Genomic DNA, 69,771 nt, shown 5'->3' on the forward strand with positions numbered 1-69,771 from the left:
TTCCATTTTCAATCTACACTTCAGACTTGGGGTCAATTACATTGGAATGTAATTAATTAAATTACACATTACATTGCAAAAATGATCAATTACACTAATTACACATTACAGTTTTTGAAATGTAATTAATTAAATTACAATTACTTTACTAAAGTAATTAATTAAATTACACATTACATTTCATCATGATATTTTTTAATAATCTTTTACATGTATATATAATGCATGTGTAAAATATTCACGTAAGCATTCATTCATTCATATCTTTAATTCCTCATAAATGAGATTCAATGAACATACAATTAATAAATATAAGCAAACGTTACAACATAATTACACACAAATAATAAGTATAAGAGCAAAGTATAAGGTAAATACACAAAAGATGATATATAAATAATCTATAAAAGCAATGTTTAAAGTATAACTGCAGTGACACATCATGTATTGACACATCGTGTATTGACACATCTAATAACACTGTCTAAGAGATCGACTATATTCTGCTACACACTGAATAACATGTGCATGACACAGCTTGAGAAATTGAACCGATTCATCTATGCTTGAAAAAATTGTCAGTGGTTTTCGACCGAGTAACATTTGAAACAGGATTTCGTCGTCATACATGTTTAATTCACAGTAAAGCTGCACTGGAAAATTGTCACTTAAAATGTCCCACCAGACTTCTCGCTGTGCATTAGTACTTGGACAATTGCAACAAGCGTGTACATAAACATCTTTAAAATTCCTTGAACATATATCACATATATCACTTGTTGTATTTGGTATTTCAGTTAGTAATTTAGTGATTAAAAAAGAATTTTTAATCTCATTAAAAGAATTTGAGTGTTTCCAAAATTCTGTAATTGTCACTGACGTATGAATATTCCTGAAACGTGTGAAGCTGTCATCTGAAATAACACGGTTTAACCAATTGTTTAACTGTATACTATCGACTGCGCTATAAACAATAGACTTCCAGCAATTGTAAATAATCTTTCGACAGAAGCTAATGTGCTAAATATTGCTTGATCAGAACATGGAAGTTTTATGATTAGAAGATCATCATATTGATAGGAGAGGGAATTTGTTCCTATTTACAAAAGGCATTTTAACTTCGCAGAAATGAACTCATTTGAATTAAACATAATATGAATAAAGAAATTATAAATGAATTAGAATTTTATTTTTATTTTTTAAATATTAAAAAGTGTGCTTGTCACAATATTGAAATAAATTTTTAGTACAAACAATGTATATATATATAATGTCTAAATATAAGCAATATTTTGCTAATTAGATAAAATATATGTAATAGTGGCATTGCCTCTGGACATTTTAATCTGATTAATTGCTGTTTGTTTTTACAGCTGTTAATTTTTATTTCTATAATCCTTTTGTGTATACTAATTTGACAAAATGATTGTATGCAGTGATTCAATTCTAAAATTGTCTAAGAAAGATGTTTTACAGTGACACATTTTTGTGTTTTGTTTAACAAGCTGATTAATTAATTATCAATCTATTTAGTTAAAAGATCTTTCTTAAAAACTGAACAACACTAATATATGATTCTCACATTTTGTAAATTATAAGACTATTAAAAAAATCTAAAGTTCAAATAAATGATATAAAAACTTCAGAATAAATTACAGACTTCATATATTAAAAAAGCATGTGATATCAATATTTGAAAAATACATGTACATATAATTTTACAATTTGTATAATTAAACACAAATCCTTATCTTTAACACCATAAAAGTACATGTAATTGAAATGTAATTCAAAAGTAATTCAGCATTACATGCTTTTTTCAATGTAATTAATTAAATTACCATTACATGTAATTAAAAAAATGCTCAATTACACATTACATGCAATTAATTACATGGAAAAGTGTAATGCATTACACTTAATTACCATTACATTTTTAATTACCCCATCCCTGCTACACTTATACAAAATGATCATACACATGTATTCACTAATCAATCATTTTAAAATACAAATAACTTACTGAATTGAATTTTCATTTTAGGATTGCTATGCTTGTAATACAACTGTCACTCAGTATTGTATGCAATCTAAAGGTCCACTCCAACATAATATTTTTTTTGTTTTAATATATTAGTTGGACATCAGGCTTATAAAAGCTTAATTTTAACATGAATTCATACCTGACAGGAAACTATACTGATAAAATTTAGAAGAGTTATTCATTTATTTATAACTTTTGGGCAAACAACATCAACAATTTCGACACTTACAAATCAAAACTTATTATTCAAAGATGAAAAGCAAACATATCATACTGATTTCACTGGAAGTAAGCTTCATCATGTATCATCAAGACAAAAAGTTTGTAAAGCCAACAATAGGACAAAAATCTTTCAGAGCATACCAAACTTAGAAAGGCCATCAAAAGAACAGCCAAAACTGACATATTATGTCAAGTTCACCTGAGGTAGTCAAAAGAACAGCCAAAACTGACATATGTCAAGTTCACCTGAGGTAGTCAAAAGAACAGCCAAAACTGACATATGTCAAGTTCACCTGAGGTAGTCAAAAGAACAGCCAAAACTGACATATGTCAAGTTGACCTGAGGTAGTTTCTGCAAATTATGATCCATGCACAAGTATCATTTAAAGAATATATATTTGCATTTTATACAGCTTTTCTGATTTTTGTTTTTATTAGTTTGTTTCAATTTTGATCTGTAAATTTTGTTGTCTTGCCTCTACCATTTCGATTTTAATTTCTATGTATCCCTATATTTCTTTCGTTCTTTCTTACCTCATCATTTTGAACAAACTGCATGAGGATTTCTTCTACTTGTACTATAGTATTGGCAGGGTTAGGGCCTGGTGGATCCTTCTCTGCTGATCCAAACTTCCTCCAATTCTGTAAACAAGTTGTAAATTATGTTAATTTCAAAAGAGTAAAACAAGATGTACTATGAATGCTACCCTAGGCCTAAATTAAAATATTGTTTGTTTCCCCAATCCCGACCCTGCCAAGCCAGGTGTGGGTAGGTAGGGAAATAATTTTATTTTTCCAAAAAGCTTGACATTATCGGACGATCCGGCAAGCCTGAAAATCCAAAATGAATAAAATAATTTTTCACTTAGTTTTGACAATAAAATTTTATGAGTAGCACCAATTTTGCAGGGTCGGTCGGGATTGGGGAAACAAACAATATTTTATTTTAGGCCCTACTATAAGTATTTGGTTAACAGTTAATGAGCAATAGATGTGGAAAAGCTTCTTACACTGTTTCATTGTACAGCATGCTCACATAATGCATTAGGGGTGTGATACCAAATTTTAGAATGCTCTCATTGTTAATCTGCTTCATGAACAAAATATTATAATTCCATCTGATAGATGGAAAGAAGTAAGCAACACACCCTCTTTCCATTCATCCCAGGGATATTAATTACAATCTAGGAAATATTCTTATCTGTTTATTTACAATCAACTTTGTTACTCAGGCAAAATTAAAAGCTATGAATGTGATACATAATATAAGTATCTAATTTTGTCAGCAATGGGCGATGAATGGATCTCAAAATTAACACAATCAATTAAACCGTAACAAACATATACCTTTCTTCTAGCAATTGATTTTGGGACTTTTCTTCTTTCAATCCTGTATGTCTTAATAATCTACAAGTAAAAAAAAAGCAAAAATATTACCAATTATTACAGTCTCAGAATTAATTAAAACTTTAACTTGTCTATTTCTGCAAGTCAAAATGTGCTTTTATTTGGTGAAATCAATTTTTGAATTGTACAAGTTGGTTTTTTTCTTCTTCTGCTGGTTATTTATTATCAGTCTTTATATGCATTGCCTTTAAAATAAAGTCCTTGATACTTAATCTTTGATCAATTATATTGTTTGCATGACCTTTGAAATAATCTACTGTGACTATTTTTCACTTGTAAACTATAGTTCAATTTTTATACTAATCTGTTAATTTGTCCTTTTTGGTTTTCTATGGTTGATTGTTTCTATTTAGATTTCAATTATGTTCTATCTTAACACAACTTAAATATACTGTCTCTGGTTTAACCACAAAGTTGAACAAAATCAATTTACCATAACCATGTTCAGATTTGCACAAGAAACAAATGGTCTAAATATTTACTATTTTCTCCACATTTTTACATTTAATAACTGATAACATTTTGCTAATGTTTCATGTGGGATTTATCAAAACATTTCAGCACTTGTCAAAACTGTTTTTCAAATGCTGTTTAAAACTTGGAAGAATTTACAATGTTATGATTAATGTCCATGGCCAGTGGCCTCATTTATTATAATCAAGCATAACCTAAATACTGGTGAAATGCGTGTCAGCATGGTTATTGGTTCTACATGTTAAACAGGATTACTGACCTTGACAGTTTTACCATCTTCATTGTACTTGTATTCTGTGATTACTTTGATGCCTTTGTTTTCATCAATGGTCTCTGTAGAAGGTGGCAGAACTCCTGAAAATAAATCATCTGAATTATCATTTGGGTCATTTATTTTTGAACAAAGTTTTGTCTTTTAATGTAAATAAACATGTTTAACAAGTTTGAAGTCAGGAGCCTATAGTTCAGTGGTTAAATTGCTTATATCCTCTCCATTTGAACTCTGGTGGATAGTTGTCTCATCAGCAATCATATCACATCACCTTATTTTATATGTATATATTTTTCTAGCCTCATTTTCAGAAAAACATAAGAGACGTTTGGAATGGTGCGTCAATTTTCTTTTTTGCAGACAAAATCTGAGAAATTTTCATATGGTCTCCATGGAAAGTGATGTCCCAACATGTTTTATTCATGGTGCCCCATGTCCATCAAATTATCCTTAACGATTTTCTACGATGTAATCCAACATGGTTAAATTTTCACTGTAAGTGTTGCTGTTGAGTTTCACGCTCAGTTTATTTATTTATTTTCCTGACCACATGGAACTTTTCCTTAATCACAAGGTAAGTCTAGAGCAATAATTTATAGCAGAAGATAGGTTACCATAAAGTACAGAAAACTGAATTACATCAATGACACAATTATCAACTATTGGAGAATAACTGAATGTTATGTACTTAAAGATTCTCATTGAAACCATGATGGTGGATTAAATATGGACAATGGATTAGAAATTTTAAAGTCTGCAGAGTTATACTGTGCAACCACACTAAAAATAAATGTGGAATCTGTACATGACACACAGAAAGTGCCCCATTTGCATATCATATAAAGTTATAAAGGGACATAACTGAAGAACAGTAAAAGTGACCCTACTAGAATGTGTACTTGAATGTGTTTTGTGGTTATAAGTATTGTGTATAAGTTTCATAACATGTGGTAAAGGCAATCTTATATTAAGTTTTTAGAAAACAGAAATAAAAATTCAACATTTATTCCATTTGTAAAGGGATGAGTTTAGAACACTATAAGTGAACCCACCAAATTTCAAACTTGATCTGTATTATGCGGTAATAAGCAATGTGTAAAAGTTTCATAACATTTGTTTAAGGCTGACTTCAGTACATTGTTCATAGCATTTGGTTGAGGCAAACTAACATGACTAAAGTTTTAGAAATGCAGCATAAAATTCAGCGTATATTTACATTTGTAATTAAAGGGGCACAACTGTAGATCGTTTATAGTGACTCCACCAAAAATTCAAAATTGATCTGTGTTTTGTGTAGTCAGAGATTACTCTGACGTCCAACGGCTGGTTTGCCAGACAAGCTGGGGCCATTGGACGTCAGAGCTCGTCCCATATCAAAAAGTGGATATTTGCCCACCCAAAATAGATGCCCTGCTTCGTCGCTTCTGGTGCCGACTGACGGCCTTGGAATTACATAAATCGGGCATCAATCTGTTCATTTTTCATTTATCTTTTCATTTATGTAAGTTTTACCTACCTGCCAACCTTTATTTTTCCATATTTTAACAGTTTTCACCGAGACCCATCGTCTTTCAAGGCTATTTTTTCCAGGACACCTTTCTATCATGAAGGTGTCCCAGATTACAGCAGACGCCATAAACTTTTATTTGGACTAGTTTGGAAAGAACATAATGAAAGCAATTGGTATTTTAGAAATTTTTCAACTAAAAACCTGATGCTATTCAAACATGACAGCATCTATAATATTGACAGTGCTCTAGCTAGAAATCAAAAGAGGCAGGGTGCCAGTGGAGGGCAGGGCACTTTTTATGATAAGAAAAGGCTCTGCAAATTTTTTTGTCTACGTTTCTGTGTGTATCACGAGTTAACGAATCTCTTTTTTTTTACTGTATATGTTGGTTTTTTTTAAATAAAGATGCATTTTAACTATAGTCTTTATTTCATTGTTTGTGTAGTTATGAATTATATAGTACATCTCTAAGTTTCTGTGTATTACTAATTTATCAATGTTTAGAACATGGATTGCTAAAAGTATAATTATCAAACAGAAATTGCAATATATTTTTTTTAATATGTTCAAAGACAGTTAATATCCTTAAGGTAACATTATTATGTTATTATATATTCAATTGGTTCTTTATTCCTTTTTTTGATACTAGATAATATTTTTAGAGCACAAATTTGTAATAAGCTAAAACAGGGGAAGTAACTCCAAAATTAAATTCCAACACGTTTGCGTTAATTAAAAACTGTGCTTGTCGCTAACAAGTTGAGATGGAAGGCATTTCTGTGAAGGCATAGTTTTATTTTGATGACTTAAATTCAATTCTAAAGTCATGAAAGTCTTCATTTATACACTCTTCCATTGTGACTTGGAAATCGAAAATGACGACCCAAGCTAAACACACTAAGCTAAACACACTCGCTGACACATTCATCAAATGTATGACAAAAAGATACATTGTCCTAATTAAATTACCTAGATATTAACACCTTTGAAGTCTTTATCATTGTAATTGATTGTAATGACATGATTAACCTGGGGGCAATCACACTAGTGTCATATATGTAATTAACTTGGAGATCAGAAATCAATGAAACAAAAGGCAATTTTACCAAAACGGCACAAGAGAATTTTGGAAAAAAGACATCAGGACAGAAGGGCGCGGATGAAGGCACCCAGGGCGCGGCTGAGTGCACCCAGGGCGCGGCGCCCTTCTATTTCAGGCTAGCGAGACCACTGATTGATGTATGCACTATCCATGCTATCTGTGGCTAATTTATGTAGACCATTGATTGACACCGACAGTGATCATGTGACTATAACTTATAATGAAAAAAGTATACTCCATAGGCAACCACCCTTTTAAATTTATAAACGATACAAGACAATGAGACCAAACAGAACCTTCTGGTTTATTTACTCCCTTTAGTATATGATCAGAATGAAAGCAGCTGGAACATATGATAAGATGACAATATGTCAAAGGCGCCTTACCATCTTCTCCTTGCTCTACCTGTTCGGCCCAACTGAATCCTTTCGGCCTAAAATAGAAAAGAAGTTATAGAGTTTATCAAGGTTAGGGAGTCTTTCAGATTTGAAAATAGTAGACTATCATATAGTAATTTTAAGCCAAACATACTCTGCGTCTATTGACGGCATGCTTCTTGACTTATTTGACACTTCCGGTTAAATGGGCAAAACTAAATGATAACATTATCTCGTCCCAAGTTGCTTTTGAGACGTTTCGGCCACAATACCAGTTCGTCCATAGGTCATTTCGGCACATTACCAGTTTGACACCTGTTGATTCGGCCATATTTTTTCATATTTTTCATAATCATTATTTTGGTTATAGAAATTTGTTTTGGAAATTTTACTTGACAAAAAGAAAATTGTTCAAATGAAAAAGATAATTGATATTTGAGTAAAAATGCATCATATAAAAACAAGAGAAAACTGTTGAAATTGATCATAACACTTGTATATGTGTCTGATAATAAGAATTAATAAGAATTTGTAGACTGTTTGATATTTTCTAAACAATGACTTGACAAAAGCATAATATTATGACTTCTAAAGATAAATCAACGGAATGATAATTAAAAACAAATGATCAGAGGGCACACCCGCAGCCAGGGGTGTTCGATGGGTTCTGTTTTAATTGCAACTGTTAAAGTTAAGTATGATTGTATCGAAAGAGACCGTGGTTGATCCTCTAGTGTGGCCAATACGTCCTGCATCACTCACGTTTAATGGCTTTCATTTATTATGTACACGCAAGCTTAAAAATCGAGCATTTTGAACTGATGATTGTTTCTATACTATGTCTAGCGGCAAAACATTTCCCAACTCTTCAAATAAACAAATAAAGATCTATTTCGTGTCAGAACAGACATAAAAATATATGTGAAAAAATGAAAACTAGTTAAATTACGATAAAAAAAAAGAAGACAAAAAACACATAAAGCACCGATCTTATCTGACATGAATATAAAAACAAGAAGGGGTACAATTTCTCAATGAGGCAACTATCCATCAAATTAAACGGCATGATTTATGAAATATTTTTTCTCGTATCGTATCGTATGTGAAACAATTTAATGGTGCAAATCAACGGCAGGGTCTGAATGTGGTTAGAAGAGTCGAGAATAATTAGCAAAATACAGAATTAATGGCCAAAAAGATAAATGCGGGATTGTCTCGCTGTGCCCATTGGTAGCCTCGTTTTCTGCGTTTTCAGTTGGGTTGTTGTCTCTTTGACACATTCCTCGTTTCCATTCTTAATTTTATTGTAAATATACTAGAGAAAATAGAAGGAAAAAATCACACAATCTATAGTTTCCGGCATAACGCACAACACATAACGCCCAAAAATGGATAATAATCACCATTCAACATCTACATCTCCGTTTTATCCATGCAATATGGCTTCGTGTATTTTATACATTTGTCCAAGCTAAAGAAGGTTCCAAGTGATTGTGTAATAGCCGTGGGAGCGATTGAACAGGGCGTCAATGAAATATCAGGCTTTGAGATAATGAATTTATTTCAACTTTTACTGTGGCAATGGCATTTTAACTTGAAGAGAAATGTATCAGAAAAGGAACACTATAGTAAAAATGTATGTATAGCAACGATGTTTTTTTTTTAATGTTTTTGATATGATTTTGTCACTGTTGTTTGACAATTTTGAACAATTTACTCGAAGCTCTTTCATTTTAAGGAACCCGTATGGATATATATTGATTTTTTACTATTTCATTGGTCCATATTTACACGTAACGTGACGGTACCCAAATTGCACCTATTTTGACTGTTTTTTCACCTACGTTTTTTTATGATCATGAAAAAAATGCCCATACTGTGTGTATTTTGTAGCCCTATCCTTCTTTATTGTATAGGTACACCAATTTAATTTTGAATCCATATTGAGTCATAAAAAAATGGGTTTGAATCAACCTCCAAACTGTCCATGATTCTGTAATGAGGAGTACCCAAATTGCATCCATGCTTTATAAATTCACATCGTCAAAAGTCTGATAACCGAGCTTTTGTTTAATTTCTTCAAATATTTTGAACAATTGGATATTAGTCCATGCTTACTCTTCATATTTTACGAAATGGATACTTATGATATTGTATTTGGTAATTTTAGGAAGATGACGCTTTGATGACGTCGCATGATGACGTTTTCGTACATTTTGCTTTTTCAGTAAACAGTCCATCTGTTGATTATCACTGTGAACGTTTTGTGTATATCTAAATATGTTTACCTATGTTAAAAGACGTATATAGTATCAAATCATAAAAATACAAAGTGATTAGTCTCTAGGAAATCTTGTAGGATTTCTGTTGCTATTTTTTCTAAATAGGTGCAATTTGGGTACTCGGTGCAATTTGGGTACCCTTACGTTAGAATGTTTTCTTTATAACAGTTGAGTTCATCATACAATGTCCCATCCAACAACTTGTTAGTTTTTCGAATTGATATTCTCCCGAGCGACTATACTTTAAATATATTGATAGAATAAACATGATTACGGTCCATGCAGTTTTGTTTAAACACTTATGTTTGAGTGATAAAAATCAACGACCAGGGTCTAACAGGGTTGTTTACAGAATAGAGAATAATGAGCAAAAAATACAGAATCAAGGGGGAAATATTTAGGCAGGATTTTCTTGCTGTGTTGAAGACCATGCAAGTCTCTTAGACACATTCCTCGTTTCCATTCTCAATTTTATTGTAAATATACAAGAGAAAATAGAAGGAAACAAATATCCTTCAATCTATTGTTTTCGGCCAAAGCTCTATTTTTCAGCATAACACTCAAGAATTGATAAAAATCATCATTCGTTATTACGTTTTATCCATGTAATGACATATATGTTCGTGTATCACTAAACACAAAATGCATCGAAACAAGGTCATAATATGGTAGCTCAGTTTTCGATGAAACAAAAAAAAAAAACTCATTTAGTTATGTTTGCATACACAAACAAGCTGTAGAATATTATTAATTCATTTTTTCTATAAAAATTGATTGATTTCAAATTGGTCTGAAATTTAAAATTTACATTTTATGAATTGAATCCGTGAACCCGGTTTATTTTGGCTACTTTACACCACTGATTACTATATTATGAGTTGTTTGATTGACTGTCTACTTGTGACAATCACTTTATATTTTCTCTTTGCAGAATTTGTTAATATTGTTTTTATTTTATTTATTATTTATATTTATCATATACTTAGCATTAATATGATAGCTTTTGCATATGTGTAACGAACGGAAGTACACAAGCCATAATTTCCCACCCAGGCTGATAACCCATATCAGCCCGGTCTGATAACCCATATCAGGGGCGTCTCGTGCAAAAACCCATAACAGTGCTTCTCGTGCAAGTTACTTCCGGTGTTTCCGGTATCGGTTGTTTATTTTTTCCATTGTGACGTCAGATATTGATGACGACGTCAAAATTTACGGGAACAGTTTTGTGGGGATAGTTTAGTACTTACTAACAAATACCATTGGCAATTATGAATCATTTTATAGTACAACAAACATGGAGTAATAATGATAATGAAACTCTTCCAACTACTCAATGTTTCAAAATGCCTCTATAGGAAATGTTACCATAAAATGTACATATACTTTTAGAGTTAAATTAGGGGTTCGACAAGGTGATAACCTAAGCCCTAATCTTTTCAAAATTTTTATAAATGACTTTCCATCATATATTGATAATGTTGATGATGATCTGATTTTGGGTGATACTAATATTAATTGTTTAATGTATGCTGATGATATTGTTTTGCTCTCTACCACATCATATGGTCTTCAATCTAAGTTAAAAAATGTTGATAAGTTTTGCTCTGACTGGTGCTTAAACATAAACACCAATAAAACAAAAATTTTAGTATTTAATAAGCAAGGTAGACTTATCAATGAAAAATTTACTCTTCAGCAAGTTGAACTGGAATGTGTACAGCACTACAAGTATTTAGGCCTTATATTTTCGGCTTCAGGTGTCTTCTCTCATGCAAGACAGGAATTGTACAAAAAGAGTCTAAAAGGCTATTATAAATTATGCAAAGATGTTATTCGTTCACATCCAAAAATTACTACCAGTCTACATCTATTTGATCACATGATCAAACCTATTTCTTTATATTCCTCTGAAATTTGGGGTACATTTAACCCAAAGAGTAGTAAATTTAGAAATGATATAGTCTTAGATAAAATTTATTCAGATCTTGAACCAGATAAATTACACATGAAAATAACAAAATTTATTTTGGGTGTAAACAGAAAGAGCAGCAATTTTGCTGTACTCTCTGAACTAGGTAGATTTCCTATTTATATTAGTATTGTGAAAAATCTACTGAATTATTATTTTAGAATTGAAAATATGCCTGAGGACTCTTTATTATATAAAGCCTTACAAACCTCTAAAGATTTAGATGATAAAAATCACAATAGTTGGTATAGCAGTGTCAGACACTTATGTAAAATTATTGACCTGCCTAGTAACTTCATTAATTTTAGTAAATACAAATTCAGAAAATGTTTACTTAATTGTTTAAAAGTATCCTATGTCAAATCTTGGGAAAATGCTTATAGCCAAAATAGCCAAGGAAAACTAAGAACATATTGTCAGTTTAAAACATCATTTTGTAAAGAAAATTATTTAAATATCTTGAAAAATTTTGATTTGAGAAAAGCTATCACAAAATTCAGGATTTCATCTCATAGACTTAAAATTGAAACTGGGAGATATTCCAAATTAGAAGTTCATCAAAGAATTTGTGATAAATGCGATTTAAATAAAGTGGAAGATGAACTTCATTTTCTTATAGAATGTCCTGTATACTCTAAGGATAGAGACATGTTATTTGATCTGATATTTAAAGAATGTAAAAATTTTTACTCCTTGGATATGGTCAATAAATTTATTTGGCTATTAAACTGTGAGTCTATTAATATTTTAAAACAACTTGGCTATTTCTTATCAAAACACCTGCCTTGAGTAAACATTTATAATATAACACTGGGATACTGTAAGTAATATTTAAAATGTCTAACTTTTTAAAGCATACTGTTTTGTTGTTTTGCTTTATTGTATTTGTAATTGTTTGTAACTATATATTGTCATGAATGTATATGCACTATGCCCCTTGAGGGTACCTCTTTATGGAAATAAAAGATATTCTATTCTATATGTATATGGAGGTAGTGATGCTGTTGGTTGCATTGACAGTTGTAGTATATTGGATTTATAACTTAACTTCTTTATAAAGTTTTTGACTGTTTTAGTTGTTGCATTTGTGTTTTTTTTTTTTTGCCTTACATAAAACTATTGTCGGAAGTATATGATAAAGCGATTAATACATGGCCTTTTCCATATCAGCCTGGGTATCATCCCTCGACCCATATCAGCGCCTCGACTCCGTCTCGGGCTGATATGGGGGTCTCTGGATGATACCCAGGCTGATATGGAAAAGGCCATGTATTAATCTCTATAGAAATACAGAGGGAAAACTTAAGACTATATATACTGTATAGGACTTGGTGTTCACTAAATACGAGAGTTAAAACGATATATAGATCCTTTTTAGAATCATTGTATTTGAATTCCCCGGAATCTATTTGAGTAGCTGTTGATTGAATAAAGGGGTGCACGCTAATGAAACAAATTAAAGCGTCAACCGAACGATATAAATATACACATGACCTAAGGGTTAACCCATAAGAAAGATTAATATTATTCTGAAAAGTGCGGGGAAATCAGGAAATTTAAGTTAAACTTCAAATATATAACAAAGGGAAGAAGACACATCTTGACTATGACAATACAAACTGTACAACAAAAGAGATTCTTTTTGAAATATTTGGGTGGCCCTTAAAAGGGCCTTTGGTTTGTGTTGTTTCTGGAAATAAAATCTATTTCTTTGCAGCTTTCTTGGTGGCCTTCTTTTTTGGTGACTTCCTGGCCTTCTTCTTTGGAGACTTTCTTGCTGGTTTCTTGGCAGCCTTTTTCTTTGGAGACTTTGGCTTTTTGGCCTTAGACTTCGTTGACTTTTTAACTGCAGCCTTCTTACGTGGTGACTTCTTAGCCTTAGCATTGTTAGACTTATTCTTTGAACTCTTCTTTTTTGGTGACTTTGCTTTCCTTGCCTTTTTCTTGGGAGAAGCAGGTGCTTTTCCAACTCGGAAGCTACCAGTTGCACCAGAAGCACCAGCGGAAGTTTTGGGTCTGACTAAAACACCGGATTTCAATCCCTTTGCAAAAGCCAACTTCATTGCAGATCCAAGGTGTGATGTGTTGATTCCTTTGTTGTTAGCCAGGATGTACTTCCTAATGGCTTGGACTGAGGACCCTTTTCTGTTCTTCATTGCTGTGATGGCAGCAACAATCATGGATAAAGTAGATGGCTTCTTTACTCCTCCTGCTGCTCTTGGTTTCTTTGGTGTCTTTCTTGCCTTCTTTGCTGGACTTCTCTTTGGAGATTTGCTCCTGCTCCTGGACCTAGATCGGGATCTTCTTCTACTTGGGCTTGGCATCTTGGTTACTTGCTACTACTACGTCAAAATTTAAGAATGACAACTTCAGCTACAGGTGCTTCCTTTATGTTAATAACGCGGACGTGATAGAGAGCACCCATAGAATTTGTTAATAAAAACAAGGGAAAATGGCGGACATGAAAATTTGTGCTTCCAAGTTCATTTCAATTACAGAAAATTTACAGGTTACAGTATGAAACAGGATATTTTTGACGTAGAAATAACTGGTAAGATCAAATCTTCAAATTCCATAACAAATAACGCACATTTTAAAATTGCGTCGTCATGAAATCGTACGTCGAACTTCTAATTGTTTGTTTCTAAACTCTTTGCTCAGTCAAAGTGAAGCTAAAATGGGAAGAAACCTATGGTAAAAGGGTAAGGAATTGGTTTTACAATGCCAATAAATTATGCGGGTATAATACTTTATTATTTTGGTATAACTTATGAATCCAGTAGGGTTAAAATATTCGAAGAAGCAACATAGGTTTCCAGATACACCAACGCATGTCCGCCATTTTTACTTTGGCAAGTTTCTTTACTGGAGTTGGCACAGTTGCTGTGAAAAAAAAAATCAACCCATATCTTTACTGGATTGTAAATAAAAGACCTTCTCTTTTTTTATTGATTGGCTTCTATGTTTGAAATATTTCCAAAGACTTCGAATTCATGAAAGCCATTTAACTTCAAGTTTTTTTTGTCGGTTTTTTTTTTTTTTTTTTTTTTTCATTTTTAGTTTGTTTTTCGTCGTTATGATCCATTATCAATGACACCAATAAAATTATTTTTTCTTCAAAATTTAACACTATAATTATATATAAGGCATTGGGAAACTCTGGATTCAGAATTTTAAAAAAATATGGCATCTACTTGTCCACAATATTATGTTCATTCTTCAAATTCAGTGGGAGCAGAATATTTTTAAAAATTGAAAGAAAAAAAAAAACCTCCCGCCCTTTCTTGACGTTAAACGGTCGTTTCCTTACAAATCTCCACAATTGACCGAATCGATAAATTACAGAAATTTACAGCTATATATATGCTACTATACAGCCTTCAACGATAGGGACAATGGCTTTTATTAGCCTTTATAAAATTTAAAAACATTTGTTTGTTTTCAAATTAAAATATAAAGTTTTCGACTTGTCATGATAATATAAGTTGTTTTTTGTCAAGACAATTGACTCGGGGTGAAACTATAACTCGTAATCAAAGTGTTTTATTTAATATGGTCCATTTATCTTAATTCTACAGTGGCGGATCCAGAAATTTTCATAAGTGGGGGCCCACTGACTGCCTAAGAGGGGGCCACTCGCTCTGGTCATGATTCAGTGATTCCCTATATAATCTTAAATCAACCAAATTTTTCCCAGAAAAGGGGGAGGGGCCTGGGCCCCCTCTAAATCCGCCTCTGTTCTATGTTTAACAAATAGTTTTTATCGGTAATTCGTATACTTTCACTTTGATCTTACTGCCTAATATTTTCGAGTATCAAGACAAGACAAGACAAGTTTATTAATACACTCAGGCACATATTGTGTGCAATAAGAGCAGCATTATGTAGTATACAAAATAATAAATTGCTCAATAAATATTACAAATAAAAAATAACGCAAACCTTTTATCACTACGGGTGAAAAAGAAGTTTTCAGTATCTGTGAAATAAGTTTAGGATAGTACTAGCGTAGAAATAATTTTTCAAGATAGATTATTGATAGAGTTCATGCACTTCGCACTAATTTGTATAGGCCAGGCTTTAAATTACGTATCAGGTTCGTCAGAATTAATTCTATTCCGCTTCAGCATTTCCCGCAGATTTGGTATCGGACGATTCCATGAGTTAAAATCACTGGGTCGGGTCGAATTAATTAATGGACATTTATCCGATAATTCATCGGCTTCAAAAATTTGGCTGTTTCTGTTCGGTATTTCCTTGCGATCCATGTATTTTGATACTCTGTCATCGTTTGTTTTGTACAATTCTCCTTCTATGAAAAGTTTATCTCTTATCAAAACAGCTTTCTTTCGGTCTTTCTTTGCCTGCTTTAAAACAGGATATAGGCTTTTCCTCTTCTTTTCAATTTTTACAGGAAATTGTGCGCGGACAGAAATGTTTGTCCCCTTTAATTTGTGACAGTTCCTCATGACTAACTGTTTATCTTTCAAAGATACAAACTTAATCATTATATCATAGCAAATGAACCTCATGGTCTTGAGACATCTGAAGATGTCTTGAGACAAATTTCCAAGACGCGTCTCAAGACGGACTTAAAGACGCGTCTTATAGACACCGTGTCTTGAAGACATGTCTTTAAGACATCTTGAGACATATGAAACTGTGTCTTGAGATATGCCTCAAGACACATTTTTGTCACATCCATGTCTTGAGACACTGGTTTAGAATAGTGTTTGGTGTATTTGAAAACACACCACATCCTTTATACTGTGTATGAATTAAGGAAGATGTTTGCCGTAATGAAATCTTAAAGGCAATGAAATTCAAAATAAACCCCCATATAAACCAAATAAATAACTAAACACCCCCCCTCCCTTTCTCCATTTTTTTTAAATCAATAATTAAAAGCAAAATCTTTATGGTTAGTTAAGGTTAGTTGTGGGTTTTCAATAAGTTAGAATTTGACATCTTCAGCTTAGATGTAAATTTAATTTTCAAGTAATATGAAGAAATTTTAAAAAAAAGATGGGAATGGTGGAAATGACAAAACTCATAACTTATTAAGGAACAACAACACTGTGACTCAAAAATCAATGAAAACACAGTCCAAAATGCACTACACAGTAAAGAAGATTGTGTCACTTTAGGGGAGTATGCATCATACAAAAATATTTGAATCAGTACAAGTTTATTCTGTATAAACTTGGTAGAATGATGAATTATGAATACTGGTGAATAAACATGTTTATGCAATTAATTGTGGAAGGAATATTTATAAAAATTTTGTTAAATGCTGAATTTTAATAATGAATGATGAACAAGAGCAACAATTAACTGCAATAAACAATTTGTTGTGTTCAGACTACTGATATCTGCCGGAAAATATCATCATGAATATTTCTGAAATTTCAATTCTATCTTCAAAATAACACAGACACAGCCAATGAATATTTTAACAATAAAAGTTTAAACCCATCTAGAAATAAAAAAACACAGAGCAATTCAAATGTACCATTCTTACAAAATGATACAAGTCCAATATTAATAACACATTGTTGATTTTCCACCAAACCTGCCCAGTCAATGATCAGTTTTAACATTCAATTTAAATCAAAACCTGATCACTTCCCGGAGAGGAGTGGATTATTATAAGTCTAGAAAAGAAACAAAATGAGCAAGCAAGCCACAAGAAACATATATAAAAGAATATATGAAAAATACCAATTTAGAGACTTAACTGACCATTTAAACAATTCAAATTGAGCTCTCATAAATGCCATATAAAGATCCATGTCTGTTCCATAAATTGATGTCCAAAATGACTTCTTTATAGGGCAGGATTCCAAATCTATGGCAGATTTTATGCACTTTTAATAGAAGTCGTCTTATGTTCCCAAATCAATGTCTAGATCTTGGCACTAGTCATGCTAGTACTCTGAAAAAAAAAATAATGAAAAATTATTTGATTTATAATTTTGGTTATCATTCTTTTATCCTCGAGATAAACAGAAAATGATATTAACTAAAGGGAGCTGGCGGGTATAAATCACTTTTTTTCTGAAATATAGGATATTGCTATCTTTTGGTATAAATTAACTTCATCCAATACTTTGTAGAAAATTAAATAAAAATATGGAGTTACCGTTCATTAAGCTCACAATCTGCATTCGAAAAAAGCATGCATTTTTGTTAAGGTTCTTTTTTTCTGTTGAACTAAACAGTAGGAGAAAAAAAGGTATAATCAAAATAAAAAAAGAACCTAATTACAGAAATCACTTAACTATTACAATAGTTTATTTTAAGTACAGATTGTATGAAAAAAAAATTAAAATAGGTCACCGATGAGTTAAAAAAGATATTTAAATTTTAATGAAAAAAAAAGGAATTTTTTCACCAAAGGGAGATAATATTTATATTTTTGCTGAATTGTTTGTACCCTCGAGCCTCCTTAATTCTTAATTGAAATACTAATTTTTCATCAGATCATTGGCAAGGCAATAACTACGAATTGTTGTAATTATTTTTGGTAAACTATTTCCATGACCCAAGTTCAGAACCCCTTCTGTAGTTGTTTGCAATATCTGAATATTTCCGTTAGTCGATTATTCGGATTAAGAACTTGACACATTGTATAAGCAGCTATCTATTGAAGCTTGTATTTTACCCATGTACATACTTATATAAATGTTTTAATTGATTCTGTTGGATGAATTATTGAAATGTTTTCCTCCGACCATTATTTCTTTCTATTAGTTAAATGAATAATTATGATTTGAAGCCTATTTTGTAAGTACTAGCATAGTTTTTCAGCTAGAATTGAATACTTATAAGGTCTACTAATATAAGAAAAGTTTTTAGTAAAATCCAACAGTAATCAAAGTCACTTATAAAAAGTAGATCCTTCCCAGATGCAGGATTCCTAGAAATCATGTTAAAATAAAATTGTATAGTAGGAAGTTACATATATTTATGGTGAAAAAATATCCAAAATATCTTTGGGGTCAGATCATACATTAGGATCTGTCAAAAAAATAAACATAATATATCTGAAAAAATCACAGGTTTTTTTCAGGGTTTTATTCATATTGTATGTAAATATAAATACTTACTTGTCAGAATAGCTCTCTTCTTTCCAAAAACTCAGTTGAACATACATACCAAATTATGGAAATTTCTTTGCTTTAAAAAATCTACAAGTAATCAAAGTGAACACATGTTACAATTTGTCATTACAAGTTATTATTGACCCATTACAAAAATCCCAGCAGCAAACCAAGCTTAAGACATTATATTTTTTGTTCTGTGCATCTGTTTGTTTGTCTGTCTGTCTGTCTCGCTTCAGGTGAAAGTTTTTGGTCAAGGTAGTTTTTGATAAAGTTGAAGTCCAATCAACTTGAAACTAAGTACACATGCTCCCTTTGACATGTATGATGATGATCCTTCTAATTTTAATGCATAGAAAATGATATTTCAGATGTTCAGGTTTCCATTTTTGGTCAAGATAGTTTTTGATAAAGTTGAAGTCCAATCAACTTGAAACTAAGTACACATGTTCCCTTTGACATGTATGATGATGATCCTTCTAATTTTAATGCATAGAAAATGATATTTCAGATGTTCAGGTTTCCATTTTTGGTCAAGATAGTTTTTGATGAAGTTAAAGTCCAATTGACTTGAAACTTGATACCCATGTTCCTTATGTCATGATCTTTCAAATTGCTAAAACAGAGTTTTGACCACAACTTCATGGTCCACTGAGCATAGAAGAAGATAGTGCATGTGGTTCACCTGTGTACTATGGACACATTCTTGTTCATTTATATTGGGATGTGTGTAGGACTGTAGGTATATATGTATAATATAATAAAATAGGAAACATTCAATGGCTCCATGAATGAATGAGGAATGTATCCATGGGACACATATGATGTCCCCACTTATTTTATAAATTTATAAAAGTACAAAAAATGGTAAATTAATAGTGAATTGGCTTCTAGGCACATTAAGTAGGCGTGGCTTGGTTTCCTTTAAAGGGCTTTGACTTATTTGTGAATGTAATATCCCATCAGTAGCCAGCATTTACTGTTGAGTCAAAAACCAGTTATTTTGTATCAATTTTGTTTGTTGTTATTATTTGACGCCATCTTGAAACTCCACTAAATCTGCTCAGACCCAGGGTTGATGATGCGTTAACTCAAGAAGGTTCAAAAGGTCAAACTAGGGGGTTTGGTTGTCAGTCGACAGACTATAGTAACCTAAGTTGGACAATTCAAAGCAGACCCTAAAGACCCGTTGTTGTGTCTTTGACACAATCCAAATTTTCCATTCCCATTTTTTTAGTGGTTTCTAAATCTGTCACAAACGTCTTCTTTGCTCTGCTAATTTCAATTTTCTCTGATCAACATGATCAACATGTATTTTTGTTTGTGGTATATTTTCTCACAAATAATGACAATTGCTGATGAGTCATTAATTGAGAGCAGTATAATTACTCCAATATTCAAAATCTTTATAAGGTGGGATCTTTTTTGTAATACAAATGAGAGTAAAATTTACGTATTATTGATTGAAACTGAAAGGATTTATAAAATCTAGTACTGTTGTTTCACTCTGTTTCTGTAGCCTGGATAATCTTGATAATAGCAGTTAGTTTTCAAGTTTGAATTTATAGTTATACGCTTTCTTTCAACATGTTCAAGGCCTTTTATAGCTGACTTTGTGGTATGGGCTTTGCTCATTGTTAAATGACGTACGAAAATTGTTGAAAATGTTTGTTTACCTTTATATCAGTTGTTTCTAGTTGCTTTTCTATGAGGTTTCTCTTAATCACAAGCACTTCTTCAAGCTTCGAACTTCATATGTTTTGAAGCAGTATGGTTCAGCTGTTTTTCATTATTTTACAAATTAGACTTCACTATCGCTCATGGAAAAAATATTTAGCATAAAGAGCCAACATATAGTAAAATCAGAATAAATTCAAGCCTCATAAATTTTTCTTAATTGATGTCTTGTGTATATATATATATATCTGTGACTGTATCTTACATTAATTTGTAGGATCCTTTACTATAGATAATTTAGCTGATCTGTAACAATAACATCTTCATGCCTTATATATATCATGTACTGTAGTACGCCGCTAGATTAAAACTGACGAGGAAAGGTAACACATGGCCAGCGAGAGCTCTATTTTTGTAGAGCCCAGGTGGTCGTGTGGTCTAGCGGGACGGCTGCAGTGCACGCGATTTGGTGTCACGATATCACAGTAGCATGGGTTCGAGGGAAGAACCAAAAATTTGAGAGAAGCAAATTTACAGATCTAACATTGTTGGGTTGATGTTTAGACGAGTTGTATATATATATATATATATATATAAGTACGTCTGAGTCAGTGACAACCCTACAACAGATGTATCCATCGGATTGCCATCAATGATGGTGATACATGGCTGTGTACATAATGTATATAAAATATATATATATACAACTCGTCTGATACGCCCGACGTCTTGTGTGGAAGTTTTATGCAATATAACCATAAATAGTTTCTGAGGAAGTTTTAAGCAATAACCTTATATCATTTTTGAGACACGGCGGGACATGTGAAACTCCCCACCCTGTTTTTTTTTACAAAAAACTTTTACAAAAAACTAAAATAAAATTTTGAATCAAAACCAAAAAGTATACACTACAGATCTTTAGATTAATATAACAAAGAAGTGTGTAAAGTTTTAAGCAATAATCATAAATTATTTTTGAGATACAGCGCGACATGTAAAAAAACACTCCCCTGTTTTACAAAATACTCAATAGCTCAAAAATAAAATTTTGAATCATCACCAAAAAGTATACAGATCTTTAGATGAATATAACAAAGACATGTGTAAAGTTTTAAGCCATAATCCAGAATCGTTTTTGAGATACAGTGCGACATGTGAAAAAAACACACCCCTATTTTAGTTACGAAGTGCCGTAAGTCAAAAAGTTTAAATCTTATTTTCACCAAAAGTATACAGATCATTTGACCATCATAAGAAACAACTGTACATGTATTAAGTTTCATGAAATTTGGATAAGTTGCTTTCAAGTTAGGGTGCCACATGTTTACGCTGGACAGACAGACAGATAGATAGACAGATGGACGGATACCGGACATTTGTATACCATAATACGTCCCGTAAAAATTTTGACGGACGTATAAAAATGCTTATTTGGGCTCTTTTTGGCCCCTAATTCCTAAACTGTTGGGACCAAAATTCCCAAAATCAATCCCAACCTTCCTTTTATGGTTTTGAAGGCTGTACGGTGACCTATAGTTGTTAATGCCTATGTTATTTTGGTCTTTTGTGGATAGATGTTTCATTGGCAATCATACCATATCTTCTTTTTTATATTATGTTAAAATTTAATAGATTTCTATTTACTTATACTAAAGGTATAGTGCGAGAACCCAATGTCTTCTGACAACGACGACAATGACAACGACGCCAAAGTCATACCAATATACGACCAAAAAATTTTCAGAGGGTGATAGAGCAGATTGGTACCCCGAGAAAACATTGTCAACCGCGGCATTTTGACAGTTAAATAATAAAATCTAAGCCAAAATGTAAAACTTAAGCATTGTATTCAATAACTTGATGTAAATTCAATTCATTGTCTTTTAAATTGTTGATTTTGATTGGTCTGGACGAGAGGGTAACATTGAAAAAAATTGTCACCCACTCAGCTATATGATAGAGTAAAAGTATAAGCCAATCAAAATATGGCATTTTAACGTGAAGTATAATGATTAATTTTGTGATACATGTAAAATCATCATCCATTCTTTACTTACTCTGATCAACTTTTTAAGAAGCTAATCCTTGACTAGTAGTAGTATTGCATTGTACTATATACCTTCATTTATAACTCTCAATCTTTAAAAAAAAAACAATTATGTGATCCTTTTAAAATGGATTTTCAAACTCTTTTGCTGCCTGCTTTCATAAAAAATATGTTTTTGTAAACTGATTTAATAATAATTAATTCATTTTTAATGTCATACTGACCTAATCAGTTCTCTTTTCTCTAACCAATACATCTATTCACACATGTATTCGGTTCTTCTTGAATATTTGGTCCATAGATCATTGCAGTTTCAAATGCCTGGAAAATTTGATAATTAATATGATGAATGAGTAACAATTGGTTGTAAAGTAACAAGTAATTAGTTTTATTTAGTAATTTTTTATAAAAATTATCATGAATATCTGACACAAATGACTAGTATGAATAAATAAAATTTGCCTTTACCATGAGGTCAGAAGTCCTCGAGTTAACATATCGTTATTCATTTATAGAAATATCAAATGGAATAAATTGGGAAAGTAATATTTTAATTTAACCCTTTTATTACTTTAAACCATGGATGGATCAGTGTATTTGTGTGTGAGCTCTGGGTACAAAACTTCAAATCTATCGGTCATAATTTTCAGTGAAAGTTTATAGTTATTCTAATTCTAACATACATGACATATGTATACTTTAAAATCATATCAGTTCTCTAGATGTAGAGCAGACAGACAGACATGACATATGTATACTTTAAAATCATATCAGTTCTCTAGATGTAGAGCAGACAGACAGACAGACAGACAGACAGACAGACAGACAGACAGACAGACAGACAGACAGACAGACAGACAGACAGACAGACAGACAGAACAGACAGACAGACAGACAGACAGACAGACAGACAGACAGACAGACAGACACACACAGACAGAGACAAATAGACAGACAGACAGACACAGACAGAAACAGACAGAAACAGACAGACACAGACTTCTTAAGAAGCTAATCCTTGACTAGTAGTAGTATTGCATTGTACTATACCTTCATTTATAACTCTCAATCTTTGTAAAAAAACAATTATGTGATCCTTTTAAAATGGATTTTCAAACAATTATTATTCGACCGACAGACACAGACAGACAGACACAGACAGACCGAGACAGACAGACACACACAGACAGAGAGATAGACAGACAGACAGACAAACAGACAGAGACAGACACAGACACCGACAGACCGAGACAAACAGACAGACACACACAGACAGAGAGATAGACAGACAGACAGACAGAGACACAAAAACAGACACACAGACAGACAGACAGACAGACAGAGACAGACAGACAGACACAGTTAGACAGACAGACAGAGATAGACGACTGATCACTATAGGGCAACCTGCCTTTCTAATGAGCCCTTATAATTTTGAATTTATATTCTAAATTAAGCAAATTTGATTCATTTAAATAAGTCTCATGTTCAACTGCAGTTTCAAAAGTAAAAAACTGAAACTTCAGATAAAAACCTTATACAAATTATTTATTAATAAAATATCTAAATTTTAATTGAATAATAATTGAAATCTATTAAAACTAACTAGAGTGCACACAATAATTTGTATTGATAGTCCCAGAGGTAAAGTTTACTTCAAATTTAATATAAACTTAACATTACATAATTAACAATGATTCATTAAAATGCAGTCAAGGTCAGATAAACGAAATCAGACACACATGTTCACCTTACAATTATTACATGCAAAAAATATAGTTGGCATACTGTTAATAGTAAACATGTACAAGAAAAGACCAAACAAGGAAAACTTTTAATGAACCATGAAAATTCAGCCAAGGTCAAATGAACCATACCAGACAGACATGTGCACCTTACATTCATTCAGACATCAATTATACATGACCTTCTCACTGAATAGATTCTGAAAAACTGACTTTAATAAAGCAGAAAAAGTTAACATTGATATTCTGAACCGTTAGCCACTAGTCCAATACCCCAGACTAGTATTAATTGATTTGGACTGGTGTAAATATGACCTTATTACTGAATTGTATCTGAGGAACTGACTTAATCAGGAAAACTAAACATTGGCCAAGGATGGAACCATGAAAATGTGGTCATAGTCAGATTAACACTGTCAAACTTACATGTACATGTATTTTACAACCATTCCATACATCAAATTTAGCTGACCTTAAGGTTTATTACTGGTACCAGTACATGTAGTGTCTGAAAAACTAACTTTTAAGCTTGTAGACTTAAACACTAACCAATGAAACATAAATTTGGCCAGTAGTTTTTCTAAATAGAATGGCGTCATATTTTTCATGTTGGGTTCCTTTGAAGCTAACTATACAGTTACTATGGGTTTTTTTCTCATTGTAGAAGGCTACAAAATTTGATTGCCAATAAATAATTGCTTACATATCACCATCATAAGCTGATTGGCCATTATGACAAAAGTGTGTCAGAAATCATATGATACATGTATATATCTGATATACTTCCTCAGTCATAATAACCTTCCATCATTACCGAACTGAACAAAGAAATAACACGATGGGTGCCGTATACAGGGAAGGAAATTCTTACCCTTCCAGACCACCTGATTTCACTCCCAGTTTTTAGAGGACTTCGTGTTGTTTAATTAATATTTATAACTGCTGATGTAAATGTCTTTTGGTTTTGTGAGTCTTTGTTCATGTTGTTTAGGCCATAATAAATAATAGGTTTGTTTGCCTAAACGCTACCTACCCAGAAAAAAGCTGCCTACTCAAATTCTTTTATTGTCCTGATTTGAAGAAGTTTTTTTTAATCAAATAGGCATGAAGACTAATAAACATCTGATACGTAAATTTCTTTTTTTGAAAAGAAAAAAAGAAAATGCCTACCTACCTAGCCACTGTCTCAACCTTAGGGTAGGGTTTGGGCAAACCAAAATATTTTTAAGTGTGGCCTTACTTCTTGGTTTTGATTGTTATTCAATTCTTACATGTACATCCACTCATTTAAACTTTGGTGAATTATAAGCTGTCTCATTTAATAGGAATCATATCTCCTTATTTTATATTGGTGTTACAAAGAATTGTAGAAATATGAGCTGAGGCTCAGTGGCGGATTCAGCCATTTAAAAAAGGGGGGTTCCAACCACATGTCCCCATTCAAATACATTGATCGTCCAAAAAAAAGCGGGGTTCCAACCCCGTAACCCCAACCCCCCTGGATCTGGCACTGGAGCTTGTATGACCATTTGATTCTGACAATGTCTGATGGCAGATTCTGGAAATAAATATTCTGTCCCCCATTATAAGCAATTAGCAAATGTTAAGTTTGAAAGAAATAATCTTGTCTTATCACAAATGAAAATAATAAGTTTTCTGGCCACAAAAAAGAAAAGATTATAAAATAGTTATCTCTGTCTGCTTGCCATATATGCATATAATATTCACACTTATTACTATCATGATTAATAGAATAGTAGAATAGAATACAAAGAGAATGTGTTCATATTACACGGATGCCGCAATCGCACTATCATTTTCTATGTTAAGTGGACAGCAATATTGTGGTCAAAACTCTAATTTGGCATTTAAATTATAAAGATCATATCATAGGGAACATGTATATTAAGTTTCAAGTTAATTGGACTTCAATTTCATCAAAAACTACCTTGACCAAAAACTTTAACCTGAAGTGGGAAAGACGAACGAACAAACAGGCAGAACGACGAACGGACCCTAAGACCAGAAAACATAATGCCCCTCAACTATCGTAGGTGGGGCATAAAAAATGAATTGCTAATCACAGCATCCAACAGTCCAAAGCTTTCAGAGCTGAATAATTAAATTAAGGAGGCTCAAGGGTATAAAAATTTCAGAAAAAAATTAAACATTTGTTTTTCATTACAAATTTTATTTATTTAATGAATGGCTATTATCTATTTTGAATTTATTGAACCATAAAACTAATTTTTGACTCTTCACATTGAATAATCCGCGAAGCGGATTATGTAAAATGTGAAGAGTCAAAATTTTCCCATTCATTATAAATAAATTTCTATTAAAACTAAGGCTCAAAGAACTTTTTATATTATTTATATTAACAATAACAACGTACACACATGTTGGCGTATGAATACACAACGTCAAAGTGGGCGTGTCGCCGTCAAAATTGACAACATTGAAAATAAAACTAATAATTTTAACCAATCAGAAGACAGTAAAAACACAAAATTTATTTATTACCTTTTGTAGTTGTTACTTTATCATATGGTACAAAAATCATTTAAAACAATTCATTCGTGTTGGCCCCAAATGACTTTTAAAATGTGAACATCATTGAAAAAAATCCAAATTATCTCCCTTTGATGGAAAAATGTCATTGTTTGGCTTTTAAATTGAAATATCTTTTTTAACTCATCGGTGACCTATATTTTTTAATATAATTTCCATATATGCTGAGCTACTTAAACTAAATTATTGCAAAATGTGAGCGATATCTGTAATAAATTTCTTTTTTTATTTTGATATTACCTTTCATGCCTTTATTTCTTTTATTATTTCAACAGAAAAAAAAACACCATGCTTCTTTCGAAGGCAGATTGTGAGCGCAAATGAACGGTGACCCCATTTTTTTATTTTCTTTTTCTTTAGACCCGCGAACCAGAGGCGGATTTAGGGGGGCCCCCAGGCCCCCCCTTTTGAGAAAAAAATTTGGTTGCTTATATAGGGAATCACTGTCACTGAAGCCCGACTAAATCGGGCCCCCTCTAAGGCAGCCAGTGGGCCCCCACTTGTGAAAATTTCTGGATCCATCACTGCGAACCCCCTTCCTAAATTTAAATGCAATGATTACAATGATTGTTTAAACAATTGCAGAAATAAAAACTAAATCAAATCATTTATCAAACTATTCAATTAAGACCAGCATTGGCAGCAATAGCAACCAGAATAAAACATTATTACCTCAACAAAATTAACATCACGCCCCTTTTTTCCACTCAGGTAATCCCCTATTTTCAAAACTTTATCCTACCAAAGTTTGATATCAGTGGCAGATCCAGAAATGTTCATAAAGGGGGGGGGGGCACTGACTGCCCAAAAGGGGCCTGCTCCAGTCTTGCTTCAGTGATTCTCTAACCAATTTGTTTTCTGAAAAGGGGGCCCCTGCCCCAACCTCAATCCGTCCGTGGATCTGTACTATACAAGCTGGGATTTTACAAGGGTACGACCATTTGGGGGGAGAGGGTTGCAGATTTTATGTCACTTTTTAGAGTAGCAGAAAATAAATACGCTGGTCCTGGTCTGGCCACCTTCAGTTGGAAATAAATATTCTGACACTCAATGACCATGTTTGATCATGTTTCTGTCAATCTGTCTTTAATTTCTGATATTTGTGCAAACTAGAAAAAAAACTGCTAAATAAAAAATGCCACTTAATAAAAATAACTATGTTCCCAAAGCAGATCACACCTTTGCATACTTATCAGATTAATATTTTTTGTTTGTTTGGCCTCACCTTAATATTTTCGTCTGCACGATTTTTTGTCAAACTACGTCATACCGGAAGTGAAAGTTACAGCAACACTTGTGAAGGAAAATGTTACCAGTGGCAGTGAAAACGCATCTTGACCATTTTCCAGAGTTAGATAAGGATATATATGATAGCATCGTGGAGAAGAACGAAGAAAAGGTAATTTCTTTACAGATAGAGATATTTTATTACCACCTTTCAATAATGTCATGCAGATAGAATCCATGTATAACAGCTCGCCCCATTGGAAGTCGCCCCACTTTTTCACCAACTCGTCTAGTCTGAGATTACTACTCGTCCAACCTTCTAACACATCGCCCCTCTCTTGCACACCAACTCGCCCCATAAAGAGTGGAAAATGCGATTGCAAATAGTTCTGACAACTCATTAAACAATGTTAAATGGGTTACGTAAGGTTCATGATCATCACCAACAGACAAAAGTGGCTGTATTCACACTGTTTTACACCTCAAAAACACTTCTGTGTACAGACTTATCTGTGCAGTTTGAAAGGTTTTATGGCCTTGCATCCATAATTTAGATATTAAAAAGTTAAATGCATTTTGTGTTTCAGAAAGATATAAAAAGTGATATGGCATGACTGAGACTATATAGTAGTCTCAGGGCATGGTATGAGACCAAATGGCGCTAAATAAGAAAGTATAGGTCACTGTCAGTGGCGGATCCAGGAAATTTCATAAGTGGGGGCCCACTGACTGACCTAAGAGGGGGCCTGCTCCAGTCACGCTTCAGTGATTCCCTATATAAGCAACCAAATTTTCTCCAAAAAAGGGGGCCCCGGGCCCCCCCTAAATCCGCCTCTGACTGTCAGGCCTTCAACAATACACCTTATCGCTTATCCCTGCTGACCTGGCGGCTTGAACTATTGACGCATACAACAATCACTTTTCGATTGTGGCGTCAGATATTATGTTTTATGACGTTAAAATATTATGGGAATCTGTGTGATATCCAGTAATGGCGGACAAATAGCGTTAAGGTGTTTGAGGACCTGTGTTCAAGTTTGGTTGCTTCTGCAGGCTTCAAATTGATTTATTTGTGCTATTAACCATGATTTATAGGTTCCTCGATCCTGTAAGACCCTTTAAAAAAAATTGATGTTTTCATCTCAAAATTTACTATCAGTAATACATTGTTCAAACTATAAAAAAGAAGATTGATTGATTGCAATGAGACAACTGTCCGCAAGAGTCCAAAATGACACAGACATTAACTTCTAAAGGTCACCTATTAATCTGGAAAACTCTTAAGGCATATTACATGTATTACATGCCATACATGCATGGAATAGATATATATATATGTTGTGTACAAGATGTAAGTTTGTACAAATTATAATTTGTACAGGGTTTTTGTACAAGTTATAAGATTTTTGACACCTACCTTCTTGCAACAGGTGATACAGGTTTAACTTAAATACAATGTACCAGTGTAATGTTTTAAATTCAAAAAAATATACGTCAACCTAACATTTAGTGCTATTCTCCTTGCCTTCAAACTGGAAATGAGGATACCTGAATGGTTTAAATTCTAATTTTATTTTTTTCCTTATACCATATTCATATCTATACAAAATCTTTGTGAGGTCTTATAATGTTTTTGTGTCAATGCTCAGTATTAGAGTGTATCACGAAGTTGTGAAAAATTGACAGAAATATGCGGAGCAAAAGACTGTGCTTGCATCATCCATTTTTGTTCAGCAGGTCATAAAACACTGATAACTTGTACAAAAATTCTGTACAAATTGTAATTTGTACAACATTACAACTTGTACACAACATATATATAAATAAAATTAAATGTGTATTTTTATTTTTAGAAAATTAAAAACTTAAACCCAGCAATTTTAGCCCCCCCTTTTTTTTTACAGTGCTGCAACATATTAGGTTACTGTTAATGCATAGAATATTTTACATGTTCTACTCTAACATGTCCAAACATTGCCTAGTTTCGTGGGCCTCAGGACCCTCTTTTTGGAAAATCCTGGATCTGCATCTTGAATATATATACTTTAAATACATGTAAGTTTTAAATACATGCAAGTTGACATCTTGTGGTTAAACAGGATATCATTTGATGCTGATATGTTATTGGAAGTATGTAATATATACTTTAATAAAGAATTTTTCTTAAAAATAGTTGTTTAAAATTCAAAAATACAATTAAGTTTCCTAGAATCCGGGTCTGTTCATGCCCAATCACCTTTGTGCCCACTCATGTTCGCCCTCTTTCGCATTCGCACCCTACATGTTGTCGCCCCTTTTTTTTTTGGTTTTGTGTTTTTATTTGTTATTGAGTTTTGGTAAACGTGGTAAATGTATTGCTATAAACATACCTTTTTTCATAGTTTCCAAATAAAGTGAGATTCTGATAAAAAAAATTGTGTCATGGTATTTTAAATTTATTGCTTTAAACATGATAAACATTTGTTTTTTTTATTGTTTTTAAATAAAAGTGAGATTTACATTTATAATTAACATTTAATAATTATGACATCAGATTAATTTAAAAAAATCTTTATTATAATTCCTCACATTTTATTTAAGAAAATATGATTATTTGGTATAAACATATAGCTGAAATGAGAATAAAAATTGGGCATGAACATGTAGGGTGCGAACAGACTTCGGGGGCGAACATGTGAGGTGCGAACGTGAAGGATGCGAACAGACCTAATACCAGTTTCCTTGCTGAACAAAAATCAACATACATTTGTAATCAATGAACATGATGAACAAGATTGGAAAATATTTGCGACAGATAAATTCATTATAAACAATGATAAATGATAATTGATTTTACTTATTAATAGGAATAATTAAAGGAATTATAGAAGGGAACACACAACTATTATTTTAATATTTCATTTCTACTAGGATTCACAAGAAATGAAACATAAATTGGCAAATTGCACCAGGACTGGAAAGGCTAAAGGAGTAAAATGAAGTACACAAGTAATAAGAAGTTAGACATGTGCTGCAGCTAGAAACAGATATGTAAGTATTATTAGTATTTATAAATAAAAATTATCAGTGTTCCCAACATGCCCAAAGTTGGGATTGGGGGTGAAGGTTTACTGCTTATCCTGCTACATTTTTGTACCTTAAATAAATGTTAAGAAGAAAAATTGCTTACTCTTTATGTTAATAACTATAATAAATTTGCTGTTAATAAAGAATCTTGATTTTGTAATTTGCTTCTAATTAGTCCCCTACCAATGAAGTTGATGTGGAATTAAGTTTGCACTCCGTCTGTCTGTCTGTCTGTCAATTCTCAGTCAATTCTCAGTCAGGCAAATCAGTTTTCCACACTTTTTTCTTCCTTCTTGAAGATATTGATTTAATGTTAGTTATAAAGTTGTATCATGACACAAGTTATAGATCAAGTTTGAATGGTATTTTGGTCTGATGATTATGTCCAGAGTTATGGTCCAAAAAAAATTTGATATCTATAACATTATTAGTTTGGGTGAAAATACCATGATTACCAAACAATGTTGGGACATTTTTTCTGACGTACATTGTATGTTTTTCTATATAGAATGCTTTATAATATTTGTGCATTTTAGCTGGATTTACTATATCATTTTATATTGGAAATACAATTCAGTACCAATTAAAATGTACTTATTTATGCATTACTACTATACAGTCAGAGCTCTGACATAAACAAGTCAGAATAAAATGACTTCTTCAAGTCAGAAAATGTTTTGAAATTCTGACCTGTACGGGTCAATTTTTGTTTTGCGTAGTTTTCCATCGAGTCCGTCAAACCAGAAGATATTTTGAATTTGCCGCCGATCTAAGACACATACGATCACGTGGTTTTCTGCAAGAGATCACGTGTTTTAAAGTCGTTGTTTTGGGAGTTTCTCGAACGAGAAGTTATTGAAAATATAGTGATTATTTACGTTTTTTTAGTGAAAATCTAGGTCAATGTGGTCATTTTCAGAAGGTAATACATATTACCTCCGTATTTTCATGGCCATTTTAATATTTTTTGCGTGTGAAGAAGGTCTTTGCAAGTGATTTTTTTGCTGTTTCATGAAGGCGCGTGACCTGTAAATACGGACGCGTGGCCTTTGAGATGACCTGGTGTCTGACAATTCTGACTTGTTCAGGTCAGAAAATGTTGTTATGATAATGAACTGTTATTTTCGGGAGACAACTCCTGTTGTCTTAAACAGTATTAACATTAATAACCAGTCGGTGCAATTTTAAAAGTAAAATTATTGCTTCGAGCTGAACATCATCACGTGATTGTTCTATTTTTAAACTCAATCATGAAGTGACTTTTTAACCTTTCCGAGTTTGCGGCTTATAAATATATTTGTTTTTTCGTTTCTCCCAATGAGAAAAACGATCTTTTGAATATTGATATTAATGAAAATGAAATGAAATCGGAATAATTTTAATAAAGGGAAGGGAGGGTTTAACTAAAGAACCGAAATATTTTTTTATTTTAATTTTAAAATTGATTTTAACTTGAGAACATTATAAAGAGATTCACAAAACGGGTTTTTCAATTATGAACATGGAATATGATATTAAAAACAAATCAAATGAAATGTAGGGCAAGTCTCCAGGGATCACCCTACTCCTGTCATTTGACAATGTTGAACAGTCGAGATCCCTGCCCCCTAAACTCATTTTGTTCTCTCTGTAAAGTATAATGAAATATACCAGGCTAGTCTTTATGGGTCGCCCCACCCCTTGTCATTTGAGAATGATCTTATATCTTGAAAATGGTCGAGATCCCCACCTGTAAACCATATATATTCCTTTTTATAATGTCAAATTGATTTGAATGAAATATACCGGGCTAGTCTCTGGGTTTACCCCCTCCCCTGCCATTTGCGAATTTTCTTATATTTTGTAAACGGTCGAGATCCCCACCCCTAAACTATATATATTCTTGTATGGGAAAATAAAACAAACCCAATGTAATATAGGGGAAGTCCCTTGGGGGGGGGAGTGTTTCACCCCTACTGTGTGAAAACATGTAAATGGTCAAGATCCCCACCCCTGAACCATATATATTAGTGTAAGGGACAACAAGACAAATCAAATGAAATAAAGATAAAGTCCCTTGGGGCCACCCCACCCCCTCATGTTTGAAAACTTGTAAACGGTTGAGAGCCCCACCCCATAAGCCTATATATTATTATATGGGACAATACAACGAATCAAATGAAATAAAGGGAAAGTCCATGGGGGTCATCCCCATCCCCCTTTTTGAAATGGTCTGGATCACCACCACTAGACCATATAATATTCCTGTTCGTCATTTCAAGAAGATTTGAATGACATACAGGGTCAATCCCTAATTATATGGCATATATGTTTTACTATGAAGTTACACATCTATAATTCTTACCCCAGATGCTTAGCCACATAAAGCATTAACCTTTTATTTGAAATATTGGAAGTCAGTATGTTCTGACTTATAAAAGTCTGAATGTTCTGACTTATGAAAGTCTCAATGTTCTGACTTTGATTTAATAAGGCCAGAAAGACTCAGAATGATCTGAAGATAATGACTTGCTTTTAATGTTTAGAGTATTTAAGAATATGAATGCTCTTGTCATGCTAGTACCATAAGAAACCCTGACAAGATTTTGTTCCCAAAAAAATATATATTAAGAATAACAAGTGTACAATTGAACATAAATTACAAAGTTATAAATGTTGCTAAAAAATCTATTTAAAAAACACCCAATAGATAGTTGTAGTGAAAATATTATGTATTTATATATACATGTACCACTTCTTGATAGTCCAGCTGATTCGTGCATATTTTCTAAAGAATTGTGGGTTTGATGATAAAAGCATGAAACTTTGCACAAGGGTAAACATATATATTGTGGTCAATTTAGGCTATGGACCCACTCTGAAAAATTCAAAATGAAGGACAACAAAGTCACCAAACTTAATCTGATTTTCTAAGTATTTTCTCCTCAACATTTTTTTAACAGAACATGATTTGACCTGTTTAAGTCAGTTTACAGAAAAAAAATCCGATCAAACTAGGTTTCTTCATCTTAGCCCCCCCTTTTTCTCCTTATCTGAATCTGCTACTGTTGGGATAATTAATTTTTTTTTAAGAAACAATTCAGTCAAATGGTTTTTAGAATAATGTTTTTTACAACCAAAAGTTCTATATGTTAACTTTACAGAAAAAAAAGTCATGAAAATACAGAAATAAAATAAATTTTTAAGATATAAATTTGATGAAATTTGTTTAAAAAAATACATTTGAATATAAAATATACCAAATACATTTTTTTTATAGCCCTCAATATTGTGACTTGAGGGGACCATATTTCATCAGTCTTTTATCTGGTTTGTCATACATTTTAAAATCAATATGAAAATCCTAGACTTAAAAGTTGACATAAGTTTAGTTTTGACTGACTCTTTGAAGTCAGAACATGATTTGACCTGTTAAAGTCAGTTTACAGAGAAAATTAAATCCAATCAAAACTAGGTCTTCTTCTTCTAAGCCCCCCCTTTTTTTCCCTTTTATCTGAATCTGCTACTGTTGAGTTAATTAATTGATAAGTTTATTAGAAACAATTCAGTCAAATGGTTTAAAATAACATATTTTACAACCAAAAGTTCCATGTGTTAACTTAACAGAAAAGAAAGGTCATGAAAATACAGAAATATAATAAAATTTAAAGATGATTTGATGAAATTTGTAAACAAAATATATTTGAATATAAAATATTAGTTCTCATTATTGTGACTATTATTGGGTGTCTTTTATCTAGTTTTCCCATACGTTCTTAAATGCATATATTTATGACAATGCCAGACTTAACAGTTGTAATAATAAGTTAAAGTGAAGTTTTTGACTGACTCTTTGAAGTCAGAACATAATTTGACCAGTTTAAAACAAAATACATTTAAATATAGAATAATCAATATGCAAAATAAACTTTTTTATAGTCCTCATTATTGCGCTGTATGGGGACCTTATTTCCTCTGTCTTTTATCTGGCTTTTCCGTACATTTTTAAATCAATATGAAAAAACTAGACTTAAAAGTTGAAATAAGTTTAAATGGGACTGACTTTTTGAAGTCAGAACACGATTTGACCTGTAAAAGTCAGTTGACAGGAAAAAAATGTCCTATCAAAGCTAGGTGTTCTTCCTCTAATCCCCCTCCCCACTAAATATCAATCTGCTACTGTTGAGTTAATTAATTACTGAGTTTTTTAGAAACAATTCAGTCAAATGGTTATTAGAATATAAATTTTTTTTGCAACCACAAGTTCCATGTGTTAACTTAACAGAAAAGAAAAGTCATGAAAATACAGAAATAATACAATATATTTTTTTTTAGATAATTTGATGAAAATCTCTAAAAAACAAAATGCATTTGAATATTGAATATATCAAATAAAAATGTTCGATCCATTTTTAAATCTATGTGAAAATCCTGGACTTAAAAGTTGAAATAAGTTTAGTTTTGACAGACTCTTTGAAGTCAGAACATGATTTGACCTGTTAAAGTCAGTTTACAGAAAAAAAAAAATCCAATAAAAACTAGGTTTCTTCATCTTAGCCCCCCCTTTTTTTCCCTTATTTGAATCTGCTACTGTTGAGTTAAAAAAAAATTATGAAACAATTCAGTCAAATGGTTTTTAGAATAATGTTTTTTACAACCAAAAGTTCTATTTGTTAACTTAACAGAAAAAAAGTCATGAAAATACGGAAATAGAATAAATTTTTAAGATATTAATTTGATGAAATTGTTAACAAAATACATTTGAATATAAAATATACCAAATACATTTTTGTATAGTCCTCATTATTGTGACTTAAGGGGACCTTATTTCATCAGTCTTTTATCTGGTTTCCCATACATTTTAAAATCAATACGAAAATCCTAGACTTAAAAGTTGAAATAAGTTTAGTTTTGACTGACTCTTTGAAGTCAGAACATGATTTGACCTGTTAAAGTCAGTTTACAGAGAAAATTAAATCCAATCAAAACTAGGTCTTCTTCTTCTAAGCCCCCCTCTCCCCCTTTTTTTCCCTTTTATCTGAATCTGCTACTGTTGAGTTAATTAATTGATAAGTTTATTAGAAACAATTCAGTCAAATGGTTTAAAATAACATATTTTACAACCAAAAGTTCCATGTGTTAACTTAACAGAAAAGAAAGGTCATGAAAATACAGAAATATAATAAAATTTAAAGATGATTTGATGAAATTTGTAAACAAAATATATTTGAATATTAAATATTAGTTCTCATTATTGTGACTTTATTATTGGGTGTCTTTTATCTAGTTTTCCCATACGTTCTTAAATGCATATATTTATGACAATGCCAGACTTAACAGTTGTAATAATAAGTTAAAGTGAAGTTTTTGACTGACTCTTTGAAGTCAGAACATAATTTGACCAGTTTAAAACAAAATACATTTAAATATTGAATAATCAATATGCAAAATAAACTTTTTTATAGTCCTCATTATTGCGCTGTATCGGGACCTTATTTCCTCTGTCTTTTATCTGGCTTTTCCGTACATTTTTAAATCAATGTGAAAAAACTAGACTTAAAAGTTGAAATAAGTTTAAATGGGACTGACTTTTTGAAGTAAGAACACGATTTGACCTGTAAAAGTCAGTTGACATGAAAAAAATGTCCTATCAAAGCTAGGTGTTCTTCCTCTAATCCCCCTCCCCACTAAATATCAATCTGCTACTGTTGAGTTAATTAATTACTGAGTTTTTTTAGAAACAATTCAGTCAAATGGTTATTAGAATATAAATTTTTTTTGCAACCACAAGTTCCATGTGTTAACTTAACAGAAAAGAAAAGTCATGAAAGTACAGAAATAATACAATATATTTTTTTTTAGATAATTTGATGAAAATCTCTAAAAAACAAAATGCATTTGAATATTGAATATATCAAATAAAAATGTTCGATCCATTTTTAAATCTATGTGAAAATCCTGGACTTAAAAGTTGAAATAAGTTTAGTTTTGACAGACTCTTTGAAGTCAGAACATGATTTGACCTGTTAAAGTCAGTTTACAGAAAAAAAAATCCAATAAAAACTAGGTTTCTTCATCTTAGCCCCCCCCCCCTTTTTTTCCCTTATTTGAATCTGCTACTGTTGAGTTAAAAAAAAATTATGAAACAATTCAGTCAAATGGTTTTCAGAATAATGTTTTTTACAACCAAAAGTTCTATTTGTTAACTTAACAGAAAAAAAGTCATGAAAATACGGAAATAGAATAAATTTTTAAGATATTAATTTGATGAAATTGTTAACAAAATACATTTGAATATAAAATATACCAAATACATTTTTGTATAGTCCTCATTATTGTGACTTAAGGGGACCTTATTTCATCAGTCTTTTATCTGGTTTCCCATACATTTTAAAATCAATATGAAAATCCTAGACTTAAAAGTTGAAATAAGTTTAGTTTTGACTGACTCTTTGAAGTCAGAACATGATTTGACCTGTTAAAGTCAGTTTACAGAGAAAATTAAATCCAATCAAAACTAGGTATTCTTCTTCTAAGCCCCCCTCTCCCCCTTTTTCCCTTATCTGAATCTGCTACTGTTGAGTGAATTAATTGATAGGTTTATTAGAAACAATTCAGTCAAATGGTTTAAAATAATATATTTTACAACCAAAAGTTCCATGTGTTACTTAACAGAAAAGAAAGGTCATGAAAATACAAAAATATAATAAAATTTAAAGATGATTTGATGAAATTTGTAAACAAAATATATTTGAATAAAAAATATACCAAACACATTTTTTTATAGTCCTCATTATTGTGACTTTATTAGTGGGTGTCTTTTATCTGATTTTCCCATACATTCTTAAATGCATATGACAATGCCAGACTAAGAAGTTGTAATAATTAGCTAAAGTGAAGTTTTTGACTGACTCTTTAAAGTCAGAACATAATTTGACCGGTTTAAAACAAAATACATTTAAATAATGAATATGCAAAATAAACTTTTTTATAGTCCTCATTATTGCGCCGTATGGGGACCTTATTTCCTCTGTCTTTTATCTGGCTTTTCCGTACATTTTAAAATCAATATGAAAAAACAAGACTTAAAAGTTGAAATAGTTTAGTTGGGACTGACTCTTTGAAGTCAGAACACAATTTTACCTGTTAAAGTCAGTTGACAGAAAAAAAATGTCCAATCAAAACTAAGTCTTCTTCCTTTACGCCCCCTCCATATCTGAATCTGCTACTGTTGAGTTAATTAATTCATATTTTTTTTTAAGAAACAATTCAGTCAAATGGTTTTTAAAATAATGTTTTTTAAAACCGAAAGTTCCAAATGTTAATTTAAGGTAGCACAATACAAAGATTTTTTCACTCCCAATCAGACAACTTTAAACTGATGTAATTCATTTCATCCTTTTTTATATTTTATAAATGAGGTACCAAACGAAAGAAGAAAGATTAATATTTCAAATTGTGATAATTTCATTATAACATAATTATTACATAATTAATTATTATGTAATTAGTTGCTATATTGTGATGTCCGCACTTGAATGAATTTAGCGTCTTTGTTCTTCATAGCATCCCAAAATATTTTATAGATTCTTGTACAACACAGCTTGACCTCCAAAACTGTGCCTCAGATATCCAAAAACATCAATAGAACAAATTTTATACCCAATTGAATTGAGTGGTCTCTTATGAATTGATGTTGCAAACCGTCATTGAAGATTTATGAGAGAATGAAATACAATAGGAAAAATCTGAGACACAGTTTTGGAGGTCAAACTGTGTTGTGCAAGAATCTATAAAATATTTTGGGATGCTATGAATAACAAAGAAGCTAAATTCATTTAAGTATGGACATCACAACATGGCAACTAATTACATAACAATTAATTATGTAATAATTATGTCATAATGAAATTATCACAATTTGAAAGAATAATTCTTCTTCTTTCTTTTGGTACCTCATTTATAAAATTTGAAGAAAGATTAGTGGAATTACATCAGTTTAAAGATGTCTGATTGGGGATGAAAAATCTTTGTATTGTGCTACCTTAACAGAAAAAAAGTCATGAAAATACAGAAATATAATAAAATTTTAAAATAATTTGGAGAAATTTGTTAACAAAATACATTTGAATATTAAATAATAGTATACCAAATATACTTTTTTATAGTCCACATTTTTGTGACTTTATTATAGGGTGTCTTTTATCTGAGTTTCTTATACATTCTTAAATGCATATGTCACAATCCCAGACTTAAAGTTGCAATACTTAATTAAAGTATAGTCTTTTAATGACTCCTTGAAGTCAGAACATAATGTGACTTGTTCAAGTCAGTTTGCACAACAGGATTTACCTCAATGAAATATTAAGATATCAAAAATATACCAAATTATCTTTTATATATATAGTTCTTATAATTGTGACTTAATTTTTTGTGATTTTTTTTCCTACTTGTATCCATACAGGCTAGAGGTATAGGGGAGGGTTGAGATCTCATAAACATGTTTAACCCCATCGCATTTTTGCGCCTGTCCCAAGTCAGGAGCCTCTGGCCTTTGTTAGTCTTGTATTGTTTTAATTTTAGTTTCTTGTGTACAGTTCGGAAATTAGTATGGTGTTCATTATCACTGAACTAGTATATATTTGTTTAGGGGCCAGCTGAAGGATGCCTCCGTGTGCGGGAATGTCTCGCTACATTGAAGACCTGATAGTGACCTTCTGCTGTTGTTTTTTCTATGGTCGTGTTGTTGTCTCTTTGACACATTCCCCATTTCCATTCTCAATTTTAACAATCACATCACAATCATGACAATCATGATAATGCACGACTTTTACAGAACTTTGCAAGCAATTTAGTTTTTGACAGACTCTTTTAAGTCAGAACATGATTTGACCTGTTTAAGTCAATTTGTCCGAACATGCCCATTTGACCTGTTTAAGTCAATTTGTCTGAACATGATTTGACCTGTTCAAGTCAGATTGCAGAACAAATTTTCCAATCAAAGCTAGGTGTACTTCCTTTAAGCCCTGCTTCTGAATCTGCCATTTGTGAATTTATTTGATAAATGTTTAGAAACAATTAAGTCAAATGGTTATTTATTTTAGGGGATCTTACATATATTTCTTATGTCTGAGGTTCCCATACTTTCATTTAATATCATATGTCAGTGCCCCACTCTAAAAATTTCAATAAATTTAGTTTTGGGCTGACTGCTTTAAGTCAAAACATGATTTGACCTGTTTAAAAGAAATTGCATTTAAATATTGAATATACCAAATATTTTTTTTTATAGTCCTCATTGTGACTTTAGGGGACCTTTAATATTTTCTCTGTCCTATATCTGGCTTTCCCATACATTTTTAAATCAATATGACAGTACTAGACTTAAAGGTTGAAATAAGTTTAGTTTTGACTGACTTTTGAAGTCAGCTTGTTTGAGTCAGTTTGCACAACAGTATTTACCTCAATGAAATATTAAAATAATAAATGTTTTGCTCTTGTGGATGAGAATAGATCCCTTTTTTTTTCCTTGGAAGATTTGAAGTATTGTCATGGTACTAGTAAATGTATCCAATATTGTATTTTATAAATCTTTTGATATTGACAGAAAATTGTATGATCCATTTTTTCTGCTTTGGTTTTTGTTTGTATTTTGAAATGATTGAATTTGATGAGAAAAAAATATTATGTTAAGATTCTGGAAAGAAGAAGGTATGATGAGCCCACTTTTTAAACTCTTTGATTCGAAACTAGTAATCACTATATTTTATGGAGATTGATAACAAAGTGGTAGTAATGACTGCTTCAAGTCAGAACAAAAATGACCTCTCTAAGTCAAAATGCATTAAAAAGGGACATAAATCTTATTAGAATATGAAAATATTAAGTCACAATATTTTATGCAAAAGCTGACCTGTGGAAGTCATTTTATGATAAATTAAAGTCTGACATAAACTGACCTGTACAAGTCATATTCTGTTGAGTGCAAGAAGGGAGACAACACTTACATCAAATTATATCTGACCTATGGAAGTCATTTTATTCTGACTTGTTTATGTCAGAGCTCTGACTGCTATATGACATGTACAACAATCTAATTGAAATTAAATCTCTCACTCGCTATTTTTTTTATTCTTTGTCGCTGCGTGGGCAGCGACCAAGAATAAAAAAAATAGCGAGTGAGAGATTTAATTTCAATTAGATTGCATGTACAGCAAACTACAATATATATATATGTATAGCAATTGCAAAATTTCTTCTGAACTAACTAATTCAGTAAAGTGAATGAGTTCCAGCTGGCAAAAACATGTAGTACATGTCATGTATGCACTGGAAGTTGGTATCCCTGAGATTAATAAAATAGTTTTTGTACATGTACACAAAATATATATTTATTGTGAAAGAAATGAAGCTTTTCTGCAGAATAGTATCCTCTTGGTCAAAGTACATGTATATGTATTTATAATAAACATTAATAAGTAATGCAACATATTAGTATGCATGATCACATGAATGAGAAATCATATATTTTTTTTTTCAGGGGAACATTTTGTATATAAAATCCAGAGAATGAATCAATTGCAATTGGACATATCTTATTTACTAGAAAGTGTTTCCTGGCATGCCTGAGGAACAAGCCTGTGTGTTTAAGGTATAAAGACTTAACAATTAACATATATATCTAAATAGATATACATGCCCCTTGGAAACAATCATTATATGGAAAACTGCCTTACACATGTTACAAGTGCACTAATGTGTACAATTCTTACCAGATTTTTGTCGAGCCTGCAACTTTTGTCGCAGAAAGCTGGACATAGTGATAGTGATACAGTGCCCTGGTGTTGGCAGCGGCAGCTAACTCTCAAAAGCTTCATATTTTAGAGGGTTGAAGACTTGGATGCATCATACTTTGTATATAGATGCCTCATGTTATGAAGTTTCCATCAGTCACATGTCCAATGTCTTTGACCTCATTTTCTTGTATATATATTCAGTGTATGGAAGGACTGTAAAGTGTACATGTCCAACTGGCAGGTGTCATGTGACCTTGACCTAATTTTTATGGTTCAGCTGTAATAGTTAAGTTTTTGTGTTTTGGTCTGTTTTTCTTATACTGTATGCAATAGGTCTACTATAATTGGTGTATGGAATGATGATAAGGTGTACATGTCTAGCTGGTAGGTGTCATCTGACCTTGACCTCATTTTTATGGTTCAGTGGTCAAAGGTAAATTTTTAAGTTTTGGTCTTTTTAAAAACTATATGGTCAACTTTTTTATAGCTTTTTGTTCGGTGTGAGCCAAGGCTCCGTGTTGATGGCTGTACATTGACCTATAATGGTTTACTTTTATAAATTGTTATTTGGATGGAGAGTTGTCTCATTGGCACTCACACCACATACTCCTATATCTAATAATTATTTGGTGTATGGAAATATTGTATGAACTATATGTTAGTCACACAGGTTTTATTTGACCTTGACCTCAATTGGTAAATGTTAAGTTTATGTCATTGTGACAGTTATATTTAGGACCATCAACATAATATCAATGATTAGTAAAGAAGTAGAGACATTTCAGTGTGTGCACTCTTGTTATGAAATTTATGTTAAGTTTTATGTCATCAATATTTTAGACAAGTTTGAAAATCATTGCAGAACAAATATTTTTAAAAGAATTGTTTCCTTGAATGTCCCAAATATAAAAAAAGAAGATGTGGTATGATTGCCAATGAGACAACTCTCCACAAGAGACCAAATGACAAAGAAATTAACAACTATCATCTGACATGATCATGACTATAGTTAATCGTACAACCTTCAACAATGAGCAAAGCCCATACCATACAGTCAGCTATAAAAGGCCGTGAAATGACAAATGTAAAACATTTCAAACAAGAAAACAAACCACCTAATTTAAGTACAAAAAATTAACGAAAAAAAATAATATGTAACACATCAACAAACATTAACAACTGAATAACAGGCTCCTGACAGGCACATTTGTACAGAATGTGTGGGGGTGGGGTTCAACATGTAAGTGAGATCCAAACCCTCCCTCTAACTTGGGACAGTGGTGTGAAAGTACAACATAAGAATAAACTATAAAAATCAGTTGAAAAAGGCTTAACTCATCAAATGATACAAATAGAAATACAACACAGAGTAGACATGGCTGGGTACTTGTTTATTTATCCCAACAACAAAAAGACAGCTAAGTGCAGATCTGAGAGTACTCACAGCTACTGGCAGCTAGTTTAAAGCCACTATCATCTAATAAAAAAATCTCGATCTTGGACTAAATTATCAATCAGTACACATCCAACATCCAATGGATTTAGTGTAAAGAAGTCATTTAAACAGTCAGAGGAAAACATGACTGTATAATGCCAAGATACAGGTTTAGACAGATTATAGATCTTTGAATCTGTATATGTATATTATAACAGTAATATTTAGTTTGCTTTTAATTTTCTGATAACAAAATCAATATTAATACCAGGAAAAACAATATTCAATGATCAAAATTGGTTTCCAATCTCTAACTTTAGTTTTGAATAACTTGACCAAATGTTATAAAAACATATACAAAATGCTTAATAGCACAAAACGTGTGTCAAGATTGAATTTTGGTGGCGTCATTTTAATCGTTTTAGAGCTATGCCCCTTTACAAATGGAAAAACTGCTGAATTTTCAGTTTTCTGTTTTTTAACTTAAGTTAGCCTCAACCAAAAGTAATGAAACTTATACACAATTCTTATTACCGCAAAAAAAAAGAGCAAGATTGAATTTGGGTGGTGTCACTTTTAATAAAAATGTTTTCTGATTTTTTTTACATAAATTAGACTGTTGTTTTACCCTTTTGAATGGTTTTACACTAGTCATTTTTGGGGCCCTTTATAGCCTACTGTTCTGTGGGAGCTAAGGCTCTATGTTGAAACCCATACTTTGACCAATAATGTTTTTTTCTTTTTCAAATTGTGACTTGGAGTGAGAGTTGTCTCATTTGCACTCATACCACATCTTCTTGTAATATATCTTTTATCTTTCCCTTTAAAATAAAATGGAAAAATTGCTGAGTTTTTCCTTTTAGTTCACTACCTTGAGTTTGCCTTCGCAAAATGGTATGAAACTTATACACCATACTTTTTACCACAAAACTCTGATCAAGTACAAATTTGGGGAGCATCACATTTACATGTTCTTCAGTTATGTCCCTTTATAACTTTATATGATATTTGTGTCACATGAACACATTCACCATTCATTGAGTTATTGCCTTTGTGTTTAATAGGTAAGATATGTGCAACATGGGGGACATTTGAACTCATTTTATTGAGTTATTGCCCTTGTATTTAATAGATAAGATATGTGCAATTCTGTTCTTTTATTGATTTTCAATTTTGCTTTAGTTCAGTTATGCAAAGATACTACAGTGTAATACTATATGTTGGAATTCATATCAAGAACAGATAATACACCTATAAGTAGATACTGTTGTGAATTTTTAGCTCACCTGGCCCGAAGGGCCAAGTGAGCTTTTCCCATCACTTGGCGTCCGTCGTCGTTGTCCATTGTCGTCGTCCATCGTCGTTAGCTTTTACAAAAATCTTCTCCTCTGAAACTACTGGTCCAAATTAATCCAAACTTGGCCACAATCATTATTGGGGTATCTAGTTTAAAAATGTGTGGCATGACCCGGTCAACCAACCAAGATGGCCGCCACGGCTAAAAATAGAACATAGGGGTAAAATGTAGTTTTTGGCTTATAACTCAAAAACCAAAGCATTTAGAGCAAATCTGACATGGGGTATAATTGTTTATCAGGTCAAGATCTATCTGCCCTGAAATTTTCAGATGAATCTGACAACCCTTTGTTGGGTTGCTGCCCCTGAATCGGTAATTTTAAGGAAATTTTGCTGTTTTTGGTTATTACATGTATCTTGAATATTTTTATAGATAGAGATAAACTGTAAACAGCAATAATGTTCAGCGAAGTAAGATTTACAAATAAGTCAACATGACCGAAATGGTCAGTTGACCCCTTTACGAGTTATTGCCCTTTATAGTCAATTTATAACCATTTTTCGTAAATCTTAGTTATCTTTTACAAAAGTCTTCTTCTCTGAAACTACTGGTCCAAATTAATCCAAACTTGGCAACAATCATCTTTAGGGTATCTAGTTTAAAAAATGTGTCCGGTGACCTGGCCATCAAATCAAGATGGCCACCACAGCTAAAAATAGAACATAGGGGTAAAATGCAGTTTTTGACTTATAACTCAAAAACCAAAGCATTAAGAGCAAATCTGACATGGGGTATAAATGTTTATCAGATCAAGATCTATTTGCCCTGTAATTTTCAGATGAATCTGACAACCCTTTGTTGGGTTGCTGCCCCTGAATCGGTAATTTTAAGGACATTTTGCTGTTTTTGGTTGTTATCTTGAATATTATTATAGATAAAGATAAACTGTACACAGCAATCATGTTCAGCAAAGTAAGATTTACAAATAAGTCAACATGACCGAAATGGTCAATTGACCCCCTAAGGAGTTATTGTCCTTTATAGTCAATTTTTATAAAAATTTTATAAAATTTGTAAATTTTTATTAACATTTCCACTGAAACTACTGGGCCAAGTTCATTATAGATAGAGATAATTGTAAGCAGCAAGACTGTTTAGTAAAGTAAGATTTACAAACACATCACTATCACCAAAACACAACTTTGTCATGAATCCATCTGCTTCCTTTGTTTAATATTCACATAGACCAAGGTGAGCGACACAGGCTCTTTAGAGCCTCTAGTTTTTAAAGCTGAAATTATCAATAAACAAACTCATAAATGCCATGTAAATTAATATTTTATTTCAATCTATATTTACAGATAAGAAAACAACTTCAGCATGCAAGAAAGAAGATACATAGTTTGGAATCAAATATTTGACATTAATTCAATTCATTTTTGTTGCTTATACAATTCTATTTATTTGAAAATTAAAGTTGACTAAAACATAACTGAAATATTTGTCATCTGTGAATATTTGTGAGGGGAGAGAAACATTTATTTTGGAAGGTATATGGCTTTGAAAACAGATATTACAACTAAAGTCATGGAAGTGTTCATATCGATAAAGATCAATACTAGTTTAAATGCATGAACCACTGTATCAGGTTGGGGTGAAGGTTGGTGCCAGATAAAACGTTTAAACCCAGTGCATTTGTTTGCACCTTCCCTATGTCAAGAACCTGATGTTCAGTGGGCTTATTATGTGTTTAATAATTGTTTCTCAATTTTTATATACATGTATCTTAGACCATTGGTTTTCCTGTCTGAAAGAGGTTAGACTGGAAATTTTTGAGGCCCTTTATTGCCTGCTGACTGTTTGGTGTGAGGTTAGGCTCTGTTGAAGGCTGTACTTTGACCTTTAATGGTTTACCTTTACCAATTGTGCCATTTAAAAATGAGGGTTTAGTGAAAAGGGAGAGACATTTTGCCTTGCAAAAGGCCACCTACGAAATTCCTTATGTTGCAATGGTTCTTAACATGCAGAGGGTGTCACTGTCTCTACACAAGTAATCGAATTAAAAATCCCATTCTGTCTGCCTGCTTGTACATCCTGCACAGTCAAACAGATGGCTCACTTTGGCGATGGTTTAACTGCTGGTACAAAGAAGACCAAGAGTAACCATACTTCTATTCTCAAAGTCACTAATGGAGGTTCAATAGGATATGATCATGATCTAGGACCAATGTTTTCTAGAGATGTTAACTTTGAATGGATTATTTGTAGAGCAACATCCAATTATCTCTTTAGCAAAGTATACAAAATTCAATCCTCCATGACATGTTTTGACCCAGAACATCAGAGGAACTTTGAGTTCTAGTTTTACCTTAAAAAAAACATTAATCTGGAAGCATTGTTGATCTCAGAAGAAGTGAAAAATCATCAATTTTATTTTAAAAAAATTACAATGTCATAAAAAAAAGTTTTTGCCATTATTCACGGAAATTACCTTAAATTATCTTCTGTCAGTTAGATGTCTTCTTACAAAAACCATTTTGCATATAAAAACGTTAAATAACAGGCTATTATTTGAACTTGGAATTATTTTTAATTATGGAATTTGCATAATTTCTTGTGTTTAAAATTTCTAACAAATTCCAGGTTTATTTGGTATTACAATCTTTTGAGCGGTGAATAACACTTTCCATAAAATGTATTTTGGTTAGATAGTGTTGTGCGCGGCACAGTACATTCTATTGAAAATAAACTATTTTCTTTGTAATAGAAAGTGTTGTGCACAGCACAGAACATTTCAGTACAGAATAAACATGGAATTTATAAAAAAAATTCAACAACAAAACAAGCAAATTCCATAGTTTTTTATGTGTTTAGAATATATTTTATGGGCCACTGGTATTTTTTTGTTTCAATGTCTTCAAGACACCAACATTTTTTTTCAAGACGTCTTGGATGAGAGGATACAATTTTTGAAGTTTCAAAATTGTCTTCAAGATACATGTCTTAAGATATATATTCCATGTCTCAAGACACATCTTCAATGGTTTCATGTCTTAAGACGTATGCTCTATGTCTCAAGACATAAGGTGTATGTCTCAAGACTGTCTCGAGACGTCTTAAGACAATGAGGTTCATTTGCTATGATATTGTCTTTGCTTTCCGAAACGATGTACAGAAACGAAATTCATATTTTCAACGATTCCGAGTTTTTTGCGGATAAAATCCCTTACAACGTACTAAAAATATTAGGCAATACATTGTGTGACGTCATAATTACCGATAAACAGAATAATAGGTAGTTTCGTTTTTGATACTGACTAGTATATCATGTGGAATATCTTAACTCGCTCTAACGGGCTCGTCTAGATATTCCACATAATATAGTCAGTATCAAAAACGAAACTACCTATTATTCTATATGTCTCTAGTTTTTATACCAAGATTTCACGAGATTCCCCTTCGAACTCAAAAATCTAAACAGTTTGGCTCTTTGAATTCGTCTCATCTAATTATAATATTTCATGGTAACTTAACGTATATTTTACCCTATTAATTATCGTATATGAACGAGTACACAATTTAACGGTACAAATTTAATTTATTTTAAATGACATCTTCTTTATTTTCTTCCTTTTATTTGATTTAAAATATGTGTGAAACCTAATGTAGCAAATACTACTTTTTTTGTACAGTATATTCTTGTTAAAAAACAATTGCATCATTATACGGCAACTAGAAAATTGCATTTGGATTACGATAAGACATCTTTCTCGTTTGAATGGTTTTACACTAGTAATTTTGGGGCCCTTTATAGCTTATTGTTCGGTGTGAGCCAAGGCTCCGTGTTGAAGGCCGTACATTGACCTATAAAGGTTTACTTTTATAAATTGTTATTTGGATGGAGAGTTGTCTCATTGGCACTCGCATCACATCTTCCTATATGATCTATTTACTCAGATGGACTCGCATATATTTCACTGAACCTTCGGTTGAAAGTTGTCTCGTTGACAATCATGCCACATCTCCTTGTAATGTATTTATTTTGGTGTAGTGTTACTTCACTTCGTAGAGAGGTTATGCTGGTCTTTAAAGTTTTCATTTCTTGAAGCATAGTTGATATGTCAACCTTGATTTCAATTTAAAATTTCAAATTGTATACTGCACATATAAACTACGAAATATAGTTAAAAAGATATTAAAGTACATACCCTCCAAGTGACGGATTCAGTTGGAGGGGGACTTTGCAGAGATCGTATGTCCCTTTATTGAAAAATATATATATTTTTTGGCATGTAATTCAGAAGGTTTTTTTTTTTACTCGCTATATTCATTCAGGGGTTGGTGGATACACAAAAGTGAAGTCTGTGACCATATTGAATATTTTACATTAGTAAAACATAAATTAATGTACGATTATTATTAGATCTACTTAGTACTAAATAGTTTTTTTTTTAAAGAAAATCTGTGCCTTTAAAGTTGCGAATTTAAGAACGTTTTTCTCCAATGTTACTGTGCTTTCTGTACAAATGATCACCTATTTTGAAAGAATTCGTTCAGTAATATTTCTCACGGAGAATAAAAAACGGTAAATTTATCAATTTTTTTACAATGTGTTATAAATTTAATATAGTAGTTCAACAAGCCAAAAGTGTATGCCAAATTTCACCAAATTTTTAACATAACCTTTTTCTGATTTTTAATTATCATTATTTTTTACTGAATGATTGATGAAGACGATATTTTCTTGACTGAGGTTGACCGTAAACTGCGTTTCATACTGAATATAGGTACACAAACTTAAAACTCAATTTATTTTTTGTTGAATCATTAAAATAAAATTTGAGATCGTTTTTCAAATCTCCTTATCATACTAGACATGTGTTTTAAAAATCTTTGGGATATCTTTTACCGTTTGGTTTTAAATAGGAATTAAAAATTGTATTTTCCCATAGAATTTGAGGTTAAATCCCGAGAATTTCACCTCCTAGAAATTTCAAGTGCCAGGATGTTCGAAAATACATGTATAGTACATGAACAAGTCTGATGTCAAAGGGATGCACTTGATTGCTGAAACGTTCATTAAGCCGTTAGATGTTGTCAAAGTAAAAAAGGCAGTGTCGGTACAAGGATGATATATGGTTGTTTCTACTTCTACTTAGACCCCAAAAATTAAGTATTTTTCTATATTTTTTAGGGCGAAATTACCTGTTTAATGTTATCATTTAGTTTGTATTTGTCCTGGGTTCCTGTTTTTAAAAATAGTTTCTTCCCTTGCATCTTTATTCACGAAGGGTACCATGAGAGTAAAAATGCAGCAGTTTACTGTGCAAGACTGCAAAGGTGCATCATTTTATGTCGTTAAAATAATGTGTAACATACATGCATGTTTCATTAGATGTATAATTGAAAAATTTATTAAAGGGAAACTTCGCAAAAAAATATAAATTGATAGTATGTCCATAATTTCTGTATAAAAATGCTCAAATTCATAGATATTTATTTCTGCTAGATAAGAGATCACCATCGATTTTAAATTTAGAGTGTCAATTCCCTGCGTGCCGCCATTTTGTCATCTCCTCAGTTTCGAGACCACCATATGTCTCGTATAACATATATAAGGACTAAAACTATAGTAACCTGATGTAGATGTAATGCACTGGCTACGGTTACATGGAAATGTAACAATAATAAAAATATTATTGTTACGGTGCAGTCCGGTGTATCCGCTCACCTAAGACTTATGACTTCACTTCATTCAACTGATAAAACCAATAAATGAATAATATTATGTGAGCACATTCATAACATACTTTTATTTCATAAAATCTTCTGTTTGTATGGTTTCACCCTCAAGATTTTGTGTAATATGTGTCCAAAATTAGGGAAACCCTGTTCTGAGAGTTCCTCCAATGTCCGGTGATTTCGCGCATGCCTTCCAAAAATAGCTTATTTTAAATAAAGAAAAGATTTTATACTACGAAATATAGCTGAGTTTGAACCAAAAACACTGCCAAGGATGCAGAGCAAAAATCATTTCAATCTGATATAAGTTTGACTTAAGGTAGATTCATGGTATACCGCCATCTTGGATTGAACAATCACAGTAAAAAATCGGTCTAGTTATTTGCCTAAATCTGCAAATTTGGAGACAGATTTGCAATTTGATGGTTAGACTGTTTAATAATATAAAGAAAACTTGACAATTTATTGTATAATTTAAAATAATTAAACAAATATCATTTTAGTTTGCTTTTTGAATCATTTTTTTCAAATGAGCCATTTAAGGGAAGATAACTCTTTTAGTAAAAAATTTATACTGGACAGATAGGGAATTTTTTTCTTTTTACTTGTAGCAAGAAAACAAGTTCGGTGACACCATTTTTTCTTTTTATTTTCTTAAAACATATTACAAAACCTTTCTTTTCACAATTTATTTCAAAATTCTATCTCATCGATTATTTTTTATGCACACAATTGTGTTTTTCCATTAACAATCTAACCAAATTTAGGCAATTTTCAACGACTCATAGCTTGAAAAATAACACGGTGACCCCTACTTTTTATTATATTTTTGAAAAGAGCATATTAAAATCTTCATTCTGGCTAAGTATAAGAAAATTCTGTCTCAAAAAAGATTTACTTATGATCTACCTTAAATAAAACAAATTTTATCTGATGATGTATTTTTTTTTAACGGAAATTGGCCAAATATGGCAAATTACGGGATTGCAGTTATTAATTAACTCTTGAACTTATCAATTTTATTCTTTTTTATCCCTTCAGATGGCTAAAACAATAACAAGAACGATTGTGTTTGTGATACTGTGTTGATATGACAAAATAAGCTAATGCGCGATATCACGGGCCGCGCAGACACCGGGGACTCCACTGTACATTGGAGACTAAATGCCGGAATGCATGGTTATGTAAGGACCTGTTTAATTACGAATGTAACAATAATTATTGAGGCTACGGTTACATTGCGTTATTGTTACGGTGCAGTCCGGTGTATCCGCGCACCTAAGACTTATGACTTCACTTCATTCAACTGATAAGACCAATAATTGGATAATTTTGGGTGAACACATTCATAACATACTTTTATTTCATAAAATCTTCTGTTTGTAAGGTTTCATCCTCTAGATTTTGTGTAATGTTTGTCCAAAATTAGGGAAACCCCTGTTCTGAGAGTTCCTCCAATGTCCGGTGATTTCGCGCATGCCTTTCAAAAATAGCTTATGTGGAATAAAGGAAAGATTTTTTACTACTAAATATAGCTGAGATTGTACCAAACACACTTCCAATGATGCAGACCAAACATTATTTCAATCTGATATCAATTTGACTTAAATAAAACAAATTTTATCTGATGATGTAATTTTTTTAATGGAAATTGGCCAAATATGGTAAATCACAGGATTGCAGTTATTAATTAATTCTTGAACTTATCAATTTTATTCTTTTTTATCCCTTCGGAAGGCTAAAACAATAACAAGAACGATTTTGTACATTGTATGTGTTACTGTGTTGATATGACGAATTTAGCTAATGCGCAATATCCTGGGCCGCGCGGACACCGGGGACTCCACTGTACATGAAAAAAAGCAATGTACGATGGGACTAGTAATATGTACTAAATAATAAAAGTTGAGGACATTTATTTCATACATTTATAACATACAATTTATTTACTGTAATTTTTTATTTACAATGACAATTTCTACAAATCCAGTAAGTTGTTTTTAAAGTCCGACACATTTTTGATGAACGAAATTACGTCCTCCACGGATACGTGTACATACAGAATTTCTTAGTATTTAAGTAACAGTTAGCAAACTTTGCTTTTGATTCTCAATTTGCGTCAAGTTATAAAGCTGTATGAAATGTATGTCTTGATATTGTTTCAGTTTCCTTTAAAACGCATCCCAAGTTTTATATTTTCACCATAAACAAAATTGGTCCAAAGTATAATGACAGTAATAAGAGTAGGTGTGCAGTTAAATTCTTTAAAAAAGTGAAACCATGGAACTATATTTTTCGCCTTTGACATTCAGACTCCTAATCTTGAGTAGAATCTTTGAGAACATCAAAACCATTAGGCCACGATTTTTTAATTTGTTGGTTTACGGATCCGCCGACCCGATTTTGCTGATTTCCAGAATAAAAATAAAATCACTTTTTCATGCTTTTTTATTTCCGCCAACCCTAACAAGTGCATTATCCCTGAAAAATAATTAAAATATTCTGTTTTTTTATGAAATGAAATGCATTTATCACTAACGAAATTGATAACACTTTATGTAGGGAAAAAATAAAACTTCCAGTTTACGTTTCTAAAAATAATCAATTATAACTGACCTTGAAATGTCGTTTGCGCAAATAATTTTGCGAAACAAAACCTGTGTTTAAAACCAATTACACAATAAGTTCTTTTCCCGTATTTGTCATCAGTCCGTAAGATGCATCATCTGATAGAAATAGAGTTGTCCAAATATGGACAGGTGGAAGACGTCAAGTTAAAGTATTGTATTAAATAATCATTTGGAATTTTCTTGTTTCATAGATAATAAAAAAATATCGTCCATTTGGATAAAAAATGGGAATGCATGACAACAGATTAACCCGATATTCTCGTTTTTCCAGTTGACGAGTCTTACGTTTTTTGACACGTGTGTTGAAACTTATTTTCGTACGACGTTTTTACATTTTTTTTCTTTATCAGTTTTCGTGCTTGAAGATCATAATCCACCAAGTTTTCTGGAATTGATTAAGAGCTACGCGAATCTGTTTTTAATGTTTGTGAAATGACGATTTAATTTTGTCTTTGTCCGTCCGTCATTGAACATATTTTTCTGTCTTGAAAAATATTTTTTTTCTTTTTTTTCCCTACCGACCGACCCGACTTTTTCATGGGTAAAATCCGTAAACCAACAAATTAAAAAACCCTGGCCTTAGTACGTAGTAAAACTATTCAAGTTGTACACCATTTGTTGAAATAAATATTTTATTATTTATCAGTATTAAATTACAAGTATTGTTTAGTACATATGAAAGAATGAAGCAATACAACTATAGAAGATTTAAGTTTAATCAATCTAGCGTACATTGCTCAGTGTTTTTCATGTAACAATAACGTAATGTAACCGTAGCCTCAGTAATTATTGTTACATTTGTAATTAATCGGTTCCTCACCCAACTTTGCATTCTGGCAATTAGTCTCCAATGTAACAATAATATTTTTATTATTATTACATTTCCATGTAACCGTAGCCAGTGCCTAGTTGTAATTGCATGTCGATATCTTGTCAATCATACGGTTGTTTTATCCAACTCTTCTTTTTTTTTAAAACATCGTTGATCAAATAACTAAAGTATTATATGTTGTGAGACGAAGACTATTTTAATAAGGACATTCCCGATTATCATGATTATGTATAAATTTTGTTGATGTTTTTCACACTTGAAAGGAATAGCTGTTCTTTATTTTTTCGATTCCATTCCAAGAAGATCCTTAAATTTCCTGTCAATTTTTTAAACATCTTTTTTTCAAATAGCTTTAGCATTTGTGCGTTTTGAGATTAAAATATTTTGATGAGAACATTTATTCCTGAATATATGCAAAAAAAGATCGCTTTGGATGGACTAAATTATATAATTGCAATTGGTAATGATCAGTTATCAATGGTTATAAATATTAAAGGTTACCGATTAATTTAAATATAAAATAGTGCAATTTTTAGTTCATACACTCGTGTTTAGAAGGCTATTATTATTTATAAATTTCATCAATTAAATTAATTAAGTATTTCATCGTTACAAAAGTAATCAGAAGTCATAATTCAAAAGTGAGCTTATGCACTCCCGTTCATTATTCATAAAACATGTTGTTCACACCTGGAATGGTGAACCGTGACGGCTAGAATTGACTGATTGAAGATCAAAAGGTGACATAATGCTAATCTTTTAATTACCTCAAGTTAAACCACCATTCAACATTCACTAAGTGTCACATAACAATACACATTGTACAATGTATTTCCAGACTACAAGTCAGTTTCATATATAGATATAGGAAGATGTGGTGTGAGTGCCAATGAGACAACTCTCCATACAAATAACAATTTAAAAAGTAAACCATTATAGGTTAAAGTACGGCCTTCAACACGGAGCCTTAGCTCACACCGAACAACAAGCTATAAAGGGCCCCAAAATTACTAGTGTAAAACCATTCAAACGGGAAAACCAACGGTCTAATCTATATTAACAAAACGAGAAACGAGAAACACGTATATATTACATAAACAAACGACAACTACTGTACATGTTTGTTTAAAGTATTTGTAGAAAAAAAATCTTAAAATTTTCTATTGTATGATTTAGTTTAATTACTAAAATTTGTATCAAAAATCCACACATAAATCCTACAATCTAATTTTAAAAGGTGTATGGCTATCACTTGTTTTTAGTTGGTTGATAGCTACACCAAAAGTCGTCGATGCGCTTTAAATCGTGTTATTATATGGTAAACGAACAAGACTTAATTGAGATTTATTTCACTACCGTCATGCAAAAAGACTAAAACTAGATCACATAAGTCAGGAAGTTTGAAGAAATAAAATTAATAATTCCCTATTTTCTTCTTTATTAGTTTTCATATCAAAATAAAACTTGGTGAATATGTTTTTTATGATATTATGAACATAATAAGATGATAAGTGAAAAATCGTGAAGTTTCCCTTTAAACATGTTAAAACTTTAAAGTTATTTATTCAAACAACCCTCTGCATAAGTAAATCAAAACAAACAGCACTTTAAGAACAACATATTAAAAGATGCAATCTTGATGATGTCATACAAGAATATTTTGAAACATTTTTTGATCGGTGGTACAATATTTTGTCTGACTCTCCTTTGAACCCATTTTCAAAAAAAATTTTGAGTCATTAAGAATAGGTTTTGATAAAATGTTAAGTTTGTTTTACGTAGCCAATTATATGGTTTGCAAGAGAATAAACTTCTATATTCATTCTGTAAAATAATAGATTATTTGTCAATTTTCCAGGTTGTACTGAAAAATGTCTCTAAAAATTGGCTTTCAAAGGTTGTAAAAATTACCACCAGTAACACACGTCTCAGATAGCAATTTATATTGGTCTGCATTTTTTCACCCTTTCAAATAAACCCAACATCAAGTAAATCTCTGATAAGTTAGTTTACTTTTCTCTTTATTTCATTGGTAACAGGAACGTACATTTATGATATATCACTATATAAAAGTCTATCCTGTTACCTTTTTGTCTATCCTGTAACCGATATCAGTATTGCACCTGCAAATGCTTAATTGGGAAGATTAAGACGTTATAACCTAAAGATGAGTTCAAACAACAAAATATTTCATTCGTTTTGCACCTATATGTTAAGATAAAAAATTTAACGACGTTTTTGTCTACAATTGTCTATCCTGTTACTGTTACATTTTAAGATTTTATGATGTATTTAAATGAGTAGTTATTGTTGCAAACTCCATTAGTAATTTGAATTGAGATCAGTTTTAGAATAAGGGAAAGGGGGATGTGAAAAAAAATTGGGGTGGGGGGTCAATTTTTCTCATTTCAGATTTCATAAATAAAAAGAAAATTTCTTCAAACATTTTTTTTGAGAGGATTAATATTCAACAGCATAGTGAATTGCTCAAAGGCAAAAAACAAATTTTAAGTTTATTAGACCACATTCATTCTGTGTTGGAAACCTATGCTGTGTCAACTTTTTAATCTCAATGAGTCAATCCAAATTTAGAGCTGAATCCAGCTTGAATGTTGTGTCCATACTTGCCCCAACCGTTAAGTGTTCAACCTCTGTGGTCGTATAAAGCTGCGCCCTGTGGAGCATCTGGTTAGTCTTGATATGCTTAAGTTAACATTGTAAGAAACATCACTAGAATTTTGTTTACCTTCTTTAACATGTTTAAAATAAGTTATAGACAATGTCACAATGATCATGATGATAGATGATTTACAACTTAAATTGGTTTTTTTCCCACACCTTTTTCTTGCAAATTAGTTATTGGTAGAAATTTAGGAGATTGTCAAAGGCTGTATTGTACAAGGTGTATGTTCAAGCGTACTAAATTATAATCCTGGTACCTTTGATAACTATTCAACCCATTTTTTGCCATGCTTTAAATTATTGTTTTTGATAAGAAATCGGTTTACCAGTTCTTTTTAAAAACCATGAATATAGAGAATGAAAACGGGAATTGTGAGCCTGTCAAAGAGATAAAAATGCGACCAAAGAACAGAAATACAATAGGTACATCATGTACATAGTCATTGATGGTAGATAGGGTGTCTTCCTCCATTTTGGATTTGGAAATACCAGAAAACAAGGTCTAGATCTTTAATAGAATGTGCAAAGTTTTAGAGTAGTAGGTAATTCATGTATAAGCACTTCCACTTCGATATAGAAAATAACCTGTTTTATCATATTTATGGTTGTATTTTACAAAAAACAAAAACTTTTTTTCCAACTTTGCCACATAAGGGGAGGCAACTCAAATACAAGGGCAGATAATTCAGATTAAGGTAATTTTACAATAGAATGTGTTAGGAATTTACCTATTTTATTATGTAACGGAAACGGGTCCGGTGACCCAATTGTTTCTTTTTCTTAACTGAACGCATACTATTAAAGCCATCTTTTCATATGTTATCTCAAAATTCTATGGTGTAGATTACACTTTTTTGCAGAAAATTGAGTTTTCCATGCATAATCTGTACAAAATTTGTCAATTTTGAACACTGTGTAGCGTGAAAATAACCCCGGTGACCCATTCTTTTTATTATATTTTTTTTAAAAGCATGATATAAACTACATTTTGGCAAATTATTAAAAAAATCTATGGATTATAATTAAGACACCCCATAGTACTGGACACTTTTATACCTACATTCATCCAACATAAGCTATTTCCATTTGCACGCCAAATCAATCTTGTTAGACCAATTTGCAGTATAAATTCAAGCATTCAGTATTTAGAATTAAAAAAAAAACAGTCCAAATAGTATCAGGAAAATAATATACTATAATATTATGAATATCCAAAATCTATCACCTGCAGCCATCATATAATTATGAGATCATGGAGATAAAGATACAAGATAAAATATTGTAAAATAAAAGATGAGATAAACTTATAACTTAAATGACTCACTTTTTTTTTCTCTCAACAGAAGCTCTCCAAGATGTTCTAAATGCTTTTCGACTACCAGAAAATGCACATCGACTGAATGAAGCCAAAGATACTGCGGGAAATGATATGCTAAGAATGATGCAGATTGTATTTCCATTGGCAACACAAATACAAATGGAAGTGATAGAAAAATATGGTTTCCCTGGGGATGGAGACGGTAAGACTTATAAATAAGGAAATATGTTATTAATGTAGAATTGTTCTATCCCTTGCATTGCCACCCACAGGAATCTGAGTTCTCCTAGGTGTCAAGTGTTAAACCAAACAAATAGAATCTAGTTTAAAATGCTTGTTAGTTTCTACAATTACATAATAATCATATTCAATGTACCGGTAGCCATGTTTTCTTGGGAAGGTTTTCCACAATATAGCCTTTATGTGCTGATGCTGCACAAAGCTATCACCGATCAATCTTGTGCAGGTTAGAAAATGTATTATGAGCCGTATGTTATATAATATATAATATAGTGTTGAATAAAATTTGAAAATACCCTACCTCTCCTTTATGTTTACGCAAGAATTAATGCTTATAAACATGTATCTGTAATGTGAAGTAAATTTTTACAATAATATAAAGCATGCAATATAATAAAATGAATAGTAGTTAAAAAAAAAAGAAGGTTTAAAACAAGGTATATATATATCATGTATATACCACAATAAGTTATATTACTTGTCATATAAAAAAAGAAGATATGGTATGGTTGCCAATGAGACAATTCTCCACAAGAGACCAAATGACACAGAAATTAACAACTATAGGTCACCATATGGCCTTCAACAATGAGCAAACCCCATACCGCATAGTAAGATATAAAAGGCCCCGAAATGACAATGTAAAACAATTCAAACGAGAATACTAACCTCCTAATTTATGTACAAAAAAATAAACAAAAAACAAATATGTAGCACATCAACAAACGAATTATAGGCTCCTGATTTGGGACAGGCACATAGATACAGAATGTGGCGGGGTTAAACATGGAAGCAGGATCCCAACCCTCCCCCTTACCTGGGACAGTGGTGTAACAGTACAACAGAAGAACGAACTATAAAAATCAGTTGAAAAAGGCTTTACTCATTAGATGGATACAAATAGAAATATATGTTTCATAAGAATTCATACTTATTTGACTGACATTATAAAAATCAAATGACTTTAAAATGTTTTTAATTGTTTCAGGTATTATTCGGTTTACACAGGCAGTGAAACTGTATGAAAAACAAGATCAAGATGTGACATTGTTAAACAGAGAACTAAAATCATTCCTCATTCCATCAATGGACATATTGCCTCCTGAAGGGGCCTCTTGATATAATCTTTGTTAGAATAAGTATTTAGTTGCTTGTATTTGTTAATCATGAACTGAAGCTGCTTCATTATTTACCATCTGTATTGTGTCCAGGAACAAATCATTTCTGTTAGACAATTACAAGTACAAAGATACATATTTGGATTTAAGTCAACTGTATTATAATCGGACGCAAGAGCTTAGTTTTTAAATTACAAATATTTATTATTTAACAAACCTTTGAGAGGCCAGAGTGATTGATGGTATGAATAAGTAACTGTGCAGTTAGTTACAATGTACAAATGTACTGAGTTACAAAGAATAGTCGAAGGAAGAAAGTTTGAATGTATATTAGACATAAGACACTTTTAACAGTAGTTTTATGTCAAGAATGATTATTTGACAGTTTGTGGTTCTTTAGTGAAGTCAAAGGAACTACTTGCTATATCAAGGTTGAGATGCATTCTATTTTTGCAGTTGAAATGTACTAGATAGCATAAATTTGGATAACTGAATTTTTCCATCCATAGGGCTCTTCAAATTACAACACATTTTTTTCTTAAATATATGGATTCAGACAAGAAATTAAAAAGCAGCCTTTCCTCAATTATTATTAACCTGTACAAATATGTAAGGACCAACTGGTAATAACCTCTATTTCAAGCAAACAAACAAAAATGATTGGTGGACCTTGCTTCTATTACAGATTCAACAGACAGGGGGTTATAGTAGTTAAAATACAAATTTTGCAAAGTGCAGGAATCTAAAATCTGTTCTAAAAATAACCATGATGTCATTGTTAAAGTCATCTTTAAGAATTGGAGTTATCTTCCTTTGTCCAGAATTGTAGTTGAATCAACTTCAACCAATGCTTTATACAATGCACATTTTCAATATTGAAGTTTACTTCCCAATGACAGTGACAGATTAAAGCAATCTTTACTCTTCATTGCTTACACGTGATTTGATTTGTGTTTCTTCTTTATATTTTTTATGCACAAGCCACAAAAATAGAGGGTGTCATGTTTCAAGTCTGTGTGATGTCAAAGAGTCTGTCTGTTGTCAGTCTATCTGTCCATCCTGTATCTGGTTAAAGTTTCTATTTTAGGTAAATTATTGTCACATCAACTTGAAATTTTAAACATGTGAACATAAATGACATTATAAGGTTATCTTTTAAATATATTTATATTTTTTTTTACAAAACTTTAGTTTTGATTCAGATTTTACAATTTAAAGGTTATCTTGTGAGTAGGGCATGGTGTCCTATGGCCACCACTTTTTTTTTAAGTCAAATGCATGCACATTATATAATTATTGTATACATATATGTATATTCATATTGTATTGGGGAGAACTCTGTGTGAGTATGATCTACTTGTGTCTAATCTATTTTGCTTTAATTCAGCAAATAAAATATGTTTAAGATAAACCAATTCTTGTTATAAATAACATGAGATGGTCCTTTAAAGATGATATGAAATGTTTAGAGTTTTCAAACAAATTTGATACTTATCATTATCTTGGTTTCAAAAATGGATAATTCATCTGAGATAATCGGTAAACCACTATCACCATGGAACTCTGAGATATTGGTATACCACTATCACCATGTTTTTCAATGGTAATCAGTAAACCACTATCACCATGTATCAGAGATAATTGGTTTACCAGGCTACTATCACCATATGTGTAAAAGATAATTGGGGAAAACACTATCACCATATATAAGCAAGATAATCGATAAAATATTATCACTATGGATCTCAAAGTTTATCCATATAACACTTTCACCATATCACCATATATCTCTAAGAAATTCTGTTGCCATTATCACCCTGTATCTCAAAGATAATAGGTAAAACACAATCAACTTGCACCTCAAAGATAATCCTTAAAACCGTATCACTAAGTATCTAAGATAATTGGTGAACATTATCCGTAAAACAGTATCACTTTTTTCTCCAAGATACATTTTTAAAAATTATAACCGATAGAGTTGATTTACTGGAAATGAGATAACACTGCATCAGACTATCCTTTTTTTTAAAGAGAATCTGTCAACACACATGTATATGCTCTGTCCTTTACTGGAGCGGTTCAATCAGATTTTGTTAACACACATGTACGTGCTGCTATTCTTTCACAGAGAGATTCTGTCAACAATCATGTGTCAGATGCTAGCCTACCCTTAATGATAGCCTGTCAACAAACTTTTTATTTCATTCCATTGATTATGTCAACACACATGTACGAACTGTTAACCTTCCCTTGGAGATATTCTGTCAACACAAATGTACATGCTCCTATCCTTTCCTTGGAGGGATTTTGTTAACACACATGTAAGTGCTGTTATCCTTTCCTTGGAGGGATTCTGTCAATACACATGTAAGTGCTGTTATCCCTTCATTGGAGGGATTCTGTCAATACACATGTACGTGCTGTTATCCTTTCCTTGGAGGGATTTTGTCAATACAGGTGTAATTGCTGTTATCCTTTCATTGGAGGGATTCTGTCAATACACATGTACGTGCAGTTATCCTTTCCTTGGAGGGATTCTATCAATACACATGCACTTGCTGTTATCCTTTTCCCTTGGTGGGATTCTGTCAACATACATGTAAGTGCTGTTATCCTTTCCTTTGAGGGATTCTATCAGCACACATGTACGTGCTGTTATCCTTGCCTTGGAGAGATTCTATCAATATACATGCACTTGCTGTTATCCTTCCCTTGGAGGGATTCTGTCAATACACATGTACGTGCTGTTATCCTTTCCTTGGAGGGATTCTGTCAATACAGATGTACGTGCTGTTATCCTTTCCTTTTGAGGGATTCTGTCAATACAGATGTAAGTGCTGTTATCCTTTCTTGGAGGGATTCTGTCAATACACATTTACTTGCAGTTATATTTTCCTTGGAGACAGACTTGGGGTAATTGTAATTGTAATCGTTAATCAACTGTAATTGATTACAATTTTTCTAGTAATCAGTGTAATCATTAATCAGCCAAAAATCTGATTACATGAAATTTAATTTAATCAATTACTTTTCAAAATATCCTTTAATCATGATTACTTTTTGATTACATTCTGATTACAATGAAAAAAATCTAAAATTGTGTTTTTGGTCATTAAATGAATCTCTTCGTTATTCATATTTGATAAATTTTTAACATACTAAAATGGTTTGGATACTTTAAGCATGTCTACTTCAGTAAGAAATAAACTGTTACAGTATTAAAAAGTCATCATTAGCCTAAGCAGAGACATATAATACAATTATATACCTTTTATCTTAGTAAAAGATATTGTACATACATGTACATGTATATTCATCGTTTTATAATGATCTTCATATTAATATTTGATAATAACTGTTATATATTCAAGTAATACTTTTCTTTAACCCTGAATTATAATCTTTTGTGATTTTTGTCAACTTTGAATTGACAGGTAGGAGACTAATTAAGGTTTGTTTTTATTGCAATTACCAATTGAGTCTAGCTGTAGGGAAATATATATGATATAAGATAAATCAGACATGAAAATTTATCTAATTAGCACCCACTAAATTAAAAGTTGGACAAATATGTTGTTTAAAAATTTTAGAAAATGTATTTGGACTGTACATGTAAAAAACAATGATTTTTAGTACTTACATATTGTTTACAATTTGATTGAACATTTCTATTAAAATTTAACATAGTTTTAACTGGTAACTTTATTTCATCCATATTTAAACTTCCATAAACTGCACCTTGTAATACATATAAATTATGAAAGAGGTCAGCAGACAAACAAAAGAACTCTTGATTATGATATATCTTTATTAAATTTAGAGATCATTGGTGATAAAATGTAATGTATATATATGTAGTGAAATTTGCTGTTTATTTGAATAGATGAAGTTTAATTTAATGTTATCATTTTATAATTGAACCAAATAAAATACTTTCTCAAAAATGCTATAGTTATATTGAACGTTTATTCATTCACATCATTCAAAATTTTTTGTTTTTAAATTCATTGTAAATAGATGTAATCATGATTACTTTGCCAATGTAATCATTAATTTAATCAGATACTTTCAGAAATGATGAAATCATTAATTTAATCAGATAATTTCAGAAATGATGTAATCTTTAATTTAATTTAATCGTACAAATGACAAAGTAATTGTAATTTAATCAATTACATTGAAAGTAATCGGACCCATCTCTGCTTGGAGGGATTCTGTCAATACAGATGTAAGTGCAGTTATCCTTTCCTTGGAGGGATTCTGTCGACACACATGTAAGTGCTGTTAACCTTTCCTTGAAGGAATTCTGTCGATACACATGTAAGTGCTGTTATCCTTTCCTTGGAGGGATTCTGTCAATACACATGTACGTGCTGTTATCCTTTCCTTGGAGGGATTCTGTCAATACATATGTACGTGCTGTTATCCTTTCCTTGGAGGGATTCTGTCAACACACATGTACGTGCCGTTATCCTTTCCTTGGAGGGATTCTATCAATACTCATGTACGTGCTGTTATCCTTTCCTTGGAGGAATTCTGTCAATACAGGTGTAAGTGCTGTTATCCTTTCATTGGAGGGATTCTGTCAACACACATGTGCGTGCAGTTATTCTTTCCTTGGAGGGATTCTATCAATACACATGCACTTGCTGTTATCCTTCCCTTGGAGAGATTCTGTCAACACACATGTAAGGGCTGTTGTCCTTTCCTTTGAGGGATTCTGGCAACACACATGTACGTGCTGTTACCCTTGCCTTGGAGAGGTTCTATCAATATACATGCACTTGCTGTTATCCTTCCCTTGGAGGGATTCTGTCAACATACATGTAAGTGCTGTTATCCTTTCCTTTGAGGGATTGTGTCAACACACATGTACGTGCTGTTATCCTTTCTTTAGATTCTGTCAATACACATGTACGTGCTGTTAACCTTTCCTTGGAGGGATTCTGTCGACACACATGTAAGTGCTGTTAACCTTTCCTTGAAGGAATTCTGTCGATACACATGTAAGTGCTGTTATCCTTTCCTTGGAGGGATTCTGTCAATACACATGTACGTGCTGTTATCCTTTCCTTGGAGGGATTCTGTCAATACATATGTACGTGCTGTTATCCTTTCCTTGGAGGGATTCTGTCAACACACATGTACGTGCCGTTATCCTTTCCTTGGAGGGATTCTATCAATACTCATGTACGTGCTGTTATCCTTTCCTTGGAGGAATTCTGTCAATACAGGTGTAAGTGCTGTTATCCTTTCATTGGAGGGATTCTGTCAACACACATGTGCGTGCAGTTATTCTTTCCTTGGAGGGATTCTATCAATACACATGCACTTGCTGTTATCCTTCCCTTGGAGAGATTCTGTCAACACACATGTAAGGGCTGTTGTCCTTTCCTTTGAGGGATTCTGGCAACACACATGTACGTGCTGTTACCCTTGCCTTGGAGAGGTTCTATCAATATACATGCACTTGCTGTTATCCTTCCCTTGGAGGGATTCTGTCAACATACATGTAAGTGCTGTTATCCTTTCCTTTGAGGGATTGTGTCAACACACATGTACGTGCTGTTATCCTTTCTTTAGATTCTGTCAATACACATGTACGTGCTGTTAACCTTTCCTTGGAGGGATTCTCTCAACACAGATGTAAGTGCTGTTATCCTTTCCTTTGGAGGGATTCTGTCAACATACATATACGTGCTGTTATCCTTTCCTTGGAGGGATTCTGTCAATACAGATGTAAGTGCTGTTATCCATTCTTGAAGGGATTCTGTCAATACACATTTACTTGCAGTTATATTTCCCTTGGAGGGATTCTGTCAATACAGATGTAAATGCAGTTATCCTTTCCTTGGAGGAATTCTGTCAACACACATGTAAGTGCTGTTATCCTTTCCTTTGAGGCATTCTGTCAACACACATGTAAGTTCTCTTATCCTTTCCTTGGAGGGATTCTGTCAATAAACATGTACGTGCTGTTATCCTTTTCTTGGAGGTATTCTGTCAATACAGATGTAAGTGCTGTTATCCTTTCCTTTTGAGGGATTCTGTCAACACACATGTACGTGCTGTTATCCTTTTCTTGGAGGGATTCTGTCAGCACACATATACGTGCCGTTATCCTTTCCTTTTGAGGGATTGTGTCAACACACATGTACGTGCTGTTATTCTTTCTTTGGAGGTATTCTGTCAATACAGATGTAAGTGCTGTTATCCTTTCCTTTGAGGGATTGTGTCAACACACATGTACGTGCTGTTATCCTTTCTTTGGATTCTGTCAATACACATGTACGTGCTGTTAACCTTTCCTTAGAGGGATTCTCTCAACACAGATGTAAGTGCTGTTATCCTTTCCTTTGGAGGGATTCTGTCAACATACACATACGTGCTGTTATCCTTTCCTTGGAGGGATTCTGTCAATACAGATGTAAGTGCTGTTATCCATTCTTGAAGGGATTCTGTCAATACACATTTACTTGCAGTTATATTTCCCTTGGAGGGATTCTGTCAATACAGATGTAAATGCAGTTATCCTTTCCTTGGAGGAATTCTGTCAACACACATGTAAGTGCTGTTATCCTTTCCTTTGAGGCATTCTGTCAACACACATGTAAGTTCTCTTATCCTTTTCTTGGAGGTATTCTGTCAATACAGATGTAAGTGCTGTTATCCTTTCCTTTTGAGGGATTCTGTCAACACACATGTACGTGCTGTTATCCTTTTCTTGGAGGGATTCTGTCAGCACACATATACGTGCCGTTATCCTTTCCTTTTGAGGGATTGTGTCAACACACATGTATGTGCTGTTATTCTTTCTTTGGAGGTATTCTGTCAATACAGATGTAAGTGCTGTTATCCTTTCATTTTGAGGGATTCTGTCAACACACATGTACGTGCTGTTATCCTTTCCTTTGAGGGATTCTGTCAAAACACATGTACGTGCTGTTATCCTTTCCTTTTGAGGGATTGTGTCAACACACATGTACGTGCTGTTATCCTTTCTTTGGAGGTATTCTGTCAACACAGATGTAAGTGCTGTTATCCTTTCCTTTGAGGGATTCTGTCAACACACATGTACGTGCTGTTATCCTTTCCTTGGAGGGATTCTGTCAATACAGATGTAAGTGCTGTTATCCATTCTTGAAGGGATTCTGTCAATACACATTTACTTGCAGTTATATTTCCCTTGGAGGGATTCTGTCAATACAGATGTAAATGCAGTTATCCTTTCCTTGGAGGAATTCTGTCAACACACATGTAAGTGCTGTTATCCTTTCCTTGGAGGGATTCTGTCAATACAGATGTAAGTGCTGTTATCCATTCTTGAAGGGATTCTGTCAATACACATTTACTTGCAGTTATATTTCCCTTGGAGGGATTCTGTCAATACAGATGTAAATGCAGTTATCCTTTCCTTGGAGGAATTCTGTCAACACACATGTAAGTGCTGTTATCCTTTCCTTTGAGGCATTCTGTCAACACACATGTAAGTTCTCTTATCCTTTCCTTGGAGGGATTCTGTCAATAAACATGTACGTGCTGTTATCCTTTTCTTGGAGGTATTCTGTCAATACAGATGTAAGTGCTGTTATCCTTTCCTTTTGAGGGATTCTGTCAACACACATGTACGTGCTGTTATCCTTTTCTTGGAGGGATTCTGTCAGCACACATATACGTGCCGTTATCCTTTCCTTTTGAGGGATTGTGTCAACACACATGTACGTGCTGTTATTCTTTCTTTGGAGGTATTCTGTCAATACAGATGTAAGTGCTGTTATCCTTTCCTTTGAGGGATTGTGTCAACACACATGTACGTGCTGTTATCCTTTCTTTGGATTCTGTCAATACACATGTACGTGCTGTTAACCTTTCCTTGGAGGGATTCTCTCAACACAGATGTAAGTGCTGTTATCCTTTCCTTTGGAGGGATTCTGTCAACATACACATACGTGCTGTTATCCTTTCCTTGGAGGGATTCTGTCAATACAGATGTAAGTGCTGTTATCCATTCTTGAAGGGATTCTGTCAATACACATTTACTTGCAGTTATATTTCCCTTGGAGGGATTCTGTCAATACAGATGTAAATGCAGTTATCCTTTCCTTGGAGGAATTCTGTCAACACACATGTAAGTGCTGTTATCCTTTCCTTTGAGGCATTCTGTCAACACACATGTAAGTTCTCTTATCCTTTTCTTGGAGGTATTCTGTCAATACAGATGTAAGTGCTGTTATCCTTTCCTTTTGAGGGATTCTGTCAACACACATGTACGTGCTGTTATCCTTTTCTTGGAGGGATTCTGTCAGCACACATATACGTGCCGTTATCCTTTCCTTTTGAGGGATTGTGTCAACACACATGTACGTGCTGTTATTCTTTCTTTGGAGGTATTCTGTCAATACAGATGTAAGTGCTGTTATCCTTTCATTTTGAGGGATTCTGTCAACACACATGTACGTGCTGTTATCCTTTCCTTTGAGGGATTCTGTCAAAACACATGTACGTGCTGTTATCCTTTCCTTTTGAGGGATTGTGTCAACACACATGTACGTGCTGTTATCCTTTCTTTGGAGGTATTCTGTCAACACAGATGTAAGTGCTGTTATCCTTTCCTTTGAGGGATTCTGTCAACACACATGTACGTGCTGTTATCCTTTCCTTGGAGGGATTCTGTCAAAAACACATGTACGTGTTGTTATCCTTTCCTTTTGAGGGATTCTGTCAACACACATGTACGTGCTGTTATCCTTTCCTTGGAGGAATTCTGTCAACAAACTTATCCTCTTTGCTTTCCACTACCTGGAGATAATCTGTTAACACACATGTACCTTCTGCTATTCTTTCTTTGGTAGATTCTGTCAACACACATGTATGTGTTGATCTTCTTTCCTTTGAGTTATTCTGTCAACATACATGTTCGTGCTGCTTTTCTTTCTTTGAGAGATTCTGTCAACACACATATACATGCTGCTGTCCTTTCCTATGAGGGATTCTGTGAATACAGATGTACGTGCTGCTATCCTTTTCTTTGTGAGGATTCTGTCAAAACACATGTACGTGCTGCTATTTTTTTCTTGGAGTAATTCTGTCAACACACATGTACGTGCTGCTATCTTTTCCTCGTAATGATTCTGTCAAAACACATGTATATGCTGCTCTCCTGTTCTTGGAGAAATTCTGTCAACACACATGTATATGCTGTTCTCCTTTTCTTGGAGTAATTATGTCAACACACATGTACGCGCTGCTATTCTTCCCTTTTAAAGGATTTTGTCAACAACACATGTACGCGCTGCTGTTCTTCCATTTTAAGGGATTATGTCAACAGCACACATACGTGTTGCTATCCTTTCTTTGTTGGGATCTTGTCAACAAACATGTACACGCTGCTATTCTTCCCTTTTAAGGGATTTTGTCAACAACACATGTTCGTGTTGCTTTCCTTGGATTGATTCTACGTACACGCTGCTATCATTTCCTTTGTTATATACTGTCAAAACACATGTATGTCCTTTTATTCTTTCCTCGGAGATATACTGTCAAAACACATGTATGTCCTTTTATTCTTTCCTCGGAGATATTCTGTCAAAACACATGTATGTCCTTTTATTCTTTCCTCGGAGATATACTGTCAAAACACATGTATGTCCTTTTATTCTTTCCTCGGAGATATTCTGTCAAAACACATGTATGTCCTTTTATTCTTTCCTCGGAGATATTCTGTCAAAACACATGTATGTCCTTTTATTCTTTCCTCGGAGATATTCTGTCAAAACACATGTATGTCCTTTTATTCTTTCCTCGGAGAGATATTCTGTCAAAACACATGTATGTCCTTTTATTCTTTCCTCGGAGATATTCTGTCAAAACACATGTATGTCCTTTTATTCTTTCCTCGGAGATATACTGTCAAAACACATGTATGTCCTTTTATTCTTTCCTCGGAGATATACTGTCAAAACACATGTATGTCCTTTTATTCTTTCCTCGGAGATATACTGTCAAAACACATGTATGTCCTTTTATTCTTTCCTCGGAGATATACTGTCAAAACACATGTATGTCCTTTTATTCTTTCCTCGGAGATATACTGTCAAAACACATGTATGTCCTTTTATTCTTTCCTCGGAGATATTCTGTCAAAACACATGTATGTCCTTTTATTCTTTCCTCGGAGATATTCTGTCAAAACACATGTATGTCCTTTTATTCTTTCCTCGGAGATATTCTGTCAAAACACATGTATGTCCTTTTATTCTTTCCTCGGAGATATTCTGTCAAAACACATGTATGTCCTTTTATTCTTTCCTCGGAGATATTCTGTCAAAACACATGTATGTTCTGCTATCCTTTTATTGAAGTAATTATGTCAACACACATGTACGTGCTGCTTTCCTTTCCTTTGATAGATTCTTTCAACACACGTGCATGTGTTTATCTTCTTTCCTTTGATAGATTCTGTCAATACACATGTACGTGCTGCTTTCCTTTACTTTGATAGATTCTTTCAACACACGTGCATGTGTTGATCTTCTTTCCTTTGATAGATTCGTCAATACAGATGTATGTGCTGTAATCCTTTCCTTGGAGTAATGTTGTCAAAAC

The 69,771-nt window shown here is 32.4% G+C and overlaps 3 protein-coding genes and 1 long non-coding RNA gene across 5 annotated transcripts in view; 2 read left to right on the plus strand and 2 right to left on the minus strand.

Annotated features, from left to right (window-relative positions):
- The window catches only part of LOC139511441 (eukaryotic translation initiation factor 3 subunit G-like), a 14,088-nt gene extending 6,415 nt beyond the window's left edge, over window positions 1-7,673 (minus strand). The window contains exons 1-5 of the mRNA XM_071298196.1: window positions 7,562-7,673; window positions 7,417-7,463; window positions 4,407-4,501; window positions 3,614-3,673; window positions 2,801-2,908 (exon numbers count right to left, since the gene is read on the minus strand). Coding sequence (XP_071154297.1) covers window positions 2,801-2,908; window positions 3,614-3,673; window positions 4,407-4,501; window positions 7,417-7,463; window positions 7,562-7,581 — 330 coding nt within the window. The 5' untranslated portion in view covers window positions 7,582-7,673. The remainder of the gene's footprint in view (window positions 1-2,800; window positions 2,909-3,613; window positions 3,674-4,406; window positions 4,502-7,416; window positions 7,464-7,561) is intronic.
- A 5,638-nt stretch (window positions 7,674-13,311) lies between these two features.
- LOC139511442 (sperm-specific protein PHI-2B/PHI-3) lies at window positions 13,312-14,027 on the minus strand. The gene has a single exon (XM_071298197.1). The coding sequence runs from the start codon at window positions 13,983-13,985 to the stop codon at window positions 13,365-13,367; it is 621 nt and encodes a 206-aa protein (XP_071154298.1). The 5' UTR covers window positions 13,986-14,027; the 3' UTR covers window positions 13,312-13,364.
- Window positions 14,028-14,080: 53 nt separating this feature from the next.
- Window positions 14,081-60,577, plus strand: LOC139511443 (protein C10-like). Of its 2 annotated transcripts, none has more exons than XM_071298200.1 (3): window positions 14,081-14,212; window positions 57,834-58,010; window positions 59,037-60,577. In XM_071298200.1, the coding sequence occupies exons 1-3, from the start codon at window positions 14,179-14,181 to the stop codon at window positions 59,165-59,167; spliced, it is 342 nt and encodes a 113-aa protein (XP_071154301.1). In that variant the 5' UTR covers window positions 14,081-14,178; the 3' UTR covers window positions 59,168-60,577. The 2 variants fall into 2 exon arrangements, with proteins under 2 accessions (XP_071154301.1, XP_071154300.1); XM_071298199.1 differs by lacking the exon at window positions 14,081-14,212 and adding an exon at window positions 49,848-49,944.
- LOC139511444 (uncharacterized) lies at window positions 27,941-46,096 on the plus strand. Its single transcript, XR_011662025.1, has 4 exons — window positions 27,941-28,203; window positions 30,942-31,061; window positions 41,617-41,727; window positions 45,966-46,096. It is a non-coding gene; the product is annotated as an uncharacterized lncRNA (long non-coding RNA).
- Window positions 60,578-69,771: the final 9,194 nt, after the last annotated feature.

This window comes from Mytilus edulis, chromosome 2 (genome assembly GCF_963676685.1).
Source record: "Mytilus edulis chromosome 2, xbMytEdul2.2, whole genome shotgun sequence".
Lineage (NCBI taxonomy): Eukaryota > Metazoa > Mollusca > Bivalvia > Mytilida > Mytilidae > Mytilus > Mytilus edulis.

Bases quoted from the DNA above. Each gene is read 5' to 3' on its own strand.
- LOC139511442 (XM_071298197.1), bottom strand. From the start codon at position 13,985: ATGCCAAGCCCAAGTAGAAGAAGATCCCGATCTAGGTCCAGGAGCAGG.
- LOC139511443 (XM_071298199.1), top strand. From the start codon at position 49,902: ATGAGAGTAAAAATGCAGCAGTTTACTGTGCAAGACTGCAAAG. The intron at 49,945-57,833 runs GTGCATCATTTT...TTCTCTCAACAG, and splicing joins TACTGTGCAAGACTGCAAAG to AAGCTCTCCAAGATGTTCTA. The intron at 58,011-59,036 runs GTAAGACTTATA...TAATTGTTTCAG, and splicing joins TTTCCCTGGGGATGGAGACG to GTATTATTCGGTTTACACAG.